Below are 67,602 nucleotides of genomic sequence, written 5' to 3' on the forward strand. Positions count from 1 at the left end.
GGCACATCCTGCACATTTGCGACTCACAAAGAAAAATCAAAGGATCAGAATCAGAGCACCACTTTCATCTCCCATGGAGCCTCCTCCATCTGAGAATTGCAAAGATCAAAATCTGAAGATAAATGTACAGGATATTTCAAATAAACGAGATACAAAATATGAAGTCAATATCTCAGATGGCGCACCAGATCTGGGAGATGGTCGGGTTATGTTCTTAGCAAAGGCCTTTGAAAAACTCTTTACTGAAAATGAAGAAGAGGAGGCTCTTACGGGGGACAAGAGAGATTTTACAAGGGTATTGCTTGAATTTGAAGGACTGCAGAAGGCTGAAGAAACAGAGATCTCTTATTCGGTGGGGTCCACCTCGTCAGAGAGAAGGGATAAAACTGGTGAACAATCTTCAGTGGAGAGTAACTTCAAGAGGTTACTTAATTTTCTGTTTTTTCGCCTCCTCTATTTTTAATTATTTTGGAATTTTGATTTTGTACCATATTTATTAATTTGTCATCTCCAAAAGGATACAAACTTTCTAGAGTTGCCAATTTGAAACATACAAACAGGAAAAGTAAATGGTTTGAAACTTTAAATTTTTAATGAATCAATCATAATGTTAGTTTAACAAAAAGAAAAGAGTAAACAAATCCATTTGCATATAGATGCAACTTGGCAGGAATATCATGCTTTAGTTTATTTCGGAAACATTTTGTCATTTGACATGTTATAATTTCAAGTAATAAAACTCTTTTACCTAAATCTCTATTCATTTGTAGGAAATATTTATGGAAAGATTTTTTAAGGAAAAGGAAGAGCCAATTACTACAAATATAAATTTGGCAAAATCATTTTCTTAATAAAAACTTGTTTAATATATAAAATTTGCAAATGCTCATTTTTTTGGTAAGAATTTGAAGGTTTTTGATCGAAATCTGCTTGTCAGACAGAAGAGAATGAAGCACGTCAGTCGTCAGGGTCTAAAATGACTAGACAAAAAGAAATTTTTTCTCTTGTTCTGCTTGTATCTTAATCTATAATATACTTGTTATTGATTTGTTGAATTCTTTGAAACAGGGATAGCCAAAAAAATGATGGTGGCAATAGGATCAAAAGAAATGTATGCTCTTTTCTTTTCTTGTGTAGCTCTATAATTTACTGGCTCAAAGTATTATCATCTGCTATTTCTGTACGTGCAGGCTCTAAAATTACTGGTTGTACCAGCCAAATTCATTTGATTTTGTGATCATCATCTTTTCCCGGTGCTTACTTATAATAGTTGATGCTTATTAAGTCCTACATTTCATAACTTAGAAAGGCATTATCATCTTTTGTTATCCGTACCTTGTTTTATGAAATGTAGAGCACAGGATCTTCTGGAAGAAGCTGGACTAAGAAGTCTAAAATTACTAACCCACATCCATTTATGCTTAAAACTGAGGTAATACCAGTCCTCACTTTCAATTTGGACATTTACTTAACTGAAGAGTCACTCAACCTTTTAGGGCTCAATTGATTCTTGAAAACAAGATCTTACAAAAATCCATGAAGGAAGAAATAGATCTGATAACTTGCAAACCCGTTTCAAAGATACCACACAAAAGATGGTGCTTATTATGAAGTTTCCCCATTGTATATGAGCAACTTCTCATTAAAAATCGAAAATCTTATTATAGGAAAGAGGAAGGATGAAAGAGGAACATTTTCTAGAGAAAATGAAGGAGATGCTTCTAGAGGAAGAGAGGCTTCGAGTACCAGTGGCACAAGGTCTCCCTTGGAGCACTGACGAGCCAGAGGTATCTCTTTTTACTTACTCACATTCGGCTTAGATCAAGAGTTCTCATAATTCTGGTAGTGTGTCAGTCGGTGCTATATTAGTTCTGTCTCCGTCAGTGGTTTATATTATTTTATTACTTTCCACCTTATCAAGCCATTAGTTGCACTATTGTTGTATTAGCTTTGAGATCAATCTATATATAGCTTATTCAAAGTATTTCTCATGGAATCACACTTATAAGATCACTAGGTGTACATCGTGTGTAATTTTAAAATTGTAAATGTGCTTTAAAATAGTAAATCAGCATAATCACTACAAAGAATTGGCAACATAGTGGTTAACAAAACGGCCTAAATCACTCCTTGCTAATTTTTTACTTTCTCTGTAACACAAGTGGGGGCTCTGCTGGATATTAGTGTCACAAGTGGGGTGCATAGGACATCCTATTGATGTGACACGATCGATGTAGTGTCAAAATTGACAAATTTATGTTTGTACCATTTAGTACCCTTTCAAGCCTCCAATTAAAGAGCCAACAGAACCTGTTGATCTCATCCTTCAGACGGATCTCCGTGCAGTTGACCGTGCAGAGTTTGATCTCCAGGTAAACCCTTAATGTTGACTTGGTACTTTCTGGAACTGCTTGGTAAGAATGTCAAATGTACTGGTTTAATTAGGCCTAATATTTTGTCAGTCGGGGCTAATAGTTCTATCTCTGCCAGTATGCACTGGTTTAAATAAAATCAACCTTCTTTCTGCCCCAATTATTTTGTTTATACTTTTGGTTGCTTAGTGTTTAATGCTTTGTGTTTATACTTTTGGTTGCTTAGTGTTTAAATAATATCAACCCTTCTTTCTGCCCCAATTATTTTGTTTATACTTTTGGCCTTGAGTTAAAATAAAATGACTTAATTGTGAATTCAAATATACTGATTTGTTTTATTGTTATCTAGATCAGTGAACTTTTATGTTAATTAATTGGGGATAAATTACTTTCTCCAGGTCGCTGAAAAGATAAACTTTCTCGAAAAAATAAAGTCCGAAAGAGAGAGACAGCGAAAGGTGAAACATAACTATTATTTACTATTATATGGATATACAATTTATGCTTACAAATATGACATATGATTTTATTAAAAAAAAACTAAAATCCCAAACTCTTGTGGCTTATTGCACTATTTAAACAAGTTATTAATAACAACTTATCTGGTATTTTTGCAAACCTAGCCCTAACTTTGAATTATTCACAGATAAAGGAAGAAGAAGAGATTAAGAGACTGAGAAAGGAGCTTGTGCCAAAAGCGTTACCAATGCCATGCTTCGATCGCCCTTTTGTTCCTAGGAGGTCAGTCATCTTAATGGTTTTCTATAGCATTATTTGCTCGACTAAAATGTCTCGTGTTAAGTTCAATTAAATAATTTCTTTGTAAACTTCAGGTCAACGCTATCGCATACCATTCCTAAGGAGCCAAAATTTCACTCCAAGCAACAACCTGATAAGCCTTGATGAGCTCCTGATGTTGGATTTTGAAACCTAAATTCAGCTTCTATATAGATAGTATAGAGGGGCAATGCTAATTGCAGGCTTATATAGATAGTATAGAATATGTGGATAATTGACTTGCTCTCGTTCCCTGAGACATTTGCTTGAATGCTGGATGATGGAGATTAGTTTTACTTTGTTAGAAAATATTCCTTTTTTCTGGGTTAATGATCTTGAATGGTGACTTTCCAAATCATTTGAAATCTCTTGTTATCTTTGTGATTTTTTTTTCCTTCTGTAATCATGAATATCATCTCTGCAAATTCATGTTAATCGTTGCAATATATGAAGCAGCTATAGAGTTGAATTTAATGTTAAGCACAGATGTAGCCCATTTAAACTTGATGAAGTGTATTATAGCAGATATTATGAAAATTACTATTCTTAGTCCATTGTATAAATTAGAAGGGAGTTAAAATTGTCATGGAGGCTTGATAATAACCTCTATGATAACTTGCACTTCTTGCAGCAGCAGCAACAATTCTAATTTTTATAATTTAATTTTGAAATATTTGTTGCAAGAAGACTTGTTGAACCAAGAATAACAATAACACAAATACTATTATAATTATCATTATCATTATCATAGCAGCAGCAGCAACAACACAAGGATCCTTCTGCAATTCTATTGTGCTCAAATGAAATTCCAGCTAAAGGTTATATGGGCGTAGTAATAAAATAGGCCCATTTAGGCGGACACTCAAATCCAGTCCTTTGGGCCTTATAATACTTTGCTTTTTTCTCATCATATCGAAACAAAGGTTCTGTTCGAGACAAATTCGCTCCCTTCCACTTATAATGGTCAATCGGAAGCAACCCCTCTAAATTTCCCTCTAAATTCTGGTTCTCTTTCTTCAATGGCGCAGGTACGCGAGCTAGAGTCAGTTTGTATTCTTCTCGAATGTCTGACCCAATCGAATTATAGATTAATTATACTTTCTCTGTCCTTTACCCTTTGTAGGAGAATGAGCGATCGGGCGGAGCTTTGCGCGAACAAGGCAAGTAGTAACAGCAATTTCAAATCTATATACTTTATAGAATTAGGAAAATGTCTCACTTGAACTTTTTCATGATTAATTATTCAGAAAATCGTGCAAGGGGATCTGAGGTGTTTCTCGGAGGTCTACCTCGTACAGTTACAGAAAGCACAATACACCAGGTCTATTTTTTCAAATTGCCTAAAAATTCAATATCTGTTTCTTTCTTGGTGCCTTGAAGATAAGCTTAATCTTAATTCTATCAGATCTGAAGTCTGGTTGTTCAACAAAGTTTTCTTTTTTGGAGTTAAATGGTGCTTAACAAAGTCAAAATGGTTGATTGAAATTTAATTTAGAGAAACTTAATTACAAAAGTACCTATGTAAAAATCTCCTACTTAGTTTTTGCTCTCTTTTATGAATTTATTTTATGTTTCGTTAGCATTTTTAGCTATGGTATGTGCTCTTATGACCTGCAATTCGTCCCCGTTTTAAGCAACCTAGAAAATTACAGAAAATAAAAACCTTTCCTAAGTATTCTATTTTCTTTGAAACTTTGGTTGTAACATTCTGTTAATTCATTGATAATTTAACAGATGTTTTCTGCCTATGGAGAGATTGTGGAGATTCGCCTGATGAAGGACCAAAATGGCATCTCCAAGGTTTTCTTTCTTTCATGTATTATTTTCTGTACTGTACTTATTTAGCCTAGTACTGGTACTGTACATTGATCTCAATTGCAATGTAGTCAATTTGTTGAAAAGCATTAAAAGAGGCTATTTTTAGGTATCGAGCTGTTTAGGTCTGGTATTAGTTTTGATATAGAAGAGAACTTAAGTTTGACCATAGTTGACTGTTGCTTGTTACTGTTATTGTGGTTGTCTTTATCTTGTTAATTATAGCCACTAATTAATATTACTTATGTTTTATTTCGTGGTTGAAGGGATTTTGTTTTGTGAGGTATGCTAAAAAAGAGTCAGCATTATGGGCTAAAAGAGAAAAGAATGGAGTTGAGGTAACAGATCACCAATTTCATCTTGGTTCTTTCTTAGAGTTTTTCAAAGTGGAAACTAAAGCTTGTTTAATCATGAAATTAGTGTTCCTTCAGCCTTTTTAAGTAAAATTGAAAGATCATTTGACTCATCTTTTATAGCATCTATATTCAAGTGCTAGTCTGCTTTTTAAAGTTTTTTAATTTGAAATTTTTTATGCTTTCTTTGTACTTTAGGTTCAAGGAAGAAAAATCGGTGTTGACATTTCTTTGGACAAATGTTCTCTTTATTTTGGAAATCTTAAAAAAGGTTAGTTTCACAAATCATGCAAGCACGTTATAGTTTATTAGTTAGTTTCATGCAATGACATCTCCTTTATTCCCTTGGTTAAATTAAATTTCCTTAATAAATCAACTTCTGTTTTTTTAAGAAATTAGTCTACTTCAGGCATCTATTCATTTTCATTTGTGGGCATGTTCTCTGTATCTCTTCATTAGAAATGATAAAATTTAATGTATATCTGAGCAGAAGACATATATTCAAAATTTACCCATAAACATTGCATGTATTTGTTTTATTGTTCGTTTTCATAAAGAAGGGGACTTAATTTTTTCTACATGGGTTAATAAATGGCTGGCAATTTTGGTACTTTCTCTGAGCGAATAGGGATAGGGCTAAAGGCCAGTGGTACGTAGACCTTTTTGGGGCATATGAGAGAGTTCTTGTTTTTGGGGTATTTATGATATTCAGATGTGTTTGTCTTTCCACATATGAAATTATACCTTTAATATATTTTGGTCATTTAGTTGATCTGTTTATATTTTACTCTGTGCTAGATTGGAGCTCTGCAGAATTTGATCAGCTGATCCGTCAGGTATTGCATTTTTTTTTTTATCTTTTTTGCATGTTATACAGACCCTTGTGGTTTAATTTTGAAATCTTTGCGTTTTGAAAGGCATTTAGAGAAGTGGTGTCAGTTGAACTTGCAATGGCTCCATTTGCTGAGGTTTCTGGTCGTAGAAAAACTCTCAACCGAGGCTTTGCATTTGTACGGTTTACGACTCATGGGGTATGTTTAACTGAAGTTCAATCTCTTTGCATAATTAATTTTGATGTATGCCGCTATGTCAAGTTTATTTTCATGCATTGCAGGTGTGAACAATGGTATGTCTTCGTATATCAGAATTATATCATATCTCTTTATTTGATTAATAATCCGATAATCCTTTAAAAATGAATAATAAAATGTATCATAACTGGTAATTAATAGAAATCTTTGCATATGGTGGTTTAAGATGTTTGCTTTAATGATTTATATGATTTAGAAAATAATGAGAAAACATATTCTGATTTGCATAAACCACTTGACTTATTACACTGATCCAATTGGCCGATCAAAATTTATCAACCACCCAAGGGTGTGCTTAATAAAAAGAAAATAATTGATCTTGATGGAAGCAATTAATTTAGTTTCTTGCAAAAACTGAAATTGAGATATGATTGTTTATCAAAGCATGTTTCTTTTGCTATTTGACATGGGAAAGTCTGAATTTTATTGAGAAATAACTTCACAGAGTTCTTTTGGAATATAAGCTCATCAAATTGTACTTTCTGATTGAGGGACAATGATAAAACAAAACTTCTATGATATTTTTAAAGTTGAATGGAATTACAGCAAGCACAAACTTGTCATATTACGCTATAATCAAAGAAGATAACTATTCAACGCTAGACAGGTTGTGAATTTGTAAAAGAAAAAAAAAACATAAAATTTATCTGGGATCAGTCGACCAAAGTTAATGAAAAGGAACTTGATGTGTGAAGTACAGTAAAAGATGGTTCTCTTCTCTCTCCTAGGGCCAGAGACTCAGTAAATTGGTCAGACGGTTTGGGCTTCAGAACTGGATTTGATCAGGGGACTCCGAGTCGGGTTGGGTTGTGTCAGGTCAAAATTATCTATTGATTTGCAAAATAGTAAGAAGTGAGAAATAATATTGTTGAATATGCACATATTTCATTACTGTAGGGTTGACCAAATTAGGAAAGGGTGAATAGGTGTCATATTAGGTATATCAGTGTCTTTTTCTGCAAATTTTCACATTATCCTCTTACTTCTTATCCAGCTTGAGATTTTCCAAAGGATTTTGATTAAATTGAAATTTTAAAATCTCTTTATAGGTCTGTAATTGGTATTGTTAAAGTTAAGTTTAAATGAAAATTTGCAGCATTATGTTGTCTCAAGTTGAGCATGATTATGTAATCCGAGTCACATGTGCTCAATCAAAACAAAAGAGGGAAAACAAGCTAAGTAAAGGATTTTTGAAGATGTGAATACACTGAGAAGATCTTGACACTTTGCATGAATCAATATTCTTATTTAAGTTGAATTGTGTTTTGTTGACTCTTTTTGGAAGCCTTATTATTTGTTTATGTTGAGAGATAGTATAATTTTATTCTGTTTGATTATTATAATATTTTAACCACAAGAACTTATGTAAGAAAGAAAAAAAAATCACAATGATGCCGAATCACCACTAAAGGATAGCCAAAGCCCTATACCAAGGAAAAGTGGTACAACTGTTAAACTAAATTGGTTGAACAACATGTTTTGAAATTAGAAAAGGGAAAAATAAGATAACTAATGGTGTATAACAAATGGAAGATATAACTTTGATTTAAAGAGGTATACCTCGTTTCACATTTTCATGATGATTAATTTTTCTGGCAAAAAACATGCGTGAAAGAATGATACGAGAAACATGTTCTTCAACCTCACTCTCTAATTTTGATCTTATAAAAAACATACCAGATCAATATCAGATATACTAATCTCAAACAATATTATTAAAATAAATCACACATGAAACCATAGGCGGCGGCTCGAGCGCATCGAATTGGATCCAAGCCGGACTTCATGCTTGGTGTTGATTTGCATCCAGTAGTAGACTGGGCTGAACCTGAACCTGAGTTTGATTTGGCTGACACGGCTAAGGTACCTATTTGTTTGTAACATTTTTTTCATGGTATTTTTTACATTACCTAGTTGGAAAGGGATGACAGAGTTCAATATTATTTTGTTCTTTATGGCTTTTTGGTTGTTGTTTTTTCTTTTGAAGTGGCTGGCAGGGAGGGTTTAATGGTTCAGGTTTTGGTGTGGAGTTGTATCTAATCAATTTCTAATGCTTAGTAAAAGTTTACTTTGATTGTTGAATATGTTCTGTTTTTCATATCTTTTATGTTTATTTTGTTTATTTCATTCAGGTTAAGATAGCTTTTGTTGGGAATTTACCCCAGAATGCTAGTGAAGACTTCCTTCACAGGCTTTTTGATCCAATAGGAAAGGTGAATAATTTATAATGGTGGATTTTTTTGGCATTGCCTCTCACATCAGTATAATAATAAATATGGTCACTAACATCAGTTGTATTTTTATCTTTATAAGGTGGAGAAGGTGGCATTATCAAGAAAAGGCCGTCAACCAGTCGGATTTGTTCACTTTTCTGCCTGTGCAGTTAGTTTATATAACCGCTTATATCTTTCTAGATCCTTTTTTTTCTGAGAGTAACCACTGAGTGGCATGATAACATACTGTTTGATTAATGACTCGTTCCTATTTGGTTCCTTTTTATATTGTTTATCTTGACAGGAATTGGATAGAGCAATAAGGGAAATGAATGGGAGAACTATAACAGCACCAGACAAGGGCCCACCTTTTATAATCAAGGCATGTCATCAGATAAAATATTTTGAAACATTGGCATAATCCAAACATTAAAATAGTTTTGGTTCTCTGTACTCATTCAATTTATGTGTTCATGCTTTTTTTTTAAGGTCAGAATGCAGAGTACCATCTAACAATTCATTAAGTTTAAAAAAGTTACGTTGTCTAGGAAAAAGAGAAAAAACACAGAGAACAAAAAATTTGAACTTAAAGGCTGGGATTATGATTTCTACTGGTAAATCTGACAAACATTATATAGGATATATGCATTAGAAGGGTCAATCCTGAGACAACTACATCTCTGATACCATAGTACCTTACTGTTTAAAATGACCTTGCCAGTAAGATACCTTAGTCAGAAACTCAGTACCTAACCTTGTTTGATTATGTATATGCAATTCAAAATAGGTGTCTGTGGCAAGACCAATGGAGAAAGGCGCAAAGCGGCCCCGTGACGAGGATACTAAAGTCAAGCCACTGGAGATCCCCATTGAAAGGCATGATTACTCTCAGGGACCCCACCATGATGATTTGGCCCTTCACCCTATTCTAAAAGCCCCAAGAATAGATAAATCAGTAAGTTTTCTCTATGTTTCCTTTGGTACTTATAAACCTAAAAATGCCCTGAATTTAGTTTATTGTCCCATGAATATTAGTCTCGTTACTATTTTCCTTTATGAAGAATATATCTTAATTTTATCTCTTCGGTTTTAAATATTTTATTGCTATTTAGGTACATTTGGATGCATATGAAGCTTCTCTTTCTTTATTGTCCCCAGTGGTTAGGGATCGACTCAATCGATTATTTCGTCTTGGCATTGGCACTCGATATGATGTAATGAGTTTTTCTCTTGTTTATGTTTGTCTTGTCTGCTATTTTGAAGCATTTTCTTATCAGCTACTTCATAGACTAGTTTAAAACAGAATTTAATGTCGCATGGTAGTACTTGACGTGGATCTCACCTCTCTATATAATTCAACTCTGTTATGTACTGCTTTAGCTCCACTGTTGTCTCCTAACTTTTTTTTTTCCTATTGTAGATTGATATTCATTGCGTGAATAATCTTAAGGAGCTACCCGAGCAAGCTGCAATAGCTGTCCTTGATCAGGTCAGATCGTCTCCGTCATTGTCAAAAAAAATTGTCATCATTATAACAACAATAATATCAACCATTACTTTATGATGTCATCGTAATTCTCATTATTACTGTCATTGTTGTTGTTGTTGTTGTTGCTTCTGCTTCTGCTGCTGCTATTGTTACTATTGCTGTTTTTGGTGTTTTTGGTGTTATTATTGTGTTTGTTCTTGTTTTAACTAGTTCAATTTTTGTTTTTGTGTTTTAGTTCTTGTTCTCTGGCAGTGACAAGCATGACAAGAGAGCATTCTTTGATTCCTTGGTTGCCAAGGTGCTTCTCTATTTCCTAAATAATTTCTGGCCACGCTCATCATAATACTGTCATGGACTTCTATTTATCTATTTGATTTTTATTGGCAGCAAAGGGTTAATTTATTGACTAGGAGCAACTCACCTCCTCTAAGGAGCAACTACTCTTCCCGGGTCCAACCCATTGAACCAGCTCTAGATCATCCTCCAAGGAGCAACTACTCTTCCCGGGCCCCACCCATTGAACCAGCTCTAGATCATCCCCCAAGGTCTTTTAAATTTTTTCAATTAGATATTATTTTACCAATACATGCAGGATCATTTGATATAAGAATTTATTTTGGTTACAGGTACATTAGGTACAGCTCCTCTCCTGGTGTATACACCTACTCTTCGCAATACAGCAAAGAGCCTCTCTTTTCTCGAAATCCCATTGTGGAACTTAAAGAAGAAACAGCCTCCTTGCACAGAGAACAGCTGGTTGGTACATCATCCTTAGGGTACGGTACAATTTCTAGATCTGAAGCGCAGTTTTTGCCTCTTGTAACTCTTGATAGGCAACAGATCCGGTATGATCCTTTAACTGGTCAACCGTACAAGTTTGACCCATTTACTGGTGAGCCAATAGAGACTGAGTTTGGTTCACATCAGTTTAGAAGCCTCCGCTAGCCTATGATATTTGTTTCGTTTGTTCTTTGCTCGTGCGGATGTATCTGTCAGATAATTTAATTATATGATTATGGGGCTATAGGTGGGTATGTGTTGTAATTTAGTTTGATATTACATGATGTATCTATTGAGTTAATAGAATTTTCACCGTATAGAGAAACACCAACCTTTTTTGTACAATTTTTTTTATTGTTTTAGTATTTATGCTAAATATATTTTAGTTCTGGGGCCTAAATGTGCTCATGTTCAACTTATTACTGAAAGGATTATTTATGTATAGCACGCTAGCCGAACTCAAAACAAAATTAGAGAAGTAATAGTACATCCACACAAAGCCTAACTACATATTCAAGCTGACAAGTTAGCTAAGGCCAGCCACTTTGTCTGCAGTGAGCCAGTGAACCAACTCCTTAGATGATTAGCCCTCTAGCACCACCAAGCTTCCAACCTAGAATCCTGTTCAAAATAAAAAAAAAATGAGAGAGAATACCTAATAATAGAAATCAAAATACATTATTTATTATTTTTTAAAAGTTAGATCAAAAAAATATCGAAGAATTCTTTCCTCTTAGCTTAGATATTTTATTTATATTAGAAAATATAAAAGAATGATATAATAAATAATTCTTTTTTTGAACAAAAAATGTCTTTCACATAAAAAAAATAAAAAACACTTCTTTTCAATGACAGTTCCAAAAAAACGTACTTATACTGGCAATCAGTCGGATTGTTTTGTGGCATCCTTGATCAGACTTAGAAGTTCGCCTATTTCTCTCTTCCCATATCACCCAAAACACTGCCCCGAGCACTGCGCTATGCTTCCTAAATGTATCCCCCATGAGTTGAGCTGCATTCTCCCAGAGACCAGAGGTGCTCCATAAAACTGGGTATCAATTTTCCAGTTGCCTGATTGGCTTTCTTTCACTATCCTCACAGAAGGAGCATGTCACATCCCCTCCCAGCCGCTTCTCAACATTGTACATTTTGTCAGAACCTTTTTGTGTATAACCAGCCACAAGAAAGCCTTGATTTTAAATGGTACCAACTACCAAGTCACGCATTTCTTCAGAATATATAGAGAGAGTGAAAGATAATTATTTTAGGAGTAATTTTTTTTCAATCTTTTATTTTTTTCTCATGGTGTTTGGTAAAAGAATTTTGGGCAAGAAAGCAATTTATCGAGAGAAAAAATAATTAAAAAGAATAGTAGTAGTTTTGTAATAAATAATGAAATTTTTTCAAGAAAAAGATAATTCCGGAAAATCCTGCTAACAGGGTCCATTCTCCATCCATCCATAATTTGAACAGTTATAATTAATGTATAGGTTGTGTCTTCTCCATATTTCAATTCTAATCGTTGAGCATCAAGATAAATGAACAGATGGAATATGTTAGCTGAATTTTGTGCCCACATGTGAGCAAGAGATTTAGTCCGATTATCCCTGAGAGGAATGGAGTCTTATAGGATTTAATGTTCCAATACTACATTTCATTTATTTGTTTTGGGTTATGGGATATTCTGGCAATTTCTTTTTTCTTTTTCCTATTCTATTCGTAGTAAAATAGAGGTATCAAACTTACAGAGAAGGCATGAATATATTAACTTCCATAGAAAATCTCATAATTTTCTCTTTACTTTTAGTTTGATGGTTTGATGATTTGATGATTTGTTAATGTTCAAAATTATTTTTGAGTAACACGGTGTGATTCCTGGGGAAATATATTGAGAGAGTTATTTTATTTTACTCGCATGAGTAATGGACAAAATGAAAAAATAATTACTGTGTTGCGTGAAGCAGAATTGACTTTGTCAATATATTTACCCGTGCTTCGCGATAAAAGAAAATAGAGATAAGCAATACAATTTGTCAATTAAACAAAAACCGTCTGAGCCAATAGTGGGGAGTGTTGGGCTATGGTACATTGCAATGCATAGGTATTTTTGTGCATTGGACCACAAATTACTAGATTCAAAGTCTAAATGACCGATCCAAACCGTTCATCTTGTTCTCCATATTAATATGTGCTTGGAGACCAAATTTTATATTTTTTTGAATTTTTTTACTATTTATTAAGTCACTTTGAAAATCGCTGATCCAACGGTGCCTTTTGATTTTACTATTACCGTTGGATCAGCAATTTTCAAAGTGGCTTAATAAATAGTAAAAAAATTCCAAAAAATGTAAAATTTGGTCTCCAAGCACATATTAATATGGAGAACAAGATGAACGGTTCGGATCAGTCATTTGAACTTTGAATCGGTGATTTATGGTCCAATGCACAAAAATGCCTATGCATTGCAATGTACCATAGCCCATCTCTCCCTCTCTATATATATAGTACGGGCTAATGTTATAATGTTTAATTTTAGTTTAAGTTATAATAAATCAGTGTTTATAATTTTAAAGTTCAAACTGTCGATCTAAATTGCTCAATATAATCTCCATATTAAAATGGCCTTGGAGACCAAATTATTTTTTTTTTGGAAATTTTTTACTATTTATTAAGCCGGTTTTAAAATACTGTTTTCAATGATCTAGAAAATTTTCACAGATTATTAAAATCAGTGATTTTAAAACTAGCTTAGTAAATAGTAAAAAAGTTCCAAAAAATGTAAAATTTGGTCTCTTAGCACATTTTAATATAGAGACCATATCTAACGGTTTGTATCAACCATTTGGGCTTTGAAAATCTAAAAACTAATTAGTTGCACCATTGCTCCGAAACAAATGTTATGATATCAATTTTTTTGACATTAATTTCAAAATTCAAAACTTAAATGATGAATTTAAAATATTAAATCATTCATTAAGTTTTTCTTTAAAGTGACGAGCTTATCTAACAAATTATAATATTTGTTAGTTCATATCGTAAAAATCAGGTGTCATGATACAAGTGTACTAAAATCTAGAGTAGGTTATAGTAATATGACTAGCGCGGATTAAAATCTATATTTATGTTTTTAAAATTTAAAGTATTGATTTGAACCGTTTAATATGATTTTTATATGAAAATATACTTGCAGACTAAATTTCATATTATTTTTTTAGAATTCTTTACTCTTTTTAGATAGTTAGAAAATCACTATTTCGAATGGTCTAGAATTTTTAGATCAAGTAACTCTTTATCTATTAAAAAATAGAAAAATGTAAAAATAATGTAAAATTTGACCAATAAGTACATTTTTACATGAAGATGATGTTGAATGGTTCATATTGACTGTTTAGATTTTGAAAACGAACATATCAATCTGTAGTACAGACCCATCCACACTATGCATAGTACCATAGTATCACTAATTAAAATCTATATGTTTCAGTTAATTTCTACGTTCATCTTATCGACTTTTTTTTTTTTGAGATAAATTCATCTTAGAAACTATATCTTATATCTTGTTCGTACTGAACTGAAAAACATAAACAACTTTTAATAACAAGTAATATAGTTAAGTTATAAGAACTTGTTTTTAATTTAGTAGCAAATGTTCATGATTTTGAATTCACATCCTCTGAGATATCTCATATTTTATGTGACTTCTTGTAAAATCTCAACTGTTCAAATACGTTATGCACAAATTTCAAAGCTCAAATAATACTACCCCTGCGCTCAAATAATAGGCATTGAACACGTCGGTCACACAAAATATGAGATATCTCAGAGGATACTCACTCCATGGCTTCTATATAAGAAGTTATGGGTTCAAAATCTACAAATTAGGGAAATTATATATATATATATATAGAGTACGGCTAACGCGCTTCCTCTAGCATATGGGCCGAAATGCTTCCGGTGGAAAGTTGAAATTTCAAAATCCAAAAAGTCGATCTGAACCGTTCATCTTCTTCTCCATATTAATATCTGCTTGGAGACCAAATTTTATATTTTTCTGAAATTTTTTACTATTTATTAAGCCATTTTGAAAATCGCTGATCCAACGGTAGCTTCTGATTTTTACTGTTTGGTAAGCCACCGTTGGATCAGCAATTTTCAAAGTGGCTTAATAAATAGTAAAAAATTTCAGAAAAATGTAAAATTTGGTCTCCAAGCAGATATTAATATGGAGAAGAAGTTGAACGGTTCAGATCGACTTTTTGGATTTTGAAATTTCAAATTTCCGCCGGAAGCATTTCGGCCCATATGCTAGAGGAAGCGCGTTAGCCGTACTCTATATATATATATATATATAGAGTTAGGCTTGGGTGCTATGGATAGCATAGAGGCCTCTATGCTACGGCTCAATATTCGAGTTTTCAAAATCTAAACGGTCGATCCGAACCGTTCATCTTATTCTCCATATTAATATCTGCTTGGAGACCAAATTTTACATTTTTCTGAATTTTTTTACTATTTATTAAGTATTTTACAAAATTGTTGATCCAACGGTGGCTGCACAAAACAGTAAAACCGTTGGATTAGCGATTTTCAAAGTGGCTTAATAAATAGTAAAAAAATTCAGAAAATTATAAAATTTGGTCTCCAAGCAGATATTAATATGGAGAATAAGATGAACGGTTCGGATCGACCGTTTGGATTTTGAAAACTTGAATATTGAGCCGTAGCACGGGAGGCCACTATGCTATCCATAGCACCCCAGCCTAACTCTATATATATATATAGAGTTAGGCTGGGGTGCTATGGATAGCATAGTGGCCTCTATGCTACGGCTCAATATTCGAGTTTTCAAAATCCAAACGGTCGATCCGAACCGTTCATCTTATTCTCCATATTAATATCTGCTTGGAGACCAAATTTTATAATTTTCTGAATTTTTTTACTATTTATTAAGCCACTTTGAAAATCGCTAATCCAACGGTTTTACTGTTTTGTGCAGCCACCGTTGGATCAACAATTTTGTAAAATACTTAATAAATAGTAAAAAAATTCAGAAAAATGTAAAATTTGGTCTCCAAGCAGATATTAATATGGAGAATAAGATGAACGGTTCGGATCGACCGTTTGGATTTTGCAAACTCGAATATTGAGCCGTAGCATAGAGGCCACTATGCTATCCATAGCACCCCAGCCTAACTCTATATATATATATATATATGTGAGGAGGGTTCAAATGCACCCTATCCTTTTTCTTCATTTTCAAAGTCCAAATAGTCAATCCGAACCATTAGATACGGTCTATATATTAAGATGTGCTTGGAGACCAAATTTTATATTTTTTGGAATTTTTTTACTATTTATTAAGCCACTTTGAAAAATCGCTGATCCAATGGTCCAGAAAATGTAAAATCAGCGATTTTCAAAGTGGCTTAATAAATAGTAAAAAAATTTCAAAAAATGTAAAATTTGGTCTCCAAGCACATCTTAATATATAGATCGCATCTAACGGTTCGGATTGACTATTCGGACTTTAAAAATGGAGAAAAAAGATTTGAAAGATAGGGTGCATTTGGGTGCACAAAAATTTGGGTGCATTTGAACCCTCCTCTATATATATATATAATATATGAGTAAAGCTAATATACACTTAAGTGTACCAAGTGTACAGTACACTTAACCTTAGGGCCATCAGATTTCTTTAAAAGTCGTGCTACCACGACTTTTAAAGAATCTACATGACTTTTAAAGAAATCTGACGGTCATAAAGTTAAGTGTACGGTACACTTAAGTGTATATTAGCTTTACTCATAATATATATATATTTAAAGGTTTGAAATTGTATTTGATGACTTGACCACCAACTCTTGATTTCAAAAAAATATGATTTATAAGTTTTTTAAACTATTGATTTCGAATTAAAATTAAGATGACTTGTGTTAGTGTAATAATCTAGAAGTCAATAATACGATAATTTATCATAAAGCTTTGTTCATGAATTGGATGATTAATATCATTTTGTTGCCTTGAGTATTATTGCATTTATGGATCATTTCGAGTTCATGACTGAAATTGTGAAACTCCATAATATAGATGATATATACTCTTAAAAGGTCACTAACCAAGGTAATTAGCAGGAACACTAATTACCGCTGTAAGGTTAGTATGTGGATTAAATGATGGTCAAGTTTTACAGACCATAGACAAGGAGTTGTCATTTTAATCACATAGATATATGTTCCAGGAACATGATATCTGACAGACCCCGAATGAAACATTATACGGAATTGTGTTCGTGTCATTAATGCTTTCATTCAGTGTTAAGTTCTAAAGTATGAGGTATTCATCTTTTCTACTAAGAAATGTATATGTGTGATTGTTATCAAACGCTGTCGGTAAAATGCAGTTATAACGGTAGCTCTTCGGTATACATGGCTTAGCTGAGGTAGTGATGGTTTACCAAAAGTACTATTGTCCCTCGTATCTCTATACGAGCTATAGCATCACTGGGCCCCTTGATAGAGTAAGATTATCAGCGCGCGGTATGATTATAAGAGTAATCATATTTGATAATCTGCTCAAGATCAAGAAAAGATTAAGTTTACAAGGATGACACACACCTACCTTGAAACTAATCTGATAGCTATGTGACAAAAGAACTGACACAAGTAAATTATTTACTGGATCGTGATATTGTACTGTACAGCATCATCTGTGTAATTGGATGGTCATGATGTGTTGCCAGATGCCGCTCATGATTATAGAAGTTAAAACAGTTTTAACTCTATTTACCAACATAACACAGATCCTATTGGGTCACACCATATAGGAGTTAATCGGAGAATCTTATTGTGATTGATTATAAATTGGTTATGATCAATAGTAAGATGGTTATAATTAATTATACGTGTTATAATTAAATTATAAATGTTATGTAAAAATAACAAGCAAAAACATTGGTTAATTTATAAACGTGTGTGACACGTTGTATAAAAGTTAACCGGTTAATTTATAAATGTGCAGGACACGTTGTATAAATTACCGAAACAACAACCGCAAGAAAAATATATATAATTGTTCAGAATAATTATACGAATATTATTTGTATTCGGGCCGAGGGCATTCGGGTCTTTTCAGATTCGTCTTATCCGCATGACATGTCATCGATCCTATCCAGATGACACGTCATCGATACCGAAACAAACAACCGCAGAAAAATATATATAATTGTTCAGAATAATTATACAAACATTATTTGTGTTCGGGCCGAGGGCATTCGGGTCTTTTCAGATTCGTGCTTATCCGCATGACGTGTCATCGATCCTATCCAGATGACACGTCATCGATCTTATCCACATGTCATCATCCTTATCCATTCGATGGCATATCTTGTAAATAGGCATATGTTGAGGGGTATTTCGGTCTTTTGCGAACCTCCTCAAAAGCCTATAAATAGAGGGGTGCATGTAGAGAGAAAAACCACTAATTCACTTGTATCGTTTCGTGCAGAATCGAATCGGTATTTTCTCTCTTTCTCGGTTTCTCTCCCAAATAGTATTTCGGTTGAGAAAAGAAAGTTATACGTACTTGACGTATAATCTTGCGGGTTGTTGTGGAGTATATTTACGGGATCGATGAATAGTGTTTTACCGAATTTAGCGGTATGTCAGTTTTGCATATTGATGAAACTGAGCAACCGAAAATTCGTGTTTACGGGTTTTCGTCTTTTTCCCCGTGAATAGTGTTTTTGCAGAATTCCGCAGTTTACGGTATTTCTGGCAGAAGAAATAAACCGCTCTCCGGTTAGTCCTGGTGGATAACCGATAGAGGCATCAGACGTCTGATGCTCCGTTCCGAGTCGATTCCTTCCCTGGTGAGGCTCTACTCGCTCGGTCTGCATTCCAACTGTGATTTGGAAACAAGGTATAAATATGTTATATTAATCTATTTAATTGGTAAGTAGATTAAAGTTTTAGAAATCAATCATGGAGTAGATCTGTAAAAGGATTAAATTGGGTTTTGATGCCAAAGGAATACTGAAGGTGGACAGCCTTGGAAAGTTTCCTGACATACCCCGTTTAATCCTGAGCTTAAGTTGGCTGTAGAAATTTTTGTTCTACGGTCATTCCGCACCTTAAGCCTAAACGGGTTTTGGTTACAGCACCGCCGAAACCCCAACAGTGGTATCAGAGCACAAGGCTCTCCCGCTGATTGATTTTCTAAAAGTTATAACTTATGCAAATTAGGTGCATATACCGCATATCAGTTTAATTCTTACATTTGCAGCTTAAGTCCAAAACCGATTAGAAATGAGATTTTCTTGGATCGGTTCTACCGACTAAGAAAGTTAAATTATATTTAAGCTTTATTTATGCTTTCTTATGAAATGTAAACTTTTACATTTCTTGGATCGGTTTTCCGACCGAGAAAGATAAAATAGGATTTTATGCTTTCTTTATGTTTTCGTTTGCAAAACTTTCAACTGCGTTTGAGTATATCTAAGAATGTGATGAAGCAATAAAGTACCCAAGTAAGAACTGCTAATCTCCACCCATAAACGACAAGGTTAATGACAATAAAAGTCTCGACTTTTCGTCTAACCCTCGTTTACGCGTCCTGATAGCTGGCCCAAAGGGGACTTTGTCACGTTACCAAATTACTCTATGCTTTTGAAATGGCAAAATTTAGTGTAAGTTTTTCACCTTTTCGAAAACCTTCGGATAAGTAAAGTTCATCGAAGAATTTGATGAAGCAATAAAGTACCTGAGTAAGAGCTGTCATTTCCACACAAGAAAGAGATGGTTCTATCTAGGAAAGATTGAGTCTAAGCGGTCCTCGTGACCCCGATCTTTCCTGAGAGCCCCTTTCACGTGTCCTAATGGCTGGCCCAAAAGGAACTTTGTCACGTTACCAAATTGCTTTATGGACCGAAAAGAATATCTGATTTTAAAACATATAAATTGTTTATGTGCTTTAAATGGTATAAATAAGAACTGAGCATAGCTGCAAAATAAAGAATTGGTAACTGATAGATTATATACCCGACTTGGTCCCGTATATAAGTAAATTAGATTTACAGCTTATAGTAAATTAGATTTACTGCTTTGAGATGAAATGGGTAAAAACTAGATTTACCGTCTTTCTAAGGAACCGTGAAAGAAAACTTTCTTTGAAGAAAAATACGAATGTGGGATCACATTTGGCATTGTTTCTTTCTGACTTCCTTTCCACGACTGCTTACTGAAGCATATGAAAGAGGTCTTTGAGGAAGATAGGAATTGGATCACAATAGGTATTTCTCTGACAAGCAACTTTCACGTGTCCGTAACGCTGACCAAGGTCAACATTACGAACTGAAAGAAATATACGTGACTCGGTCACATATATAGGTAAATCAGATTTACTGCTATCATATAAAAACGTATAGATTAGATTTACCGTTTTTATAAGAAACCATATAAACTACCTCTACAAGATAAACGGTAGCTAAAGTCAGTTACAAGAACTGACTGCTTAACAAAGCTAAGCATATCAAAGAGGTACTGATAAGAACAGAAACTAATGGGGATTACATTTCGTATTCAAGACTTCCTTTCCACGACTGCTTAATGAAGCATATGAAAGAGGTCGTTATAAAGATACGAATAGAATCACATTTAGTCATTCTTACATATGCTGAGAAAAGAAAGTAATGGGGATCACATTCGATATTTTAGACTTCCTTTCCACGACTGCTTAATGAAGCATATGAAAGAGGTCGCTATAAAAATACGAATAGAATCACATTAGTCGTTCTTTCTGACATAAGCTAAGAAAAGAAATGGAGATCACATTCTGTATTCAAGACTTCCTTTCTATAATTGCTTAATGAAGCATATGAAAGAAGTCGCTATAAATATACGAATAGAATCACATTAGTCGTTCTTTCTGACATACCTCTTTGGATATTGCTAGCACTGTTAAGCATAAACACCAACCCATTAAATATTAAGTAGTATGCCCTTCCCACTCTATCCTCCTCACATCATTGTTCATTGGTTGTATGATTGAAACCTACTCAGTAGGCATCGCCTTTTACCTTTGGTGGTCGAGGGTTATGTGAGACATAACAAAACAAAATAGAGTGAGGTTACTTATCGATGATTTCTAAAAGAGTTTTAGGCTCGGGGCAAAGTCTTCGTTAAATACACGTGATGTTTTAACGAAACTAAGAATCACAAAGAGTTGTGATTAGCAAGTTTGCTTACCTAAGATAACTGATAGCCATGATATGCATACACTGCCTTGGTTATTGGTGAAAATATGGATCTTGGTCCTACTGCAAACGGGAATTAAAAAAATTTGCAGTGGGAGTTTTATTATTGAATAAAACATTACATGAACAAAGCTAAAAATCTTTACTTTAAACGTTGTAGAAATATGGCTAAAGAAACGTCTTTCTCTTTACGCTACCTAATCGAAAAGGTAGACATACGTGAGAAAAAGGAATATATCCTAAATACACCGGTCCCTGCTTAAATAGTAGAGAGCAGCTCTGTCAGTACTCACACGCTTCGTATGACAAGTGATGATGAGAAACTGGAGAAGCTTAACTGTCCGTTGAGCCACGAGTTGGCCACGAAAGTTATCCTGAACTCATTTCCTCCCAGCTATTCGGAGTTCATTGTGAACTCCCATAAGCAAGAGTTGGATGAGAGCTTGCAGGAGCTCCAAGGGATGCTGAGGATCACTGATAAAGACATTGAGAATAGCTCTCATGTCCTCATGATTCAAGAAGGTGGGAGGAAGATCAAGAAAGCAAAAGGGAAAAACGGCGATTAAGTACAAAGGCAAAGGGAAGTTGGTTCCGGGAACGAACTCTCCCAAGATAAATGTTTCTGCTAACTCTAACTGCTATTTTAGCAATAGCAAATGTCACTGGAAGAGAAACTGCCCGGAGTATCTTGGAGATATGAAGTTTGAGAATGTCTCAAAAGTCTCAGTCTCAAGTATTTATGTTATTGAAATTAATGTTGCAACCTCTCTTAATGATTGGGTACTGGATACCGGATCATGTGCTCATATTTGCACGAATATGCACGCACTAAGAGGAAGTTACGCAATAAGGAAGTACAACTCCGAGTTGGAAACGGAGCACCTGTTGCAGCCGTTACAGTCGGTAGGATAGAATTGTACTTGCCTAGCGGGTTTATTCTGGAACTAGAAAATGTCTATTTTGTTCCTACCATTTCTAGAAATATCATATCAATCTCGTGTTTAGAGATGAATGATTTCTCGTTTGTTATAAAGGACAATAGATGTTCTATTTATAAAAATGAGACATATTATGGATCATCTTACTTGTTAAATGGTCTTTATATGCTAGAAATGGAAAACCACATGTTTAACATCAATAACAAAAGACTCAAAACGTTTCATGAAAGTATTGACTTACATGAGACATAAGTCTGAATCATTTGACGAGTTCAAGGAATTTAAGACTAAAGTAGAAAATCAACTGAACAAAAGTATTAAGGCATTACGGTAGGACCGTGGAGGCGAATGCTTGAGTTATGGTTTTCAAAACGTACTTAAAGGAATGTGAGATAGTCTCACAACTCACACCTCTAGGGACACCGCTATGTTACGGTGTTGCCAAGAAAATAAAACAAACCATGCTGGACATGATTCGTTCCATGATGAGTAACGCTACCCTTCCAAAATCATTTTGGGGACACGCACTAGATACTGCCGCACTAACGATAAATATGGTTTCATCCAAGTCAGTTGAAAAGACTCCATACGAGTTATGGTTTGGGAAATCCCAAATATGTCTTATCTTAAAAATAGGGTTGCGAAGTATTTGTCAAACGTCTGACGTCTGACAAACTTGGTCCCAAATCTGACAAGTGTTTTTTCGTAGAGTATCTTAAGGAAACGAAAGGATATTACTTCTATTACCAGTCCGAGAACAAATTAGTTGTTGCTCGTCATGGTATACTTTTGGAGAACAAGTTTCTTGCAAAAGGAAGTAGTGGGAGTAATGTAATACTTGAATAAATTCAAGATACATCACACAATACAATATCTGAACTAGATCAGATTAACCCACCTTTTGATTTTTGGCTGATGAGCATCTGGAAGTACCAAGTCCACAAGTAGTTGTGGATGAGGTTCTAGTCTCGAGCTCAAGTGCTTCAACGCAAGTTGAAGTAGAACTGGATCCGCAGACAGTTGTGGATCAAGTTCGACAGCCTGAAGAACAAGTGCTACGTAGGTCAACGAGAACGGTCCATGCACCCGAGAGGTACTTGGGACTGCATGAGGTCTCAGTTTTTTGACACTGAAGATCCTCTGACCTATGCGGAAGCAATGGATAGGCCTGACTCTGATAAATGGCTGGAGGCCATCAGATCCGAAATACAGTCCATGTATGACAACACGGTTTGGAACTTAGTTGTACCACTTGATGGGGTGAAGCTCATAGCTAACAAGTGGGTTTTCAAAGGAAAACAGACATGGATGACAATATGACTATTTACAAAGCACGGCTAGTAGCGAAAAGGTTTCAAACAAATTCTGGGAATTGATGAAACTTTTTCACCCGTGGCTATGTTTAAGTCAATTCGGATACTCCTAGCAATTGCCGCATTTCATGATGATGAAATATGGCAAATGGATGTCAAAACCGCATTCTTAAATGGAAATTTAAGAAGAGGATGTGTACATGACACAGCTTACGGGTTTTGAAGATCCAGAGAATGCTGGGAAGGTATGCAAGCTTCTTGAATCCATTTATGGATTGAAGCATGCATCACGGAGTTGGAATCTTCGATTTGGCGAAGAAGTCAAAAGCTTGACTTCGTCAGATGCGAAGAAGAATCTTATGTGTACAGAAAAACTAGTGGGAGTGCCATCACCTTTCTTAATCTTATATGTAAATAACATACTCTTAATAGGAAACGATATTTCTCTATTGCAATTAGCCAAGTCTTCATTAAAGAAAAGTTTTCTCGATGAAAGACTTGGGCGAGGATGTCTATATACTAGGCATAAAGATCTACTGAGGTAGATCAAAGAGACTTATAGGATTAAGTCAAAGCACATACATTGACAAAGTGCTGAATCAGTTCAGCATGCAGGATTCTAAGAGAGAATTCCTGCCAATGAATCATGGTACACAGCTTAGCAAGACTCAGTGTCTTTCGACAACTGATGAGCAAAGCACTATGAGTAGAGTACCATACGCTTCGGCTATTGGCTCTATCATAAACACCATGTTGTGCACTCGCCCTGATGTCTCGTACGCTTTGAGTGTGACGAGTAGATATCAGGCTAATCCAGGCATAAAGCACTGGAATGCAGTAAAGAATATCCTTAAGTTCTTGTGGAGAACTAAGGATATGTTTCTCGTCTACAACGTTATCACCTAATACGAGAGATCGTAAACATCATAAGATGTTTATAATTAATTATAAAATATATAATTAATATAAAGGTGATGTAAAGATAAGTAGAGTTGACACAGTCAGCAACACAGCTGATCCACTCACAAAATCTCTTCCACAAGCCAAGCACAAGATGCTCAAAGCTTCTATGAGTTTGGAACACATAGAAGATTGGCTGTGAGATTTTCTCAGGATCTACGAGATCTTAGAGAATATAGAGTTTTGTATATAAGTAGGGCCTATGATGATTGGCTCCTAGCTTAAGTGGGAGATTGTTAGTGTAATAATCTAGAAGTCAATAATACGATAATTTATCATAAAGCTTTGTTCATGAATTGGATGATTAATATCATTTTGTTGCCTTGAGTATTATTGCATTTATGGATCATTTCGAGTTCATGACTGAAATTGTGAAACTCCATAATATAGATGATATATACTCTTAAAAGGTCACTGACCAAGGTAATTAGCGGGAACACTAATTACCGCTGTAAGGTTAGTATGTGGATTAAATGATGGTCAAGTTTTACAGACCATAGACAATGAGTTGTCATTTTAATCACATAGATATATGTTCCAGGAACATGATATCTGACAGACCCCGAATGAAACATTATACAGAATTGTGTTCGTGTCATTAATGCTTTCATTCAGTGTTAAGTTCTAAAGTATGAGGTATTCATCTTTCCTACTAAGAAATGTATATGTGTGATTGTTATCAAACGCTGTCGGTAAAATGCAGTTATAACGGTAGCTCTTCGGTATACATGGCTTAGCTGAGGTAGTGATGGTTTACCAAAAGTACTATTGTCCCTCGTATCTCTATACGAGCTATAGCATCACTGGGCCCCTTGATAGAGTAAGATTATCAGCGCGCGGTATGATTATAAGAGTAATCATATTTGATAATCTGCTCAAGATCAAGAAAGGATTAAGTTTACAAGGATGACACACACCTACCTTGAAACTAATCTGATAGCTATGTGACAAAAGAACTGACACAAGTAAATTGTTTACTGGATCGTGATATTGTACTGTACAGCATCATCTGTGTAATTGGATGGTCATGATGTGTTGCCAGATGCCGCTCATGATTATAGAAGTTAAAACAGTTTTAACTCTATTTACCAACATAACACAGATCCTATTGGGTCACACCATATAGGAGTTAATCGGAGAATCTTATTGTGATTGATTATAAATTGGTTATGATCAATAGTAAGATGGTTATAATTAATTATACGTGTTATAATTAAATTATAAATGTTATGTAAAAATAACAAGCAAAAACATTGGTTAATTTATAAACGTGTGTGACACGTTGTATAAAAGTTAACCGGTTAATTTATAAATGTGCAGGACACGTTGTATAAATTACCGAAATAACAACCGCAAGAAAAATATATATAATTGTTCAGAATAATTATACAAATATTATTTGTATTCGGGCCGAGGGCATTCGGGTCTTTTCAAATTCGTCTTATCCGCATGACATGTCATCGATCCTATCCAGATGACACGTCATCGATACCGAAACAAACAACCGCAGAAAAATATATATAATTGTTCAGAATAATTATACAAACATTATTTGTGTTCGGACCGAGGGCATTCGGGTCTTTTCAGATTCGTGCTTATCCGCATGACGTGTCATTGATCCTATCCAGATGACACGTCATCGATCTTATCCACATGTCATCATCCTTATCCATTCGATGGCATATCTTGTAAATAGGCATATGTTGAGGGGTATTTCGGTCTTTTGCGAACCTCCTCAAAAGCCTATAAATAGAGGGGTGCATGTAGAGAGAAAAACCACTAATTCACTTGTATCGTTTCGTGCAGAATCGAATCGGTATTTTCTCTCTTTCTCGGTTTCTCTCCCAAATAGTGTTTCGGTTGAGAAAAGAAAGTTATACGTACTTGACGTATAATCTTGCGGGTTGTTGTGGAGTATATTTACGGGATTGATGAATAGTGTTTTACCGAATTTAGCGGTATGTCAGTTTTGCATATTGATGAAACTGAGCAACCGAAAATTCGTGTTTACGGGTTTTTGTCTTTTTCCCCGTGAATAGTGTTTTTGCAGAATTCCGCGGTTTACGGTATTTCTGGCAGAAGAAATAAACCGCTCTCTGGTTAGTCCTGGTGGATAACCGATAGAGGCATCAGACGTCTGATGCTCCGTTCCGAGTCGATTCCTTCCCTGGTGAGGCTCTACTCGCTCGGTCTGCATTCCAACTGTGATTTGGAAACAAGGTATAAATATGTTATATTAATCTATTTAATTGGTAAGTAGATTAAAGTTTTAGAAATCAATCATGGAGTAGATCTGTAAAAGGATTAAATTGGGTTTTGATGCCAAAGGAATACTGAAGGTGGACAGCCTTGGAAAGTTTCCTGACATACCCCGTTTAATCCTGAGCTTAAGTTGGCTGTAGAAATTTTTGTTCTACGGTCATTCCGCACCTTAAGCCTAAACGGGTTTTGGTTACAGCACCGCCGAAACCCCAACAACTTGTGCTACTGAACTCTCATTGTTCGGGATTATGTTTTTTTTTAGTTCTTGTGCATAATAAGCTGATTATCACCGTCTTTAATTTGTATTTGAGTTGTGCTTAAAAATTATTTTAAGTGTACAAATTAAAATATTAAGCGTTGAGAGAAAAATTTCTTTCAAAATACTTAGTTTGTCACTATTAACTGTCTCTCTTATTGACTTAATTATTAAGAAAGGAGTTGATAAAAAGAGTGAGAGAGAAATTTAAATGATTATAAACAAAGGCTAACAGACTAAGGATTCCACCAACTACTAAATATTATTTTCATTTAATAATTGCAACTCATTTATAAATTTTATCTTTAAGAAAATATTAACACCAGTCATCGATCAAACATATAAGAACCAAAAAATTATTCAAAAAAAATATTCGATCAAACATATAGAACCCTTGTTTTGAATAATTATTTGATTTTTATATTATATATTCGAGTTTGGCTAATATAATATTAGTGTCATTTTAACCTATATAACATCAACTCTAAAACCTATCAAATCAACTTCGAACGACTAATTCAAACCGTTCAAACCGATTTACATTATGAGTGATGCGTTTACATACAAATTTTTTATATTTTCGAGTTATTTTAGTATAAAAATCAAGCGACAAAAATATTGAAAAATTAATGTATTAAAATTAATTTAAAAACTCACACATTTGACCGCTTGACTTAATACTAAATAAATTCAAAAGGTTATAAATTTTGCATGTAAACGTACAACTAATGAAGTAGATCGGTTTTGATTCACCATTTAAAATCGATTTGATAGATTTTAGAGTTGGTGTTATATAGGATGAAATGACACTGATGTTATACTAGTCAAACTCTATATATTCAGCGGTTGGTGCTTATATTATTTTCATTTTATAATAAAATTTATAAATGAGTTCCAATTATTAAATGAATACGATATTTAGTAACCAGTGTAAGTTTGTAGCCTCCTTTCGTAAATATCTGAAAGCTGATTTTTCTCTCACTTCTTTTATTAGCTTTGATTATTAATTAAGTCAATATAAGTGAGAAAAAAGAAAAAGAAATATTTACAAATAAAATCTTCTCTCAACGTTCAATATTTTAATTTATACGTTTAAAATAGCACAACCTTTTTTTTATATGTAAAAGCAAATTAATCTGCTTGTTAATCTTTATTGTCCGGCCTTTCAGATAAATGGATTAAAACTTCCAAGGGTTGATATGTAAATGGCAACGACTATAAACGTGTCTTTTGCTATTTTAATATGTCAACGCCAACTTTTTTTTATTTTTTTTATTTTTTATTCTGGTCTTTAACAATAATATTTATCAAAGGTTTAAATAGCGTTTATCGTGTCATAGCGGAATAGCTAAAAAAATAGCGCTATGTCCATATAGTGCCGCTATAGCACGCTATATCGCCATAGCTTTTATGGTTCGAAAACGCTATAGCGGCTCTATAGTACCGCTGTAGTGTGCTATTTTAATATGTCAATGCCATTTTTTTTTTTTTTTGGTCTTTAACAACAATATTTATCAAAGGTTTAAATAGCGTTTATCGCGTCATAGCGGAACAGCTAAAAAAATAGCTCTATATCCATATAGCGCTGCTATAACGTGGAATAACGCGTTGTAGCGCCATAGCTTTTATGATCCGAAAACGCTATAGCGTGCTATTTAGAACCTTAATATTTATAATTTATATACAAGATTCGGCAATAATAAATTTAATTTTTGAATATATATTTTTAGTAATTTAAAACTCACATATTCAGATAACTGAAAAATGTTAAAGACAATTAACAAAATTTAGGCCAAAGGACCTAAATAAATACATTATTTGAAAAAACAATTCAGTATTTTGCTAAAACATATGATTTTTTTTCTCTAAAGCTATAACGCTCCCAAGTTGAAAACATATGAATTTAATTTGACTTCATTGACTTGTTTAAAATGTTCAGAAAAAAAAAATGTATATATATATAGAGTTAGGCTTGGGTGCTATGGATAGCATAGTGGTCTCCCGTGCTACGGCTCAATATATATATATAAAGTTGTCAAATCTTGTAAACGTGGAACATTACGTATTCAAAGCTCAACCTGCTTATCAATTCATAATTTAATATACAGTCCCACTTTCAGACGATGAATTTAAAATTTCGGAGGGCTAACATGTAAATGATAACCAAATTAAACCAATATATAATTGGGGGGAATTTCAGGTATTTCCCTCAAAAACTTCAAAATTACGTATTCCCCTCTCTAAACTTTGAAATTACATATTTTCTCTCTAAACTTCAAAAAACTCACAAATTTATCCATTTTATTGTTTTTTTTTATTAAAACTCATTCTCAATTTATATAATACCCATTTTACTATTTATTAAAAGCATAAAAAGTTCATCGGACTCAAATTTGAATATGAGGAGTTCCTCTAACATCCGATCTACGCACATTGCGCGTAGCTTCAATATATGTGAGTGTTGGCTTTAAGATTCGTGTTGATCTAGCATGCATGGATTTTAAAGCAATTTCGATCCGCGCACATTGCATTAAAATCTGTGCAAGTCGCTTCAAGATTTGTGCTAATCTAGCGTGCACATATCTTAAAGCAGTCCAGGCAGTAAAGGAACCCTTCATATTCAAATTTGAGTATGATGGGCATTTTGTGCTTTTAATAAAGGGTAAAATGGGTATTTTATAAATTAAGAATGGGTTTTAATATAAAAAATGGGTAAATTTATGAGTTTTTGAAGTTTAGAGGGAGGAATACATAATTTTCAACTTTGGAGGGGGAAATACATAATTTCAATTTTTGGAGGAGGGAATACGTAATTTTGAAGTTTTTGAGGGGTATACTTGAAATTCCCCCCATATAGTTTGAATCGTGTGATGACTCGTGACGAATTCACATCCTCTCTAATACTGTACAAGGAAATCTTTTACAATTAATAGATCTGGACCGTTCTTTTTAACTTGACACGAATTTCAAAGCCCAATAATACTGCACCTCTGCATTAGCTCGAATCTCAAACTATAAAGTGAGCCCATCCTCTGTAGTATTGGAGAGGAGTTGAATATGACGCCACTGAAGCAATAAGATTTACACCTTGTTTGGATGGAGAGTAGAGGGAGGGAGAGAATGGAAAGGAACAAAAACTTTCTGTTGAATTGTGTTTGGTTGATAAAATTATGTCAGAGGTGAAGGGTACAGGAGGTGAAAGGTTTAACCTTGTATCATGATAATTAATAAAATCGGTTTCCTTTCCAAATTGGGGTGTAACGGATGGAAATAAATTTTATTACAAATATTTTTAGAAAAAATAACACAAATGCTCAACCCTATATCTTACATATATAATTTTCATACAAGATTTTTTCCTCAAACCTACAACAGTCACCGTATTTCTCATTAACCTCCTAAATTTTAATAAACCAAACAAGAAATAAGACGGAAAGGAAAGTTAAATTTATTTTCTCTCATTAATCATCAAAACACAAAGAGGTTAAATATGTTAATCTTCCTTTCTATTCCATTTCATTCCCTTCTATTATTTACCTCCCATTCCTTCCTCTACTCTCCATCCAAACAAGGTGTTAATCTCAAACTATAAAGTGAATCCGACTGACGACGCCACTGAAGCCAGCAACGCAAAACAACTTGTGCCCTACAAGATTCGTGCGAACTGTACCTGGAATAAATGAACGGATGGATTTGGTATTCTAAACATTCCCCAGATCAAACGGTTTTCTGTTTTCTCCTCGAAACGGCCCCATCTCTGGTACATTGTAAACATTAATATCCCGTTCTCCGTATGTGGTCCCCAGATTTAGAAAATTAGAATCATTATTTTTTTTTCTCTAATTACCAAATCAAATATACCCTGAACCAGGTTCACGAGTATACTGACTAGTGAGTGTTCCACATCGAGTGCTCACAACAGTGAACCGGGTGTATCGGAGTGGTTCTTGGAGGTTATAAAAGATGGCCGCTACAGTGCTACACACTTCAATTTGTCACTTTCTCATTACCAATCACTCTTTCCTTCTCCCTCAAGAGTTCAAAGGAGAGTTCGATTCTTTTGTTTTCATTCGAATCGAGCTAAGTTTAGTGCAAACAAACGCAAATGGCGAGGAGTGATGAAGTTTTTTTCGCCAAGATGGCTGAGCAAGCCAAGCGCTACGATGGTCTGTACCTCTCTATTCGCGTCACATCTCAGTTTATCCTTTATCCTTCGCATATCAATCGTGTTGTATGGAATCCAGTTAACACTTACTGTTTTCGTTTTGGTATGAATCGGTATTAGTACTGACCCGATTTCTTGTTGAGTTTACATTTCTCGTCCCTTGAATTTCAAAGATTCAAGAATCAATATATTTGTTTCAGTATTCTTGATCTGTAAATAAAATAAGTATTGTATTGAATGATGATGATTTTGACGACCTTGACTCGTGTTAAAGAACAAAGCATATAGATAAATATATATACGGATAATAATTTTAGTTATATTCTTACTTTTGCACAAAAATCTAGTAAACCTTTCAAGATTTTTGGATTTCTTCAACATATATACATTCTGTACTTGTACTATTATACGCCCCTATATATTAATCAGTACTTATCTTATGGTGGGATTGTGGAAAGGCTTTCTGATGTGTTACATATTTTGCACTCTATTATCATATTAACCTTTTTATTTATTAATACTTTATTTCTTTAATGATCATCATGTTCATGTATAATTTAGTCAATTTAAATTCAGACAAGCTGTACAATCTATAGACCGGGTTACTAGTTCTTGATTCTGGACTTAGTTATAATCTGATCTAATAAGTATAATTTATTTGTTGTCAATATTAGATATGATCGAATCAATTAAGAGGGTGTGTGAGATTAATGCCGACCTCTCAGATGAGGAGAGAAACCTCCTATCGGCGGCATACAAGAACAAGGTGGGGTCCTGCCGTGCCAGCTGGCGCGTAATCACTGCAAATGAGCAGAACGAAGAGCAGAAGGGGGAGACTGAGCATCTCAGGCTGATAAAGAATTACCGTCAGAAGGTGGAATCAGAACAGGAAGAAATATGCAAGGATGCTATCAATGTTATTGATACCTACCTCATCCCTCAAGCTAGCAATGCCGAGTCAATTGTCTTCTATAAAAAAATGTAAGTTTTGCTTTTCGATTAACTGAAATAATTTACTTTGTGTACTTGTGGCTTTGTTTTAGATCCCGTCTTTTAGCTAGTTCTTGTTGCTCATTGGATCTACTTAAGATCCTATTGGGATTATTAAAATTTTATTTTATTACAGAGTCAACAGATTCAATACACTTCAGATATGAATGTTATTGAGTTCAAATTGACCAATTGAAAATTTGAAGAATTTGCCAAATTGGGGATTACTTGTGTTTGAGTTGATCTGCCATGCATAGTAATTTTTTAAAATAGATACTAGGTTAATAAGCTTGTAGTAACTAATTTTTATTATCATATATAGTAGTACATGGGCTTGACTGGTATGGTTTGATGAATAATTAATCTACTGGACAAAATGGCACGCTTTAACTAAAGGACACTATAAAATGTGGATAATTTAGTTTTGTCCTCATCTATGAGTTTATTTTTCCTAATTAACTTACAAGATTGCTTAAATTATATGTTCCTTTCCTTTCTGAGAATTTTTTTTTTATGGTTGACGGCAAAATGCCGGCAACAAATATATTGATAAAAAAGTTTAATTACAAGCGCTAATGAACTTACAATATGCTAACCTCTTCTATCTATACAATGAGGTTATTTGAGAATTATTTCAACTAGGTCAATTTTAACTTCAATATTTTATTCCTTCAAATGAAATGATTTCAGGAAGGGAGATTACTACCGCTATCTATCAGAGATTAAGGTTGGTGATGACAGGGTCAATATTGCTAATGAAGCCATGAAGGCCTATGTGGCATGTCCTTCTTTCTCATCTCTGTTTTTTTTTTCTTCCATTCATTATTTATGCCTTATTTTCTTTAAAAGAAGTTAATTAAATTTCTGTATTAAACAGGATGCCTCAGGCATAGCTACTGAAGAGCTTGCTGCTACTCACCCAATCCGCCTTGGCCTCGCACTCAACTACTCTGTCTTCTATTATGAGATCTACCACAATGCTGTGAAGTATGATGCCTTAATAATTTTATTATTTTCAATATAAAAAGTTTATGAAATTAACCTCATGTCTGTCTCTATTGGAAGAGTGTGAGGCTCTTCTGATAATTTTTTTAGTAAAGCTGCATATGGCCATGTATTGGGTTGTCTCCAATTTAAAAAGAAGGATTAACACATTTTTTTAAATTTCTGTATACTTACAGGGCATGTGAGATGGCAAAAACGGCATGCGAGAAGGCATTAGCTGAACTAGACTCCTTGAGTGACGAGACATACAAGGACAGCACTCTTATCATGCAGCTTCTCAGGGACAACATTACTCTCTGGCAAGCTGATCTTCCTCCTAACGAAGGTATTTTCCATATATCATCATTTTTTTTGTTTAAATCCCTTGAAAGATTTGGAACATCATGTTTGTATGGTGTACTTGGATGCCGGGTACTACTTACATGCCCGTTTTTATTGCTGTTACTAGAGTTGTATAGAATGATTTAATAATGTCTATTCCTTGGTTGTAATCTATTGAAGAAAAAATGAGCTTCTGTACTCACTGATATTTTTGTTTGTCAAAAATTAAAAAACTGTGCAGGTTATGTGGATCCTCTGCAATTTCAGTGAGGGACCTACTGAAATTAGGTGCCAATAACTTCCATATGTTTTTATTTGACATTTTGCTTTTATCTTCCTGGTTTAACCTTTTCTTTTTCTTGTTGCAGTTCGAGTTGAAAGTGTGACAAATTTGACCTGAAGAATTGGCTTCTTATAAAACTGATTAATAATCTTGTATGGCTTTAACCCATCTTAGATGGTTATCCTTTTCTCTGTTTTTTTTTCCTTTTTCTGTTTCATTAAAAGGTTGATTTGTGTGAAATTGTTAGTAAACAAATTTAGTGTCAGTGAAAAGTTGTCATTTTGGTGAAAATGCTGGTGCCTATTGTTCTTTTCTTCTTATATAAAGCTATTTTTAGAAAAAGCATTACCACCAGTTTCATTAAATGAAACTAAATTTTTACAAGCAGACTTGTGAGTATAGAAGCTACCAAAGAAAACCTAAAGAACTGGTACCACTAACCCTAAAATAATACGTCATCACCTACTTCCTGTGCACATAGCAGTACCATCACATAATCTTGAAAACAAAACATCTAGCAATTACAAAACATAACAAGGTTAGAATGCTTAAGTCTCCTGTGGATCGTCCAAACCAGCAACCTCTATTGACGTCTCTGTTCGTTCTTCTACCAATGCTCTACTTCATTTCTAATGTGTACATGGATACTATCCACTTTTTATTGGAAATAACATTCAAACAATGTTAAAAATTAGAAGATACAAAATATTTTTAAGGTTAAAAAACATAAAAATATTATAGGATTATATATATGAGGAGGGTTCAAATGCACCCAAATTTTTGTGCACCCAAATGCACCCTATCTTTTATCTCTGTTTTCAAAATCAAAACAGTCAATCTGATCCGTTAGATGTGATCTATATATTAAGATGTGCTTGGAGACCAAATTTTACATTTTTTGAAATTTTTTTACTATTTATTAAGCCACTTTGAAAATCGCTGATCCAATGGTCCAGAAAATGTAAAATCAGCGATTTTCAATGTGGCTTAATAAATAGTAAAAAAAATTCAAAAAATGTAAAATTTGGTCTCCAAGAACATCTTAATATATAGATCACATCTAACGGTTTGGATTGACTATTCGGACTTTGAAAATGAAGAAAAACGATTTGAAATATAGGGTGCATTTGGGTGCACAAAAATTTGGGTGCATTTGAACCCTCCTCTATATATATATAATGTGATTTTTATACAATTTTTCTGTTGTTGAAATACTTTTGCTAAATTGTAAAATGCAGCGAGAATTTTCTTTATGTTTGATCATGGGCTAGTAAGGAATACTCAGTTTTTCTGACAAAAAAGGACTATTCAGTTCACCAGTCCATATCTGTTGCCATAAAAATTAAACAAGTGATTTCACACCAAATGCTATAGTTATGTGGACTGCTTGATCAAATGCAAATGGCTCACACCGCACTTGGACTTTATAAAGAGGATCTTTTTTGTTCTTGGCAATCTGATTTTGATCATATGATTCACCTGCAAAGTATCTTATATCACTGCTATAATCTCAAAGTCAGCTTTTAAATCTCTGTTTATTCTCCCTCTCTGCTTTATTGATCTTGCTCTGGATTCGGCAGGATGTCAAAACCGGGAGAGAAAGTTATTTTGCATGAACTGATGAGTACATATTAAATTGGAATTACTTGTAACTAGTGGATGATCGCGCTTTGTGTGATATTAAAAAAAAAAACTGTGGCATTAAATTGAAAAGTCCAGTACAACCGAAACAAAACGTAACGGCTCACCAGTCGCGACAAATTGTAACGGCTGCACTTCAAAGAGCCGTGGATTAATATAACAGCTCAGTAAATAGTTTTTTTACGGTGCACCTCTGCATTTAAAATAGCTACTGTACAAAGTTTCCATTTACTGAGCTGCTTGCCGTCTTTTGAGAATCTCGAAAACCCTCTTGTCAGACAGCTATGTAAAAATAGTTGATATTATTTTTGAAGTGTTTCTTCGGACTCATAGGTATCACATTATATATAGGACTATTGTGTTCCTCCAATAAATTTTTTTATTAAGAATATGATACGCTTCAAATTTGCAAAAATCAATGTGGGTTCCAGTATCTTATGTCACAATTTACATGGAAATAAATCTGCTGTTATTCCGATCACAGCCGTTGATCTTTGTCAAGATTCGGACATGAAAAACTTATTGTTTCCTTGAGATTTGCGTATGAAAAAATTTGAACGGTTAAGATCTGAATAACAGGTTCCTGTTATTCCTTTAGAATAACAGGTTCCTGTTATTCCTTTATAATAACAGCAGATTTATTTCCCAGTTTACATAGGTGCATGTGTATTACAAAATAATTTTTACACTCATCAGTTCATGCAGAAACTTTGTACAGTAAAAGACATGTTCTAATTATTCGTTGATAGAACAACGTTTATTAATGCCAAGAACTTGAAATGGGGGCCCAAGCACATAAAAGTCTATTTCAAGTATTTTGGAGGTAAACCAATAAAAAAAAATTGAGGTGTACCAATAAAAAAAATATATATATAAAAATATTTTATAATATAATACTCTATTAACAGACCACATGACAGCTTTCCATTACTTGCCATTTCTAGTCTTGTTGAAATCCAAAATTTTACAACACTGCAGATTCTTTTATTCCTCGACCCGGTGGAATAAAATGGTTTATCAATGTCAAAAGCATATGACAGCAGCTGAAAGGCGCTAAAAGAAATAAAACTTTGAAGTGTTAAAGTTAAATTCAACAATTAGCATTACATATAGCTTCAAATTTGCAAAAATCTATTAAGTATATATACTGGTAGCCTGGTAGGCACCATAATAAAAAAAAAAAGTTGATTCGTTTCTCAAACTCCATGAGAAACGAATCAACTTAAAAAGCCTTTCTTTTCATGGGCTCGCAAAAAGTCTACTGTTTTATTTTTTAGTTACTATATAGAACTTCTTTAAAGCGAGGTGAGGTGACGTTTTCATAAATCTTTTGTTTAATTTGTTTTATTGTTTTTGTATATACAAGCTATTATAGATATACACATCCTATGTATTCATTGAAATTCATATTTCAATGCAATCTCCACGTATATTTGAATTTAAATCTTTACACCGTGCTTGTTTAGAGAGGAAATTAAAGGAGAGAGGAGGCAGCGTAAAAAAGTTTATCTTCTCTACATTCAAATTTGAGAATTATAAAATTTAAATAATTTTTATATAACTCTATTCTTAATTTTTTATTATATTTTTTTCTCAAAATTTAATATTTATGAACAAGTAAATGGAGATTGAACAAGCTCAATCTGTATTCCTCTTTCCTTTTGTGCCCTCTTTTGAAGCACACAATTAGGGCATATTCGACTGTTCATATTTCCAATCGAATTTGTGGAATTTGGTAATTTTTTTCCAATCATGTGTTCATCCAACATTTTTTTTCATTTGGATTAGGAACAAATTTTCTTCTAAATCCCAACTCCTCTCTTACAATGGTGGGAAAAAAATATATATTTGATCAGACTTTTCTTTTTTATTTCTTACCATTGAAACTCTCATTCTTCCTTGTAATCAATGTCAAAGCGGCAACATTTTTAGTATCGATTCTCCTTGTTTTAACAACTTTTTATTATTAATCTTATTTTTTATTTGTTACTCTCTAGTCAATATATATAAAAATAAATATGAGAGAGACAAAAAAAAGAGTTTTTCAAAAAATTAAGCAAATGAAAATCTTGTATTTATCACCGAAATTATCTATCTGTTAATTAAAGTTTAATTCTTTTTTTCGGTGATTGAGTAACAAACTTACAAGCAAAAAGCTCGTTATGAAACAGGAATAATAATTGATAAGTATTGTTATGTTATTGTTTAATTAATTTATTTAATTACATTAATAATTATGTATTGATATTGAGTATTTTAGAAGAAGAAAAAAGAGAGTAGAATTAGGGTGTTCTTAAGTGCATCAAATTTTTTTGTGAACTCAACTCTAAAATCTATCGAATTGACTTCAAACAACGAATCCAAACTATTGAAATCCTTCTACCTTATGAGTGATGCATCTACATACAAAAATTTTAAAAATTTAAATTAATTTTGTATAGCGTCAAGTGGTCAAAAAGCGTCCAAAAAAAGAATGTGTTAAAATTAATTTATAAACCTTCTAATTTTGACCACTTGACTTTATACTAAATTAATTCAAAACTTTAAAATGTTCACATGTAAACACATCACTCTTATTCACTCATAAGATAGAAGGATTTCAACGGTTTGGATTCATCATTTAAAACCATTTCGATAGGTTTTAGAGTTGAATTTACCAAGAGGCTTGATGAACTTAAGAACACCCTAGTTCTACTTGGAAAAAAATAGAATTCTAAGGGTTGATATGTAAATGGCAACGAGTATAAACGTGTCTTTTGTTTTTCTTTTTTTAAATATGTGAATGCTTGTTTTTTTTTATTGTGGTCTTTAACAACAATATTTATAATTTATATACAAGATTTGACAATAATAAATTTAATTTTTTAATATATATTTTTAGTAATTTGAAACAATTTACTAAATATAGAAACAAGGATGCCAAAGATCTAAATAAATACATCCATTGAATTTTTTTTTCAGTATTTTGCTAAAACATATGATTTTTTTTTAAAGCTGTAACGCTTCCAAGATATATATATATATATATATAGAGTACGGCTAACGCGCTTCCTCTAGCATATGGGCCGAAATGCTTCCGGTGGAAATTTGAAATTTCAAAATCCAAAAAGTCGATCTAAACTGTTCATCTCCTTCTCGATATTAATATCTACTTGGAGACCAAATTTTACATTTTTCTGAATTTTTTTACTATTTATTAAGCCACTTTGAAAATCGCTGATCCAACGGTAGCTTCTGATTTTTACTGTTTGGCAAGCCACCGTTGGATCAGCGATTTTCAAAGTGGCTTAATAAATAGTAAAAAATTTCAGAAAAATGTAAAATTTGGTCTCCAAGCAGATATTAATATGGAGAAGGAGATGAACGGTTCAGATCGACTTTTTGGATTTTGAAATTTCAAATTTCCACCGGAAGCATTTCGGCCCATATGCTAGAGGAAGCGCGTTAGCCGTACTCTATATATATATATATAAAGTTGTCAAATATTGTAAACGAGGAACATTATAGGCTATTAGGCCTAAAAAAGAAAGAAATTCAAAACCCAACCTGCTTATCAATTCATAATTTCATATAGTCCTGCTTTTAGACGATGAATTTAAAATTTTCGGAGGGCTAACATGTAAATGATAACCAAATTAAACCAATATATAATTTGAATCGCGTGATGACTGATGACGCCACAGAAACCAGAAACGCAAAACAGCTTGTGCACTATAAGATTCGTGCGAACTGTACCTGGAATAAATGAACGGATGGATTTGGTGTTCTAAACCTTCCCCGGATCAAACGGTTTTCTGTTTTCTCCTTGAAACGGCCCCATGTCTGGTACGAATTCGTATCCTCTGAGATATCTCAAACTTTGCGTGACTTTATAGAAAATCTCAACCGTTTAAATACGTTCTGCACGAATCTCAAAGCACACATAATACTGACCCCCTACATCACCCCCTAATAGGCACCGGACACGTCGGTCACGCAAAAGTTGAGATATCTCAGAGGATACGCACTCTGTCTGGTACATTGTAAACTTAATATCCCGTTCTCCGTAGGTCCGATGCCCATCGGACCTAGTTTGGTTCTATGGGTGTAATGACCATCATATTGCATCAAGATTCGTGTGATCCAAATTAAAATCCATGCGACTGTATAAATTTCCTCGGGCACAAATCTTAATGCCAATCGTACGGTGTTAGAACTAATTGGACCGACTCTTATCTCGTATCTCGTTCTTTCCGTAATGTGGTCCCCAGATTTAGAAAATTAAAAATCATTATTATTTTTTTTAAGATCTCTAATTACCAAATCAAATATACCCTGAACCAGGTTCACGAGTATACTGACTAGCGAGGGTTCCACATCGGATGCTCACAACAGTGAACCAGGTGTATCGAAGGGGTGCTTGGAGGTTATAAAAGATGGCCGCTACACACTTCAATTTGTCACTTTCTCATTTCCAATCTCTCTTTCCTTCTCCCTCAAAAGTTCAAAGGAGAGTTCGATTCTTTTGTTTTCATTCGAATCGAGCTAAGTTTAGCGCAAAGAAACGCAAATGGCGAGGAGTGATGAAGTTTTTTTAGCCAAGATGGCTGAGCAAGCCGAGCGCTACGATGGTCTGTACTCTGGACCTCTCTATTCGCGTCACATCTTAGTTTATCGTTTATCCTTCGCATATCAATCGTGTTGTATGGAATCCGGTTAACACTTACTGTTTTCGTTTTGGTTTGAATCGGTATTAGTACTGACCTGATTTCTTGTTGAGTTTACATTTCTCGTCCCTTGAATTTCAAAGATTCAACAATCAATATATTTGTTTCAGTATTCTTGATCTGTAAATAAAATAAGTATTGTATTGAATGATGATGATTTTGACGACCTTGACTTGTGTTAAAGAACAAAGCATATAGATAAATATATATACGGATAATCATCTTAGTTATATTCTTACTATTGCACAAAAATCTAGAAAACCTTTCAAGATTTTTGGATTTCTTCAACATATATACGTTCTGTACTTCTACTATCTTATGGTGGGAATGTGGTAAGGCTTTCTGATGTGTTACATACTTTGCACTCTATTATCATATTAACCTTTTTATTTATTAATACTTTATTTCTTTAATGATCATCATGTTTGTGTATAATTTAGTCAATTTAAATTCAGACAAGCTGTACAATCTATAGACCGGGTAGTTCTTGATTCTGGACTTAGTTATAATCTGATCTAATAGTATAATTTATTTGTTGTCAATATTAGATATGATCGAATCAATTAAGAGGGTGTGTGAGATTAATGCTGACCTCTCAGTTGAGGAGAGAAACCTCCTATCGGCGGCTTACAAGAACAAGGTGGGGTCCCGCCGTGCCAGCTGGCGCATAATCACTGCAAATGAGCAGAACGAAGAGCAGAAGGGGGAGACTGAGCATCTCAGGCTGATAAAGAATTACCGTCAGAAGGTGGAATCAGAACAGGAAGAAATATGCAAGGATGCTATCAATGTTATTGATACCTACCTCATCCCTCAAGCTAGCAATGCCGAGTCAATTGTCTTCTATAAAAAAATGTAAGTTTTGCTTTTCGATTAACTGAAATAATTTACTTTGTGTACTTGTGGCTTTGTTTTAGATCCTGTCTTTTAGCTAGTTCTTGTTGCTCATTGGATCTACTTAAGATCCTATTGGGATTATTAAAATTTTATTTTATTACAGAGTCAACAGATTCAATACACTTCAGATATGAATGTTTGTGGATAATCCTGAGCTGCCAGATAGGCTTTTTTCTGCGGGCGCATATTATTACAATTATGTTGTAACTGCCTAAAAATTGAGTTCAAATTGACCAATTGAAAATTTGAAGAATTTGCCAAATTGGGGATTACTTGTGTTTGAGTTGATCTGCCATGCATAGTAATTTTTTTAAATAGATACTAGGATAATAAGATTGTAGTAACTAATTTTTGTTATCATATATAGTAGTACATGGCCTTGACTGGTATGGTTTGATGAATAATCTTCTGGATAAAAGGGCACACTTTAACTAAATGACACTATAAAATGTGGACAATTTAGTTGTGTCCTCATCTATGAGTTTATTTTTCCTAATTATCTTACAAGATCGCTTAAATTTTATGTTCCTTTCCTTTTTGAGAATTTATTTCTTTTCTTTTAATTTTTTATGGTTGACGGCAAAATGCCGGCAACAAATATATTGATAAAAAAGTTTAATGACAAGCCTTAATAAACTTACAATATGCTAACCTCTTCTATCTATACAATGAGGTAATTTGAGAATTATTTCAACTCGGTCAATTTTAACTTCAATATTTTATTCCTTCAAATGAAATGATTTCAGGAAGGGAGATTACTACCGCTATCTGTCAGAGATTAAGGTCGGTGATGACAGGGTCAATATTGCTAATGAAGCCATGAAGGCCTATGTGGCATGTCCTTCTTTCTCATCTCTTTTTTTTTTTCTTCCATTAATTATTTATGCCTTATTTTCTTTAAAAGAAGTTAATTAAAATTTCAGTATTAAACAGGATGCCTCGGGCATAGCTACTGAAGAGCTTGCTGTTACTCACCCAATCCGTCTTGGCCTCGCACTCAACTACTCTGTCTTCTATTATGAGATCTACCACAATGCTGTGAAGTATGATGCCTTAATAACTTTATTATTTTCAATATTTTAACAAAACAAGTTTATGAAATTAACCTCATGTCTGACTCTATAGGAAGAATGTGAGGCTATTCTGATAATTTTTTTAGTAAAGCTGGATATGGCCATGTATTGGGTTGTCTCCAATTTAAAAAGAAGAATTAACACATTTTTGAAAATTTCTGTATACTTACAGGGCATGTGAGGTGGCAAAAACAGCATTTGAGAAAGCAGTACCTGAGCTAGACACCTTGAGTGAGGAGACATACAAGGATAGCACTCTTATCATGCAGCTTCTCAGGGACAACATTACTCTCTGGCAAACTGATCTTCCTCCTGACGAAGGTATTTTCCATATATCATGATTTTTTTTTGTTTAAATCCCTTGGTAGATTTGGAATATCATGTTTGTATGGTGTACTTGGATGCGGGTACCAGTTACATGCCCTTTTTTATTTCTGTTACTAGAGTTGTATAGAATGATTTAATAATGTCTGTTCCTTGGTTGTAATCTATTGAAGAAAAAATGAGCTTCTGTAGTCGCTGATATTTTTGCTTGTCAAAAATTAAAAAACTGTGCAGGTTATGTGGATCCTCTGTAATTTCAGTGAGGGACCTACTGAAATTAGGTGCCAATAACTTCCATATGTTTTTATTTGACATTTTGCTTTTATCTTCCTGGTTTAACCTTTTCTTTTTCTTGTTGCAGTTCGAGTTGAAAGCGTGGCAAATTTGACCTGAAGAATTAGCTTCTTATAAAACTGAACAATAATCTTGTATGGCTTTAACCCATCTAGATAGTTATCCTTTTCTCTTTTTCTTTTTCCTTTTTCCTGTTTCATTGAAAAGGTTGATTTGGGTGAAATTGTTAGTAAACAAATTTAGTGTTAGTGAACGGTTGTCATTTTGGTGAAAATGCTGGAGCCTATTGTTCTTTTCTTCTTATATAAAGCTATTCTTAGAAAATGCATTACCACCAGTTTCATTAAATGAAACTAAATTTTTACAAGTAAACTTATAAGGAGGAAGCTACCAAAGAAAACCTAATGAACTGGTACCGCTAACCCTAAAATAATAACTCATCACCTACTTCCTGTGCACATAGCAGTACCATCACATAATCTTGAAAACAAAACATCTAGCATTTACAAAACATATGAGATATTATTTATAAAAACATAACAAGGTTAGAATGCTTAAGTCTCCGGTGGATCGTTCTTCTACCAATGCTCTACTTTATTTCTAATGTCTGCATGGATGCTATCTTTCACTTTTTATTGGAAATAATATTCATAGTATTAAAAATTAAAAAATACAAAAAAATTTAAGGTTAAAAAACATAAAAATATTGTAGGATTATATATACACACATTATTGCTAATGTGATATTTATACAATTTTTTTTAGCACACAAAGAAAAATAAATTATGTTGTTGACATAAGGAATACCAAGTTTTTCTGACAAAAAGGACTATTCAGTTCAACAGTCCATATATGTTGCCATAAAAATTAAACAAGTGATTTCACACCAAATGCTATAGTTATGTGGACTGCGCTTGATCAAAAGCAAACGGCTCACACCGCACTTGGACTTTATAAAGAGGATATTTTTTTTTAGGCCATCTGATTTTGATCATATGATTCACCTGCGAAGTATCTTATATCACCGCTATAATCTCTATGGAAACAAAGTGTGAAGTCGTCGGTTGACCGTCAAAGTCAGCTTTTAAATCTCTGTTTATTCTCCCTCTCTGCTTTATTCTTGCTCTGGATTCGGCAGGATGTCAAAATTGGGGGAGAAAGTTATTTTGCATGAACTGATGAGTACATATTAAATTGGAATTACTTCTAACAAGTGGATGATCGCGCTCTGTGCGATATTAAAAAAAAAAACTTTGGCATTAAATTGAAAAGTCCAGCACAACTGAAACAAAATGTAATGGCCCACCAGCCACAACAAATTGTAACGGCCGCACTTTAAATGGATTAATATAACGTCTCAGTAAATAGTTTTTTTGCGGTGCACCTCTGCATGGAAAATAGCTCCTGTACAGAGTTTCCATTTACTGAGCTGCTTGCCGTCTTTTGAAAACTTGAAAACCCTCTTGTACAGCTATGTAAAAGATAGTTGATATTACTTTGTTAAGTGCAAAAATTATATTGTAATACACATGCAGCTATATAAAGTTATAAACTGTGACATAAGATACTGGAACCCACCTTCTCCTTCCTAAATTGTGTCCTCGATCTCAATTTATTAAAACTAATCTTATAATATAAGATCCTAAATTGTGTCCTCTCCATCCCCCTTTCACATCCCTGCTGCCACGTATAGCCAGTTTCCATTTTAGTTTGTTGAAACTTCCTTGAATGAACAACGCCTTCTCCCTGAATTAGAACTTCAATTACAGTATGAAATTTGTTAAAATTCTCCTAAAAAGTAGGAAACTATATGCCCAAATATACTCTTCACTTGTTTTCAACCAAGGCAATGATGATTCCATTAACATAATTAGCATCTTAACATTGGCAGCAAATAAGCAATATTATATATAGGACTTCCTGTCAAGATTAAATCCATAACAAGCATAGTATTATAGTAACTTTGCATAATCCCAGTTAAGTTCATTACAACACTTTCCACGAGCAAATAACACACCTCTTAGGCGGCTGAAGAGGGACTCATCATTGCCTCATACCATGAAGACATGCCTCTAAAGACAGCAAGCAACTCACTAATGGCTCATGAGCCGCTTTAATAATCATCGTGTTACATTTAGACTTTTTATGAAAATGATGTCACGGATTCATTTTTTTCTCTTTATATGTTGTAGTTAAAAAATCGGAAATCGTTCGGTTGACTGTCAAATCGCCTATTTAAATATACTGTTGCTCTGAATTCAGCAAGATGTCAAAATTGGGGGAGTGTTATTTCTGCATGAACTATTTAGTATATCTTAAATTAGAATTATTTTTAAAATAGTGGATTATGTCACGATATTAATTTTTTAAAGCATAAATGGTGTCATATTAACTTGGTTTTGCATAATGTTTGTAGTTTGTTAGGATCAGACATGATAATTGTTATAGAAAATTTATGCTAGTTATGTGTAGGACACGAAATATTCAAAAGAAAATAAACAATTCACAGCAGTTAGTTTAAATGAGAAGGAATTGCTTAAATTTTCTATAACACTTAAGTTCAAACAATGACTACCCCATCATTTTGCATGTTTCTTCGAACTTTTATGCTAATATTGTTAAATTCTTTGTAAAAAGTATGAATGGATGGCTGAGATCGACACACGTTGCGATCAAATGATGGCAAATCCTGACTGTTTGGCACTGTTTAAAGGACAGTGAGGTCGTGGAAAGAATGCTTTGGATTTAAAATCGACGGTAAATAGGCTCAGATCAACACCATTCATTCTATTGTAGAAAGATCGGTTCAGTGTGTGTAGAGAGAGAGAGAGTTTTAGCGAATTGTAATGGTGCGAAGATAAATTTGGAGTCACAGATTTGCAGATCTGTTTCAAGATAAATTAATATTTTTAGCATCATATGAACTTTGAAGCGTGTTTAACCTAATTGAAACAAGAAAAATCGAAGGTTTAAATAGTGTTTATCGCGTTATAGTGGAACGACTAAAAAAAGGACCGCGCTATTTAGAATCTTGAGAAATATACATGACATCAACTAAAAGAGTAGGCTAATTTCCCCCAGCAAACCCCAGAGAAGTGTGGATACAAAACAAACATAAGCTATAGCACATGAGATCGATATTGTCATATGCCTTACCGAGGTGGCTATATACATTCCAACATTGTAACTTACATGTATACATCTTTACCAAATCAATGCTATATATATTACCGAGCGCTGCTAGTCACCGTCGTTAATAGGTTGCTTTTGTGTTTCGATACCAGGTGGAGGCGAAATGACTATTGTGTTCCTCCAATAATTTGGCATTGGTGATCTGATGACAGGCTGGCCTCTTAAAAACCTTTGCTCAGATATACCTGATATTTGACAACACATGTACCAATGCTTTAACCAATAAAAAAAGAAAAGAACAAGAAATAATAGAAGTCAAACCAAAACAAATAGGATTATGGAATTAACGCCTCTAGCGTTCGGCGTCTGTTTTAATCCAGGATACTGTCGCATTATTTTCTCATGGAACAGAGGAAATTAGAATTTTACTTTTTGCCTGAGTTCAGATTGAAAGAAACTGCAACTTAAGGTAAGTTTAATTCATATTAAAAATGAAAAAAATTGCACACCTTCCTCGGCGAACCCGGAACATTGAACTATGATTGCGGTCACCAATACCGCAACACAAAATGTAGAACGTTTCATCAGTATACCACTTTTTATCACTGTTGTGTACTCTCTCTTTCAAAAAAAATAATAATAACCACAAGGAATTTTTTAGCTGAATTTTGAACCCGCATTTCTCACTTAAAAAAAATGTCATCCTTAGCCATTAAATACAGGGTAAAAGCACTCTGTTTGGTACAATCTAACTAGTGATAAAAAGGTAGAGCTAACTTAGACTTTTAATAAAGAGAGAGGTAATGGATTTTCACCGGACAACGATATAAATTAACTTGGAGCATAGACTATCCCTTGTGGTTATTTTAAAGTTGGAAAACTCGAGTCCGTCTATATCTATTTTTTTTAAGTTTATAGATAACAGTGTGAATAAACTATTCTGCTCTGTTACAATTATCTTTTTTTGAAATACCATGACAGAAGCTGTCAGGTGTTGCTGTTACAATTATCTTATCGGATACGATACAGATACGATGATACAATACCTTTTGAAATTTATTAAGAATATGATACGCTTTACATATATGTGTGTATTATTATATTATTTTAAAATATAATAACAGGAAAAGATATGTTCTATATATTCGTTGATGGAACAACGTTTATTAATGCCAAGAACTTGAAATGGGTGCCCAAGCACATAAAGTCTATTTCAAGTATTTTGGAGGTAAACCAATAAAAAAATATTGAGGTGTACCAATAAGAAAAAATATAAAAATATTTTATAATATAATACTCTATTAACAGACTACATGAAATCTTTTCATTGCTTGCCATTTCTAGTCTATTCAATTCAGAGTTGAAATCCAAAATTTTACAACTGCATACTCTTTTATTCCACGACCGGTGTAATAAAAAGGTTTCTCAATGTCTATAGAAAAAGCATATGGCAGCAGTTGAAAGGCGCTAAAAGAAGTAAAACTATGAAGTGTTCAAGTTAAATTCAACAATTAGCATTACATATAGCTTCAAATTTGCAAAAATCTATTAAGTATACTGGTAGGCATGTTTTCTCTTGTAGTTATTCTCAAACTCCATGTATTAACAAGATCTTTGCCTTTACACTTTCCATTAAAATATATATCAGTTTTGCTAGAAATAATAGTATTCAAATTTACCCTTTTGTGACCGGCTTTCATAATTCCTCAAATGTATTGCCCAATAGCAGCTCGACACCAAAGTATTCAAAAAAATTTATGACAACTTGATACGCAAGTATATGTATATTTGGTTAGGACAGTACCTACGGAAGGTATGATCACATAAGAAAAATGTTAATAAAACCATCAACATAAGAAATCACTATACAGGATTAACTGAGAGCAGAAACTCAGGTAGCTGTCTTTGTAACATTATACCGCAAAATGGACACACTGGTATATTTACGGAGTTCAAAGACACATTTTCACAACTCACATCCAAAGGAGACCCAGAAATAGAAAAGAAAGTCTGAGGCGGTAGCTTGTCTACACTCCTCTGACAACAAATGCAAAACCATACAGAATCCACAATTGAACACAATTGCATGGACACAGCGCACCGGGATAGCTTGTGTGTCTCTGACGACCCACCAGCGAGATCACTTGCATTGCACCATGCAATTTCAGGGGATTCAAATTGCACCGGTGCGGAGCAATAACTGCATTCCTCTTCAGTTGTGTATTGGCATAACGATTGGAACCTAAATAAGTAGAAAATAGTTGGTACAAATAATTTCAGATAGTTAAATATATTGTTTATGTAATATGTGACAAAGGTATTGGTATGCTATCAACCAGCATGCATTTGCTTCAGTTTCTCTTTTCTTTTCTTTTTAAAAATTTTGGAATGGAAATTTGACCCAGGTACACCCCAATTGACCCATAATTTTTCAGATAGAAACGACTAAACAAAAGAAAATAAAAACTAGCATTACCTGTCTTCAAGCTTTTTTATTTTTAATAGAAGCTTCTTTAACCAATCACTGATCTCCCCATTACTAACAGAAACCCATTGCACCATCTGCCCCACTCCAACCAGCTCCCTACCTGTACTTCTCAAACAAGATCCACTAGCCCGTAAAACTAGCGTGAAAGTGAAACCTACAAGCCTCTCTCGTAACTCATTTTCGCATGCCGCCAGAACATCATGCCACATTTGTTTCACTTTGTCAGATTTTGAATCAATAAAAATGACTCTTCTACAAATGACACATATTAAATGTAGCTTCCGTGTATGCATGCTAGACACCCTACTTTTCATATGTAACAATATATTCTCCAATGGAGCAACTTGTTGGATGTCTAAAAACCACCCTGAGATCCATTTACAAAGTAAGTTCTCCACCAATCCAGGATTTGATTTTTTCAAGGCCAACAAAACTATTATAATATCCCATATTACCAGGTCCTTGTTGTAATTTTCATATTTCTTCAGGGAACGGAGAATGTTCAAATCCCAAAATGTGAGGTTAGTATCAGAAGAATCCAAGGGTTCTTTCATAATTTCAAGATTTTGTCCCCCGGTATACAGTAATTCTACCATTGCTTTCTGTGTCCTGCAAGTAGAAAGAAGAGAGAGAGAGAGTTTTAGCCAGCTGTTACTTGTATATATCATCTTTGCATACTATTCTCGACATTTTACCATAGTTTCAAAACACTCAACTCTTGCACCTTCCCAGCCTCCTTGTTACCCTGAACACTACTTCAATTGAACGGATAAAAAATTGCCCCTTATTTTCTTATTTAAATCCTTAATTTTGTTTTCCAAATGGTTTTAGCATACTACTAGAAATCTACTATGACATACCCGGCTTGATACATAGGGTTCAAAAGTTTAGTGTCCAAGTTGCGTACCTGAAATGAAATAAAAATCCTAGTATTATCTTATGAAGCCTTTATTGGTCAGATTTTGTTTTGGCATTAAGCGACTTAATAACAAAAAGGATTAGGAACTCAATACCACAGCAACCATCATTTCTCCAGGAGACACGGCAATACCAAAGCACAAGTCTGAAAGATGTGATAGCTACAAAACCAGTTTCAGTTGTCAATTTCTCCAAATATTATATGCAGAAATTCAATATATGCATATCATATAATAAAATACTGAATGAACAGTACATTTGCTGGATTAATATGTCCAGGAATATCTGAAGGGGAATTTGTTTCATGCAGATGGCTTCCATCAAAAACCCAGCTACATACTGAATTGTCCTGTTCATGAGTTAAAATATTATTAATTCAATAAAATAAGGATAAACAAGGATTTACAAGCAAAATTTTCAACAAAGCTCAAACATAAATGAATTTGGACAGTATTAACCTGGCTACAGCTATATAGGCATCGGCCATCAGATGAGAATGCTAGACCCGTCACCTATTACAATTATCAACCACAATCAGTAATTCAAATAATAAAAATACGAAAGGAACCACTGAAAACATAGCCCTCTAAAATCCCAAATTTATGCATACTGTTGCAAACCCAAGAAATTATATCCACATTGCAAAAACCTTGAGGACATATCAGTTATTATACCCCTAAAATAATGTCAAATATATCCTTTATGCCCTCCCTCCCCTGCATCTTAGTTTTTGAATAAGCATATAACAAAGAAATATTTAAATTAAAATCATAATTAAAAAAAAATCATGTACCATTTGATTGTGAGAGTGATAATTGCCAGCACTGACAAGCTGGTTGGAAGATAAATCATAAACCCATACTTCAATCGAACCCGATCCTCTGCCAATTGCTAATACAGCTTTGTTTTGATGATTTTCTGGTGTGATCAGTGAAATTGCAGAGACCGGACCGGACCCATTTATTCTGACCTTAAATAAGAGGGATAAAACATTATTCTATTGTTCCTTTGAAGAAAAAGGGTTATTTGCAAGTTACCCCCCCCCCCCCCCCCCCCAAGTACTATTGCAAAAGCACCCAATGGGTATCAACTCTACAACCAAGGCCCGACACTTCCTTGATATTATTTTATTATTTTTATTTTTTTTAAAGAAAACAATCTCTAAGATCACCGCCTCCATTAAACAAAAATAAACATCAAGTACAACTACTTAGCAAGCATTTTAAAAACACTCTAAAATACATTAATTAAATAAGAACCACACTACTGAAAAATAAGAAAAATTTGAAGTGACAACCTCATTCAATAACTAATCCACTTTGTAAGCAGTACAAATAAACTTGAGAGCCCAAGACCCAATAGCTTAGAGAAACAACAAAAATGGTTTTATTAGAAGTACGTTCATAAAAGAATGAAGATTATCCATCATTAGTGTAATTTGAAAAATATCTCAAACAAGTTGGAAATCAGTTGACAATATGCAAAAGATGGAATGGTACCTACTAATATTCCAATTCTTGGGTATAATTTGCAAAAATAATAATAATAATAATAATAATAATAATTACCTCCATTGGCAAGCAAAAGGGCTTTCTGTTTGCCTTTGTTACTTCTTCAAGATCTGCATACCATAATTTGACACTGGAAGAAGAGCAAATTTCATCAGACATTAGCCATTGATCCACTTACAGTAAGAAATGCAATTATTAAGAAAGAAAATTTCACAACTTCAATCTATGAACTTGCTGAAATTGTCAACTAGTTCTTAAGAAAATGCTATTTACCATTTCAAATTATATTCGCATGCAGTAGCAAATAATAACTAGTCATAAAGAACATTGTAATGACCCAGATGTAATAGAACTAAACTTTGTTGCCAATGCTAGGTAAGGAAAATACAAGCTCTCGGGGATCAAATTGTAGATTACCCAGATGAAAAAAGGGACAAAAAAAAAAAATTACCTGCCATCAGAACTCCCTGTGGCCAGTATCAACCGAGAACTGCAGGAACTTGCCAGAGAAAGTCCCCAAGCAATTGCACTTACCCATGAATCATGTGCTTTCAGAAATCCCGCCAATTCAACATTGGTTGAAATAGTACCGCTTGACAAACTATATCGTTCCGGTACACAAGTCCTCCAAAATGAAACATCACCAGATTTGGTTCCTATAGCTAGAATAGTGCATTTTGTTGGCGACTCCAAATTTTTCAGACGTGGCAACGAAGGAGACCATGCAACTACAAGGGAGGAGAGGATTGCATGGCGAGAAGCATATTGTTCAGGTGTAATTAGAAGAAAAGAACCTGAGTTAGCTTCATCAGATCTAAGTCCCTTTGAATCTCTTTTCCTAGGCAACTTTTTAGCATTTGTTACACCAGCTTCGGATTCAGCATTCGCCTGAACATAGATCATTTTAGTACTAGATTTATTTTTATCTCAAGAGAGTAATGATATTTTTCCCTCTCTTGGGACATTCTTTTTCTCAAAAATGCTTTTAGATCTAACCTGATGACTAGGTACAATGGCATTATCAGCCTCTGCAAAATTAGTACTTGCATGGTATTTATGAATCAGCTGAGATACATCAGCAATCTGCAACAAGAATTGAAAAAGAAAAACTATAACTGAATAAACCTTTATTATATGGAAACAATAGCCAAATAAAAGGTATCAACATAATGATTAATATGACACATTGAGTATGGTATTTGATTTTACTACCCACCTGTCAAGCCCAGTGCCAGGGGTGGATTTAGAGCAGTGCTAGGGGTGGCTAAGCCAACCCCATAAATACAATTATCAATTTTATCCTTTACATTGCATAATTTTTAAAAGTGTTTATATCTTCAGCCCCCCACATAAAATGCTAAATGGGCGGCTATAGTTCAGTGGTTAGAACTCTACTTTGTGGACGTTGAGACTTGGGATCGAATCCCAGCTGCCACACATTATGCATTTTACGTTTCAACCCCACAATCTAAATTTTCTGCTCCCCCCCCCCCCGCCCAGTTGCCTACTTCATTCGGGCTTATGTGAACTTTTAGTACTTCTCTTTTTCTATAGTCGTGCTTTAGTGCGTAACGTGAGGCTTCTTAAGCACATATCAAGGCTTAATGAAATATGGGAAAACCGCAAGTTCAAAATGTCACTTATCAGATCCGCTACAGATAATTACCCGCAACTATACTAAATAAACCAAATAAAATTGGTGCAAGTACCTCAACCCATTCAGAAACAAATTCAATATATGGAGATCGGTAGAGCTTGACATGGCCATCAGCAGTACAAACTGACAGCAAACATCTAATACAACAAATTCCATAAGCAGTTAAAGAAAATATAACCGGCTCAAAAGTTCAGCGTGAGGAAAACAAATCATAACAAACGAAACATTTTCTTACCCTCCACATGGTGAAAATCCAGATGGAGACCATGATATAGACCTTACACATGGGTCAGTATTACGTGACAAACAGATAGGCATCAAGCATGGCCTCAGCAGATCTGCAAAATTAACAATCTCAAATTATACAATGGTCAAGAGAAATTGCAATCCTTTATTAGATAACAAAACTAAATGAATTGTGAGAAAGTAAGCCAGCAAGTGCAGGATTATGACATATGAGGAACTTTAGAATTCAAGCGAACTTTTACAAAGAAAAAGAAAAGGATACAACCTTCTCTCGTCACCTTTCCAATGGGGAAAGGCTTGTTCTGACTAAGCGTGATTAATCCCTTTGGACCGGCAAGTGAAGAAGGATTCTGACATAAATAAAAGATCATATTCTAATCAATGAGAGTATCATAATAAACATAATAAAATTTTGGGAAAGTATAACAAACATAAAAAATATTCTCTTTACCAATATTGTGATGAGCTTGCCAGAAGCAACAGCCAGCAAATTTTCATCCGACCAGCATATTGAGTTTTGATATAATGGAGATGCAATCAAGGTCGTTTCATCATAGGTAGAGATGCCAGATGGGTACATAAGGTTTGATTCAGGACATCTCATGTTGGGCTTATGCCAGATGGAGTTCGGGCTGGCTTCAATTTAGTGTCACCCCTCCAAAAATCAAAGTCAACTGACAGCCTCAAATCAAAGCTAGAATAACTGAAAGAGAAAAACTAAATACTATAAATAAACCTACTAAATGGGCAAAGTATCAATATACAGTTGCTCTTCACTACAGGCAACCGAGTCCAGTCATACAGACCAAATTAAAAGGAGGTCCAAATTTTGTTTTTGTTTTTTCTATCTGATAGACTAGTTGTTATCATATCTCTACATTAGATTAAGGTCAATTTTGGAGCAATTCTCTAACAGGAATTTTCACAAACACCTCAAAGGCCGTAGAAAAAGGGGGAAATTACAACCAAAAAGAGTATTTATATCCGAAAGTGTAAGTTGTTGCCTGAAAAATCTTATACCAAACACGTCTAATATTCTGGTTGGAGCTTGCAACTTGGAAACCGCACCAGTTGAACTGGAATTTAGGAGCAGCTAGTTTCGGACTGCTGACATAACATACTTTTTAGGCCTTACAAATTTGCTACATAGAAATCGTGGTGTACTGCTTGCTTCGGTGGACAGATATGGAAGAGGCGGGCGGCGAGCATTGAGGCCTCCTTAGCGAAGAGAGGAGGAAACGACCAGAGTCACGGAGGCGAGAGGCGGAGGTGGGACCGTGGGAGGTCGATAATACGGCGAAGTCGGAGGCGGGAGGCGCTGGAACCAATAGAAACAAAAGGTGAGCGAAATTGCAATTATGGGAAAGAAAGGTGAGGCTTCGAAAGTTCGAATCGAGTACTCGAACTCGGCTCAAACTCGGGCCTCAAGTGGCTAGATTTGAATTTGAGCCAAGTTTGGGCTTTATCCAAAATAGACTCAGCTTGGTTTTAATTATTGGGCTGTCCTCGTAACTCATGGGCAGACCAGCTCATTAGCAGCTCAAACTGGGTTATCTGATGTTAACCACGAACTGCGACTCTGCGAGGAGTTAGGAACGCATTCAACAAAAAATAATTCAAATTAATTTTTGGAAGAAGCACTGTAATTTTGAATACCAAATTTGATTGTTGGCAATCCTATTGTGATATGTCTAATCCTATTATGTTGGTGAAATTGTTTATATCTTGAATTGAATTCATTGAAGCCTTCATTCTCTAACTGTTACATGGCAGAATTGATACGCTTGAGATATTCTTTGATGCATCTTGATCATCAGCTCCATGCCTCCATAGCTTGATGCGTAGATCAATATATATTTTTACGAAATCTTTTTATAATTATTTGTCTCAGTGTTTGTATGAGTAATCATTTTTTTTATTCGTGCAAACTAAAGACAAAAAGTATTTTTTTCATGTGTGTGTGTCTGTATAGAGATGGGCTACGCTACTCCATGAACTAAAACGCGTTTGTACTCCACACCGTATTTTTATTTTGAAAATCCAAACGACCGATCCGAACTGTTAGATGTGATCTCCATGTTGAAATGTACTTGGAAACCAAATTTTACATTTTTTGGAATTTTTTTTACTATTTATTAAGCATTTTTCAAAATTTCTGTTTTGCTGTGAACAGTAAAAACAGTAAAAAATTTCTGGGCCATCGGATTAGCAATTTTCAAAAATGCTTAATAAATAGTAAAAAAATTTGAAAAAATATAAAATTTGGTCTCCAAGCACATTTTAGTGTGGAGATCACATCTAACGGTTCAGATCGGTCGTTTGAATTTTCAAAATAAAAATATGACGACGTGGACCATCAACTCATTTTACTCCATAAAGTAGCGTAGCCCATCCCATCTGTATATATGTGTGTGTATAGATATAGATATACTAGTATCATACCTGTGCGTTGCAACGGGGATATATTATAAGAAACAAATATATCAATGAAAATAATAATTATCTAAAAATTAAGATACATGTTAATAGAAAATTTATATGATTTTGTATTTTTAATTAACTTTAATCGTGATCTCTAATAACAATTTGATGATGTGATGATTCTTTATTTTTAAGTACCAATAATATCAAATAATAGCTCGATTCGAATCTAATATCAAATATCATACAACAATTCAATATCGACATATAATATGATATAAAAAACATAAATAAAAAGTGTTATCATGTGTATGTATAGGATATATATACACACATATTATAAAAGAAATATATACTTACACACATTCCAATTTTGTATTCTTCTTCTTCTTTGTTTCTAATTTAGAATACACACACATTGATATATTGTATATTGAAAATATATTTTAAATTACCCACACCAATATGTATAGAAACAAAAAAAAAAGAAATAAGAGAAAAAAAATGATTTCCATTATGATCCGTATAGAAACGAAGAAGAAATAAGGAAACAAAGAAATAAGAAAATAGAAGGTGGAGTCTTCTCAATTGAATATGAGAAATATAGAAGCAAAAAAAATAAGGAAATGAATAAATATATCGCTAAATTTTAGAATTTGTCTTCTTTTCAATTGTAGCCGTTGACGGATCGAACACCCAACGTGCTTAATAATAGAATGGAGATATGTTGTGTATATGTGTGTGTATCTCGGTGCTTTTGATAAGTTATTGCTTGTACCTGGAGTTCTAATAAAATTAAAATTCAGGTATCCGTGCATCTAACAACTATTAACTTTATCCACATAGACCAGACTACAGTAGTAAGAAACCAAATCAAGCTTACATCTTTTGTACATAGTACATGGATGATACCAGCATGTACCAAACTTTCCTGCTATACTACCAGTATTTTAACAACGTATTCAATTTGCATCTATTTCGAGAACAATTTACCAAATTCAATTGCACATATTTTCCCAAATTAATTTCCTTTTGAAAAATTCATTTCAGTTTGTTAACATAGCAGGGGAAGAGAGGGAGAGAGAGACTCACCTAATGCAGAGCACACTGACTCTCGCTGTCAACCAGAGCCGTCGCTCGACGAGGGAGTCGGAAAGGGGATCAAAGCGATTCCTTGGTGAGGGGTCTGGCACCGAAATAACGAGGTTTTTAACGACTGGTTGTGATGAGAGAGAGGACAGCACAAGAGTAGGGGAGGGTGGTTGGAGGATGGGCACCGGAGATAGGAGGCGGTCTAGCTTTTGCATGAGGTCAGGGGAGAGTCGCCTTTTTGACTCCCTCATCGTGCAAGAGGAAGAGAGCGCACGAGAGGAAGAGAGAGAGAGAGGGGACGTTAAAACTTAGACTAAAGTTGTGCTTCAAAGAAAGAGGGAAACACCATTAATGGAAGAGGAAGGGAAGGACGACGCGTGAGACTTCACCTCCTCACAGTAAACTCTACACCTCAAATCGGGATGGACAAATCTCAGCAAAATTGTACACGAAGTTCTCCTTAATTCCCCTTGCTACAGTGGAGTTTGCCTTCCATCCCACTTTAATTTCTCTCTTTCTATACGGTCACGCGCCGTTTCACCTTCGCTCTCCTTCCCTCCCTCCACGTAACCCTTTTTGGAGCATGGCCTGGTGGAGAGGTGGGTTTTTTATTTTGTCCGTTCCGTCTATTTTGATCAACAACAAAATCAAAAACACGAAATTTAAAGTGAATCAAACGGTTTAAAAAGGAGTATCTCCATAACCCATAAACTACTACCTTGGTCTTAGCCGTACTATCTATGTATGTATGTATATATATTAAAATTAGTGGATAAATGAGAAATTGTCTGCATGATTTGAAAAGAAAAAAAATTGTCAAATGGTAATTGAAAAATATTTTATTAAGCTGCATAGTTTATATATTTTATTACAGTTTTTTGCTCGTGCAATAATAGTATGCCCCGTTTACACCTTTATTTTGAAACAGTGAATATTGCTTAATTTTATTGAAGCAGGTGAACTAAGTCTAAACGTTGGTTGAGGTAATTCGTTGAAATTAGACTACAAATTGGAGTAGAACTAGGGTGTTCTTACTTTGCTGAATTCAAGTCTAAAATCCATTAAATCGGTTTTAAATGATGAATCCGAATCGTTAAAACCCGCCTATCGTACGAGTGATGCGTCTACATGTGAAAATTTTAAACATCTAAATCAATTTAGTATAAAGTCAAGCTGTTAAAATTAAAAGGTTAATAAATTAATTTTAATGCATTCATTTTTTAATGTTTTTTGACCATTTAACTATATATAAAATTAATTTCGAAATTAAAATTTTTTACACGTAGATTCATCACTTGTAAAGTAGGCATATTTTAACGATTCAAATTTGTCGTTTAAAGTCAATTCGATGAATTTTAAACTTGAGTTCATCAAAAAACTTGGTGAACTTAAGAACACCCTAGTTCTACTCCAACAAATTGTTCTATTGTTGAGTCATTATTGTCTTTGGATTTTGTGGCTCAAATCTCGTAAGTATTTAATTAATGAGTAGGGTTAAAATGTTTGTGCCCCAATTAATTATACCCACAGTTTTATCTATGTTCTCGGAATCCAAACAGTCAATCTGAATCGTTCAATATAACATTTATAATAAAATGTGTTTAAAGACCAAATTTTTTATTTTTTTATTTTTCTCTTTAACTATTTATTTAGATAAGTATAAAATCGTTGTTTCTGGATCATCCAAAAGCAATAATTTGGTATCTATATACAAAAAATAGTAAGAAAATACAAAACATATACAATTTTGTCTCTAAGTATTTTATAATATGAATATCATGTTGAGCGGTTCGAATCGTTTGAACTTTAAAATTAGAGATAAAGATGTGGGATGTAATTAAAACGCATAATCAATAAAGTATTTTAATCCTGCTCTTAATTAATTAGTTTTTGTGATTCTTAAACTCAAATTTAATGTTGTTTTTTTTTTTTTTTTTTTTGCGTTGCTTCGTTGTCTGCAGACTGCAGCTTGTAATTTTCACAGACGCACATATTCAGTAAAAATATAACTAAACCAATTGACAGACGCCCCTCTACAAATCTGTAATTATAAAACTGAGTAACTGACTGAACCAATAAATAAAATAAATTCAAATATCTCTATCATCTAGCTAGCACCGGCTAGGCGGCTACTATTATTGTGTGTTTTTTTTTCCAAAAATAATTAATATTGATTTGCTAAAAATGTAAATCCTGTATAAAAATGAAATAATTGACTGTTGTCAACAGTAACTGCTGGTTAAATGTAATTAAACTGGTTCTTATGGGGTGACCCGAAATTTTTATTTATATATATCATAATTACAAAAAAGATAAACCAAATTACCTCATATTCTAAAGAATTCGAGAAATACTCAAACCGCCAAATCATTATGCGGCCCCAAAAACTGAGGACCGCCAATTTTTAGTTATATCATAATTACAAAAAAAAAAAAAAATTACCTCAGATTCTCATTCAGGCCTCCAAATGAAATAGAGGCACCAATCAAAGTTTTATGACGCACTATCGTGATAAATTTTCGGCCATTGAAATGTATTAAACAATGAATCTAATTGGTAACAAAATATTTTTATAATATAATGAGTCCCATACAATTATTTCAATGCATTAAAAAATGTTACCGGTAAAATGAAATTCATATTTGATTAGTAAAATAAGATTTTTATATCTATGTGGTTCCACCAAAATTGTTTGCATGGATTAAACAATTGTTTGAATGAATTCCTCCAATAATGAATCCCACATAATTGTTCGAATGCATTAAAAAATGTTCCCAACAAAATGAAATTCAAATTTGATGGTAAAATAATATTTTTACATGTATGTGGGTCCACCAAAATTGTTTGCATGGATTAAACAATTGTTTGAATAAATTCCTTCAATATTTGGTCCCCCACAATTGTTTGAATGCATTAAAATTGTTCTACGCAAAATGTTATGTATCACTTAAAAAAAAAAATGGGGCTGCTATTTTATTTAGAGGCTTCTAGGTTAGGGCCGCAGAGCCAATTGACAGCCCTCAGTCTTTGGGGTCCAGATCCCCTAAAGTAACCCATTTTTTGAGTCTTGGATCGGGACTGTTCAATTCGAATCCGTCACTTGGGATGTGTGCGCTCCACTTCGGGTTGGATTGTCGCAGATTTGAATTGGATGGTCTCGATCTAAAACCCAAAAATTGGGTTACTTCACTGAATCTGTATTTCTATCTTTGAGGCCGCTAAATAATTTGACAATTTGGGTCAAATTTGAATTCTGACTAAACTGGAGTGTTTTGGGTTTTTTGTTTTTGTGAATATGGTAAAAATATAATTTTCGGTGAGGTGACGTTACACTGAATTAATATGTCAGCTCAAAATATAAGAAAAACGAGGTAAAATCACTTGACAGTGATAATTTGATAATATTGATAATAAATTAAACAATAATTAAATATTGAGAAGTAAATTAATATATATGTTTTTAGATCACAAACAACTAACAATTCAATTTTATGTAATTTAAGTATAGATGCATTGTTAATCGTTAATTTCGGACAGTTGAAATTTTAAGTGGTTTGATGTACAATAAAACATACATCGTCTCATTATTTTGTATAGATGTAACAAGTGAATAATATAAATCATGCTTATAATATTATTACACATTTAAATTTTATTTTCGAAGATTGTCAAGATTATAAAACAAAGAATTATCAAGTAATATTTTTTATTCATTATTGACATTTGTCAGGTCTTTAAAAAAATGTGAGGATATCAAAAATTAATTAAAAACAGCATATAGACCTACTTGTGTCTTGAACCCTGTCTTATTAAGAAAAATTATAGGAAAAAAGAACAGCATGGAGGCTTACGAATTTCTGCATCAGTCTTCTGAGTGGTATTCCTACGGTACCGCAGACAGACATGAAAGATATAAGATATTACATTGAAAAAAAATATTAAGAACCTTGTATAAATTAAAAAATTTATAATTTTTATAGAGTGAGTCTATGGTACTATGCATATTACGATTTGGCACCGTGCTACGACTCTATATTCGAGTTTTCAAATTCTAACGCTCGATCCAAACCGTTCATCTTGTCCTCCATATTAATATGTGTTTGGAGACCAAATTTTATATTTTTTGAAAAAAAAATTTACTATTTTTTTAAATTTATTGAAAATCACTGTTTTTTTATGGTCCAGAAATTTTCAGATCAAGTGATTTTCTAAATATCTAAAAAAATAGTAAAAAAAATTCAAAAAATATAAAATTTGGTCTCCAAACGCATATTAATATGGAGAACAAAATGAACGGTTCGGATCGACCGTTAGGATTTGAAAACTCGAATATAAAGCCGTAGCACGGTGCCAAATCGTAATATGCATAGTACCATAGACTCACTCATTTTTATATATACTAATACTTTTAATCTCACTTTATAAAATAAAATTATACTATAATAAACTTTTTAATTCTTCTTATTTTAATTCAACCTCAGTCGACGTTCACGTCTTCTTGTCTGAACATGTGCTGATCTAAATTCTCAGGCTTCTGGTCCTTACACACTAACACCGAAATCTAATCCGAAGCCCTTGTGCGGTCATCCAATTTGTTTTTCTCTTTTTGAATCCCTAGATACCTATCAATTACCATTGAGTGGCACTAGGGGTGATTAATGAGCGAGCATGAGCGAGTTAGGGTATGCTCATGCTCGCTCATTAAGTAAATGAGCGAGTTGTTAATGAGCGAATTTAAATGAGCGGATAAATGAGCGAGTTGTAAATGAGCGAGTTTTTAATGAGCGAATTATGAGCGGCTCACGAGTTATGACTTATGACTCATAACAAAATTATATAGTGTGCCCACGCATAACAAAATTTGTTAAAAGTCATCATAACAAAATCCAACAAATTGTCATAATTCATTTAAATGAGAGAGTTGTTATGACTATTACTTATTTTGAGATTTAGGCGGAGGTTTTGGTTCTGCCGATTTACAAAAAAAAATGAATATGAAACTATGAATATTAGTATATTACACACGATTAAATGTTACATTGTGCTCACTATATTACACATGATCAAATATGAAACTATGCTTACTATCTATCAATCTTAATGAGGCAAGGTTGATGTTACACAAAATTACATAGGATTAAATGTGGCAAGGATTATGTTCACACAAAAGTATGCACAAAGTTTCAGTACAGCAAGTTGTACCTTTTAACCTTGATTACACTTTCGACTCAGATTGCAAGTGTACAATCCTAATCGCGTAGTATTATCAGGTATCGATCCACAGGGACGGTTGAAACTTAACTGGACTTTACTTAAATTAAATAAACTCTAGAAGTTGAAAATGTGATTTTGGTGTTTTAAAAAGATTAATAATAATATTCAAAACAATAAATATTTTTGGGGTTTTGTTTAATAAGAATAAAAAGGCGTTTCCAGGGTTCAGATTTCATTTCTGTCCAGCCCCGAGGCATACGGCCCGTACGGCCCGTAGGGGATCCCGAGTTAATGCTGCAGCTACTGTTTTCTGCGTTGGTGCTAATGTTTAGGGTTTCTATCGACCAGATCTAGATACCTAACCTCAACTTTCGCATTTTGGCCTAGTACTCGATTACCGGACTCAAATACTTCCCTCTTAGATGCATTAAACCTCAACTTTCGCATTTTGGCCTAATTTATCTAAGTCACTTGTCGGTTTACTAAAAGTATCCAAGGACTTTCGCCTCAAGGAAAGTTTCACCTTTCGGGTACTCCTTGGTTTCACCCTACTTCATATACTTTATTCGGTTGGATTAAATGTCATAGACTTGGCTCCTAACACTTAGATGTGCGCATTCATCTAACGGGATGACTAATCAATTCAAGCAAGCACAAATAAAGCAATCAAAATACTACTCAACAAGGTAAAAACAAAGCATTCAACACAAAATCCAAGTAGCATGCAAACAAAACCAAACTAGAAACTACATCTTAACCCTAGAAACTAAAAGAAAAGAAAGCAAATTAAACAAGTAAAGATAATGATAAGGGAGCTCATGGCAAAGCTCGAGGAACGAAGAAGATCCGTCGCAAAACTCTCGTTTTCCTCCTCTCTACTTGCTCTCCAAGCCGAGCCGTCGCTCCCAAACCCTAGGTTGATCCCCCCATGATGAGGAATGATCTCTCTCTCATGCCCCCCTCTGATCTCTCCAAGAAGGATTCTATTTATTCCATGACCTAATCCCCCTTTTTCTGGTGTGTAATATCTCCTTTAATGACCCAGATTGAGTCTGCAGAGGCTTCCTTTTCGGCCTCCTTAAATTAAGCTGATTTCAGATTTCAGCTGGATTTTCCAATTTAGCGTCGTACGGGCCGTATGGGACCCCGTACGGGCCGTATGGGACTCCGTACGGGCCGTATGGGACCCCGTACGGGTCGTATGCCTGTGCTTTGTCTTGGAGACTTTGTGCTTCTGTTGTGGAACCTTCTGTGTGGTTGGGCAGATCTTGTACGGCCCGTATGAAAAATTATCAGATCCAGTTTTTCGCCCTTTTTTCCTGCAAAATACCAAACAAAGCATAGCAGTACCACATTTCATCGAAATATAAGTAAAAAGTCTACATTTATAGGCTTTAAAGCACAGGTTTCAGTGTAAATCAGGGCCGTAATTTAGATATAATATGGAGATATCAGATTAGATGTGGCAAATGCTTAATGAGCGAGTTATGAGCGAGTTGGGTCATGCTCATGCTCGCTCATTAAGTAAATGAGCGAGTTGTTAATGAGCGAGTTTAAATGAGCGGATAAATGAGCGAGTTTAGACGAGCTTTTAATGAGCGAGTTATGAGCGGCTCACGAGTTATGAGCGATTTACTCACCCCTAAGTGGCACATAGTTTAGAGTCTGTATCCCCCCAGGTACCTGAGGTGCAATTAATAAAAATGAACGGCCCAATTTAATTCCATCCAAGCTAAACTCAATCCAGTAGATGTTGAGGCTTAGGGGGTCTGCTTTGAGATTCGTGTCAAGTGAAATGAATGGTCCAGATTCATCATTTGTACCTCAGGTACCTGGGGTGATGCGGATTCCATAGTTTAACGACCCGCTTTCTCCGAATAGGAATATTTATTCCCTGACAAAATAATAATATGTAATCCTGTTCCTTGGGATGGTGCGATGCAACTGAACATTCATCGCAATTTCTTTACTTTACAATATAATATAATTAGGAGCAGAACTACAAAATTTTAACAATTACAGTCAATGTAATTTCAATTCAAAATCTCTCAATCACAAAATAGAGCTTTAACCACTAGGCTACAACTAAACATTTGTCATTTATTAAGGGTGACTAGACTATATAAAGAGTTTAAAAATTTTAAAATTGAATTAAATTTCTATACGTATAACTAAAATTTTAAAATTATAGAGGTAGCTTAATTATTTTTTACTAAGCTTTAGATCCACATCAGAATATAACTAGATAAATAAAAATAAATGAAGGGAGATGCTCAGATGCTCCACGAGTAACTTAGCACTGCGTTCAGATTATAAATATATTTTCACATATATCTAGAAACTAAAATCGAACAGGAGCAGAAACGAATCAACTTAAAAAGCCTTTTCTTTTCATGGGCTCGCAAGAAGTCGATCTACTGTTTTAATTTAGAAAAATAATTTGACACGAGAAATTTCACTTCCGTCTCAACAGGAAAAAGTGACATCATTTAAATGCACGGTATATTAAAGATGCCATCATAAATAAATTTCGAAATCTATAGGACTCATATTTTATCACAATAATCTCTGCATAATTCATTCTTAATTTTTTTTCCGACAATTATTAACGTACCTCTTTAATTTAACTTATATTGCAGAGTAAAATAAAGATAATTGCCGGACCTTCGTTCAAAAGGACCACATCCTCACAGAAAATTACCGGTAGAGATTAATAATTGCTATAGGAACCTATAAATCTATAATTAATGCTATAGGTTGTACGAGGGATTAGTGCAGTGTAAATTTACCTAGTGGATCTTGTAAATATATAGGAAGCCTTTTGTAATAACTTTCTTATTATCAACAAAAATTGTTAGCGAACATTCTCACTTGTTTACGGCTGTACACTTTTTAAGACATTTGTTGTCACATCTTATGTAGCAGCTATTTTATCACACTTTTAGTAAATAAAATTGTCTATAGACTTTACGCCAAAAAAAAAAAAATTTCAGCAGAGTATTCTCACTGACCTTCAAAAAAACAAAAGGACCACATCTTCACTTTAAAAATGAAGAGGTTCACGCACATTAGTAAACAATTGCATTGTCAATAGCGACTCCTGATAGGTACATTCACTATAATTATGCCATCGGTTTAGATTTTTGTTCCTAGAACTTTAAAGAATATTCTTTCGAAAATATTGTAAAGATTTTTTTTTTTGAAGTACTAGAACCTCTTTATAGCGAGGTGAGGTGACGTTTTCATAAATCTTTTGTTTATTTTTATTTTTTTTGTATATACAAGCTATTATAGATATACACATCCTATGTATTCATTGAAATTTATATTTCAATGCAATCTCCATGGCCATTTTTATTAAAACCCTAAAAAAAGAAGTTTTTTACAAAATTGTCCTCTATTTCAGATTTTTTTTCTTTTAAAATGCCCCAACCGCCTGGCCTGGGGGCAGTCCACCCTCCTAGCAAACCGCCTCTCTACTAGGTGGTCCTCTATTTTTTTTTTTAGAGATCTTAATAGTTTCATTTAAATTTTTTTTGTTTTTGTTTATGGTGTATGCCAAAAAACAAGACATTTGATATATTTATGAGTGATGTCGTAACTCTTAATAACTTCAATTTGATTTGTCAGTTGGATATCACAAGTCTAAATATAACACTAATTAAGGACTTGGCCTTGATTCTTAATAATTTATTTCATTTAAATATACACAATGAAATATCGTTAAATTGCATCAATGATGTCCACTTCTTCTTTTTTAGAGAATAATTTGATTATTTCATTATTGTCAACATATACCATTTGCTCGGAGATAGGCAAACGAACACAATAAATAGCAAATGCATTTTAAAATAATTATATAGATAATTCTTGAATAATCTCTTAGGCTTTTGACTAAACAAAATACCGATTGTTGCATGTCTACCGTTGAACGAAAACTTAAACATAATTTTTGAGGCACTAAACGATATTTTTTTTTTAATTCTGATTCTTTGGATGCCCGGGGGTTTTTACCCAGGCGAAATTCGAATCCATCTCGTCCTCTCCTTACCGAAAAGTGGTAATACACGCAAATCTGACTTTCCTAGCCAAAGTTATGGTTGTTTAAAGTTTTTTCGAAAACTGAACTTTGAAAATTCATAACTAACGGTAGAAAAATCCAAATAAATTGAAATTTGTGTCAATTCTGTGTATTTTTAAATGCTCTACATGTTGGTGTAATCACTTTTGCAGTTTGGTCCTTACAGCAGTCCAGACTTGCTGATTTACCAGCAGAGGTCAATTTTGATGTTTTTAGTGCATTGCACTATACCAGTGGCCTTTGCTTAGTGCTTGGCTGCTGAGTTTGGACTTGGTACCATACTAGAGGTCAGTCTAGAGTACTTTGTGCATGGACATAGATCTAATTTAAGGTTTGAACTACAGTTTAGTACCAGAAATTCATAGAAGAAGATCAAAGCTTCAAGACATCATTGAATCAAAAATTTTGAAATATCAACAAGCTGTCAGAGCTAGAAATTTTTGAATCAAGGCCAAGTCCTTAATTAGTGTTATTTTTAGACTTGTGATATCCAACTGACAGATCAAATCGAAGTTATAAAGAGTTACGACATCACTCATAAATATATCAAATGTCTTATTTTTTAGCATACACCATAAACAAACAAAAAAACTAAAATTATTTAAATAAAAATATTAAGATCTCTCTAAAAAAAATAGAGGACCGCCCAATAGAGGAGCGGTCAGGTCCTTAGTGGACCGCCCCTGCCCCGGGTGGTTTGCTAGGAGCAGCGTTTTAATAATCGGTTCTTATTCGGTATTCGGAAAGCCACCGCATATCGCATATACGGTATGCGGCTGCATATTCATATTTTTATTCGGATTTATATATTCGGATTTTCAAATGAAAAATCATAGACATTAACTCTAATAAATATAGATAAACATTACAAATAAACATAAATAAAATATAACATAAGTTAGAAAAAGTTAACAACCCACAGTACAAATTACAAAACTATAAATAAGTATAAATAAAACATAAGTTCAAACTTAAATAAATTAAATTATAACTTATTTGGTTCTTATTCAGATTCTTATTCTCTATTCGGAAAAATTCGGCCGAATAGATAATATGCGGAAAAAAAAAATGCAGCCGGATATTCGAAACCGAATACTCATTTTCTATTTGAATTCCAACCGAATACGAATATTCGGCCGACTAAACCGACTTTTAAAACACTGGCTAGGAGGGTGGACCGCCCCCAGGCCAGGAGGCCGGGGCATTTTAAAAAAAAAGTTTTAGGGGACAATTTTGTAAAAAACTTTTTTTTTTAAAATGTTAATAAAAATGATTGCAATCTCCGCGTATATTCGAATTTGGATATTTACGCCATGCTTGTTTAGAGAGGGAAAGGAGAGAGAGGAGAGTCAGCGTAAAAAAAATATCTTCTCTATATTCAAATTTGAGAATTATAAATAATTTTTATATAACTCTATTTTTATTCTGTCTTTTTTTATATCAATTTTTCTCTTTTTAGTGCAAATATGCCCGTAGGCTTCCAATTCTCATTTGTGGCTAAATATGCTAGATTATGTATCCTGCTACTATTTTTCCCCCTATTAATTTGAACATATCTAAATCCCATACAAATATCCCCCATCTGTTCTAGCATTACTAACCCATTTCTCAAAATTTAATATTTATGAACAAGTAAATAGAGATTAATCAGGTCCAATCAATCTCCAAGATTTTTTTTAAATATAATCAAATTTAATATTTTTAACGAAACAAAAACCATTAATTTAGATTTTATAAAAAATAGGTGGAGACACAAAGATGTTTGCTCCACTAATCCGTGGGATCGGTGGAGCCATTTTATGACTCATATATACAATCTGACCACATAAATAAGGAAGCAGCTAACAGTCCTCCGAAAATCCCCGGACTTTTTACGCTAATCATATAAACAAGTTCATTAGATCCTGTGATACTATGAAAACAATCCTATAAACAAGTTCAATGGATGTTCTGCAGATGAAACCGCGTGGTCCCAGATGAAAACGTGTGACAGCTGTTGGGGACCACCTTCTGTGAACATACACATAGTATCCTGTGAACATACACATATTATCTTGTGAACATACACATATTGTCCCGTGAATATACACATATTATCCTGTGAACATACATATTGTACTTGAAATTATGGCAGTTAAAAGCGCGTCGGAACTAAGCTAAAAAGCGAAGGCTTTTATATGCGGAGATTTTCGGGGGACTGTAGCCCGGGGAACGTTACCTTTTCTCCATAAATAATAGTAAATAGCCTCACCGATCCTGCGGATCGGTGGAGCAG

At 33.9% G+C, this 67,602-nt stretch overlaps 5 protein-coding genes and 1 long non-coding RNA gene across 13 annotated transcripts in view; 4 read left to right on the forward strand and 2 right to left on the reverse strand.

The window, feature by feature from the left end:
- LOC144572719 (uncharacterized) overlaps positions 1 to 3,601 on the forward strand; it is a 4,082-nt gene extending 481 nt beyond the window's left edge. The window contains exons 1-8 of the mRNA XM_078322390.1: positions 1 to 423; positions 1,069 to 1,111; positions 1,355 to 1,432; positions 1,668 to 1,787; positions 2,274 to 2,372; positions 2,771 to 2,830; positions 3,019 to 3,113; positions 3,206 to 3,601. The exon at positions 1 to 423 is cut by the window's left edge and continues 481 nt beyond it. Of these exons, the coding sequence (XP_078178516.1) occupies positions 1 to 423; positions 1,069 to 1,111; positions 1,355 to 1,432; positions 1,668 to 1,787; positions 2,274 to 2,372; positions 2,771 to 2,830; positions 3,019 to 3,113; positions 3,206 to 3,275 (988 nt within the window). The 3' untranslated portion in view covers positions 3,276 to 3,601. The remainder of the gene's footprint in view (positions 424 to 1,068; positions 1,112 to 1,354; positions 1,433 to 1,667; positions 1,788 to 2,273; positions 2,373 to 2,770; positions 2,831 to 3,018; positions 3,114 to 3,205) is intronic.
- A 483-nt stretch (positions 3,602 to 4,084) lies between these two features.
- LOC144572118 (uncharacterized) lies at positions 4,085 to 11,254 on the forward strand. Of its 3 annotated transcripts, XM_078321536.1 has the most exons (18): positions 4,085 to 4,177; positions 4,273 to 4,309; positions 4,397 to 4,470; positions 4,884 to 4,949; positions 5,231 to 5,302; positions 5,516 to 5,588; positions 6,116 to 6,153; positions 6,235 to 6,348; positions 8,152 to 8,271; positions 8,541 to 8,621; positions 8,722 to 8,790; positions 8,926 to 9,003; positions 9,409 to 9,576; positions 9,734 to 9,835; positions 10,042 to 10,110; positions 10,346 to 10,408; positions 10,498 to 10,655; positions 10,737 to 11,254. In XM_078321536.1, exons 1-18 carry the CDS (start codon positions 4,169 to 4,171, stop codon positions 11,053 to 11,055), a joined length of 1,710 nt encoding a protein of 569 aa, XP_078177662.1. In that variant the 5' UTR covers positions 4,085 to 4,168; the 3' UTR covers positions 11,056 to 11,254. The 3 variants fall into 3 exon arrangements, with proteins under 3 accessions (XP_078177662.1, XP_078177665.1, XP_078177663.1); XM_078321539.1 differs by lacking the exon at positions 6,235 to 6,348; XM_078321537.1 differs by lacking the exon at positions 5,231 to 5,302.
- Positions 11,255 to 30,900: 19,646 nt separating this feature from the next.
- On the forward strand, positions 30,901 to 42,671 carry LOC144572481 (14-3-3 family protein artA-like). The gene is made up of 7 exons (XM_078322072.1): positions 30,901 to 31,034; positions 31,708 to 32,014; positions 32,714 to 32,801; positions 32,901 to 33,010; positions 33,205 to 33,353; positions 33,591 to 33,637; positions 42,635 to 42,671. The coding sequence occupies exons 1-6, from the start codon at positions 30,974 to 30,976 to the stop codon at positions 33,617 to 33,619; spliced, it is 744 nt and encodes a 247-aa protein (XP_078178198.1). The 5' UTR covers positions 30,901 to 30,973; the 3' UTR covers positions 33,620 to 33,637; positions 42,635 to 42,671.
- Positions 39,752 to 42,666, forward strand: LOC144572760 (14-3-3 family protein artA-like). Its single transcript, XM_078322434.1, has 6 exons — positions 39,752 to 39,883; positions 40,528 to 40,834; positions 41,623 to 41,710; positions 41,810 to 41,919; positions 42,122 to 42,270; positions 42,635 to 42,666. Exons 1-6 carry the CDS (start codon positions 39,823 to 39,825, stop codon positions 42,664 to 42,666), a joined length of 747 nt encoding a protein of 248 aa, XP_078178560.1. The 5' UTR covers positions 39,752 to 39,822.
- A 2,972-nt stretch (positions 42,672 to 45,643) lies between the features above and the next one.
- Positions 45,644 to 46,323, reverse strand: LOC144572843 (uncharacterized). The gene is made up of 2 exons (XR_013517815.1): positions 46,209 to 46,323; positions 45,644 to 45,944 (listed from the first exon to the last, which is right to left on the reverse strand). It is a non-coding gene; the product is annotated as an uncharacterized LOC144572843 (long non-coding RNA).
- A 1,145-nt stretch (positions 46,324 to 47,468) lies between these two features.
- LOC144572520 (uncharacterized) lies at positions 47,469 to 53,906 on the reverse strand. Of its 6 annotated transcripts, none has more exons than XM_078322118.1 (16): positions 53,655 to 53,906; positions 53,173 to 53,222; positions 52,971 to 53,118; positions 52,785 to 52,869; positions 52,509 to 52,611; positions 52,326 to 52,410; positions 51,613 to 51,699; positions 51,068 to 51,504; positions 50,674 to 50,746; positions 49,899 to 50,075; positions 49,564 to 49,617; positions 49,362 to 49,454; positions 49,201 to 49,266; positions 49,048 to 49,094; positions 48,176 to 48,796; positions 47,469 to 47,941 (listed from the first exon to the last, which is right to left on the reverse strand). In XM_078322118.1, exons 3-16 carry the CDS (start codon positions 53,097 to 53,099, stop codon positions 47,563 to 47,565), a joined length of 2,436 nt encoding a protein of 811 aa, XP_078178244.1. In that variant the 5' UTR covers positions 53,100 to 53,118; positions 53,173 to 53,222; positions 53,655 to 53,906; the 3' UTR covers positions 47,469 to 47,562. The 6 variants fall into 6 exon arrangements, with proteins under 6 accessions (XP_078178244.1, XP_078178246.1, XP_078178242.1 ...); XM_078322120.1 differs by having other exon boundaries at positions 52,971 to 53,104; positions 53,157 to 53,222; XM_078322116.1 differs by having other exon boundaries at positions 53,540 to 53,906.
- Positions 53,907 to 67,602: the final 13,696 nt, after the last annotated feature.

This window comes from Carex rostrata, chromosome 20 (assembly GCF_964058835.1).
Source record: "Carex rostrata chromosome 20, lpCarRost1.2, whole genome shotgun sequence".
Classification (NCBI taxonomy): domain Eukaryota; kingdom Viridiplantae; phylum Streptophyta; class Magnoliopsida; order Poales; family Cyperaceae; genus Carex; species Carex rostrata.

Excerpts from the sequence above, each read along its gene's own strand:
- LOC144572118 (XM_078321536.1), top strand. Across the intron at positions 6,349-8,151 it reads TACGGTTTACGACTCATGGG|GCGGCGGCTCGAGCGCATCG; the intron begins GTATGTTTAACT and ends ATGAAACCATAG. Across the intron at positions 9,004-9,408 it reads GCCCACCTTTTATAATCAAG|GTGTCTGTGGCAAGACCAAT; the intron begins GCATGTCATCAG and ends AATTCAAAATAG.
- LOC144572481 (XM_078322072.1), top strand. The coding sequence starts at position 30,974 with ATGGCGAGGAGTGATGAAGTTTTTTTCGCCAAGATGGCTGAGCAAGCC. Across the intron at positions 33,011-33,204 it reads ATCTACCACAATGCTGTGAA|GGCATGTGAGATGGCAAAAA; the intron begins GTATGATGCCTT and ends GTATACTTACAG. Across the intron at positions 33,354-33,590 it reads TGATCTTCCTCCTAACGAAG|GTTATGTGGATCCTCTGCAA; the intron begins GTATTTTCCATA and ends AAAACTGTGCAG.
- LOC144572760 (XM_078322434.1), top strand. The coding sequence starts at position 39,823 with ATGGCGAGGAGTGATGAAGTTTTTTTAGCCAAGATGGCTGAGCAAGCC. Across the intron at positions 41,711-41,809 it reads AAGCCATGAAGGCCTATGTG|GATGCCTCGGGCATAGCTAC; the intron begins GCATGTCCTTCT and ends AGTATTAAACAG. Across the intron at positions 42,271-42,634 it reads TGATCTTCCTCCTGACGAAG|TTCGAGTTGAAAGCGTGGCA; the intron begins GTATTTTCCATA and ends TTCTTGTTGCAG.
- LOC144572520 (XM_078322115.1), bottom strand. The coding sequence starts at position 53,123 with ATGAGATGTCCTGAATCAAACCTTATGTACCCATCTGGCATCTCTACC. Across the intron at positions 52,870-52,970 it reads GCAAGCTCATCACAATATTG|AATCCTTCTTCACTTGCCGG; the intron begins GTAAAGAGAATA and ends TATTTATGTCAG. Across the intron at positions 52,411-52,508 it reads GGATTTTCACCATGTGGAGG|ATGTTTGCTGTCAGTTTGTA; the intron begins GTAAGAAAATGT and ends TTGTTGTATTAG.